This window comes from Lagenorhynchus albirostris, chromosome X (assembly GCF_949774975.1).
Source record: "Lagenorhynchus albirostris chromosome X, mLagAlb1.1, whole genome shotgun sequence".
Lineage (NCBI taxonomy): Eukaryota > Metazoa > Chordata > Mammalia > Artiodactyla > Delphinidae > Lagenorhynchus > Lagenorhynchus albirostris.
The window spans coordinates 27,952,039-28,024,127 of record NC_083116.1 but is presented as its reverse complement, the minus strand read 5'-3'; the positions used below and the strand labels follow the sequence as shown (position 1 = coordinate 28,024,127).

The following is a 72,089-nucleotide window of genomic DNA, read 5'->3' as shown; positions in this document are numbered from 1 at the left end:
TCCAAGTGGCAGAAACCCACCTTGAATAAGCTGAAGAGGAAAATGGAGTTTATTGGTTTATATAACTGGGAAGGACAGGGCAGATCCCAGCCACACCTTGATCCAGAGACTCAAGTCTAGCCAGTACCTAGGCACTCATTTCTTCATCTGTCTTCTCAGCCTCTCTCTTCTCTGTATTGCCTCATTCTCTAAGACTCTTCCACATGGTAGAGACACAGCTATCAACTACTCTGGGGTCTACTTATGGTTTAAGATCTGAAGAAAAGAGAAGGCTACTTCTTTACCTCTGATTTGGAATATTCCAAGGAAGGTATTAGATCTCTGGTCTGGGTCATATGCCTACCTCTTGGAGCTGCCACAGTGTCCAGCAGGGTTTGATATTATGATTAGTCCATCCTGGGTTAGGTGCCCAGCTGTGTGTGCAAAGGGGGAATGGGGCAAAGTACTAACATCGCTCGTCCCACCAGGACTATATTGAAAGGACAGTGAAGGAGTAACAGATCTCCAAAGGAAGAGAAGTGCTATTACCAGAGCAGGGAGGAAGGAATGCTGGGCAAACCAAAACAACAGATGTCCACTACATAGACTCCTCAGTTTTAATAGTTTTAAAATTGCATTTCTTGGATTCCCAATGCCTATAATCATATCATCTGCAAATAATTATACTTTTTTCTCTTTCCCCCTTTTTAGTTTTATACAGCTTATTTTATTTTCTTGGTTTATTACATTTTCAGAACCTTCAAAATGCTGTAGTGGGGCTTCCCTGGTGGCGCAGTGGTTAAGAATCCGCCTGCCAATGCAGGGGACACGGGTTCGAGCCGCGGCCTGGGAAGATCCCACATGCCGCGTAGCAACTAAGCCCCTGTGCCACAACTACTGAGCCTGCATGCCTATAGCCCGTGCTCCGCAACAAGAGAAGCCACGACAATGAGAAGCCCGTGCACCGCAACGAAGAGTAGACCCCACTCACCGTAACTAGAGAAAGCCTGCGCACAGCAATGAAGACCCAACACAGCCAAAAATAAAAACAAAATAAATAAATAAATAAAAAACAAAAACAAAAAACGCTGTAGTGGACATCCATGCCTTATTCCTGCAGGGTTGCCACGATAATTACTTCTGGTAGATAAGCGGATGGCCCAGGTCGGGTGAGTGGGGTAGGCTGTGGGAGGAGGCACTGTAGCCTGGTCAGTACAGGCCTTGTGCCTAGTTCCTGAGGACAGCTCTTAGAGTGGCCTAGTGGTGGTTGATGGTCTCTGAGAGTTGTTGCTGGCATTTGCATTAAAGACCTTGCTCTTGGTGCTGAGGGTGGCTCTGTCTCCAGTGAGAAGGGCCTAGTCTCTAAAACCAGAGCTCCGCAATTGTTGGAGGCAGGATCTCTGAGCTGCAATTCAATGTTGGCTCTGCAAGAGCTCAGGGAGGTCAGAGGGCTGTCTCTTGGGACAGTGGCTAGTGGGGAGCAAAGGTTGCTGCCATAGGAGGCCCACTTGAGCAAAGTCTCTGAGCTTGAACCTGACCTCTCAGCCCTGTGCATGGAATTGGGAGAAGCCCCAGATGGCAGAGGCCTTGTCTCTGGGCATTGTATGTAGCATTGGCAGAGACTACTATTTGCCTATATATGGTTCTGCAGGGTATGCCCTGCACAAAGGTGTACCACTGAGGGGGTATGTGTGTTGGGGGTGAGAGAGGATGAAATCTAGCCCATACTCTGCTAGTCCACAAGCCTTGGGCCCTAATGCAGGGATGCCACTGTCAGCAGAGAAAGGCAAGCATTTTTCTAATTGGCCTACCCAAAGGAGTGCCTTTTTCTAATCAACTCACCCAATGGGGGCACTTTTTTGTGTACAATTTTTCTGCTTTGAGGATCATGCCTGCTAGTTGTCACCTTGTCTCTCTCAGAAGCACTGATATTCAGACACTAGATTTCTCAATCCTAATGGACCTTTATTAGAAGTCCTGACTAATCAGAAGCCAGCACTGGAAGATGCCCTTTCCCCTGGCCTCTCAGAGTGAGCACTGGCCACTCTCCTTGCCTCAGTCAAATTGACATAAGAAAATGACTTTGGTCAGATTAGATCAAGATGGCAGCCTAAGTGCTTTGTCCCCATCCTCCCCTCCCCAAACGTCTTAAAACATCAGAATAGCAAAAGGACCAAGAGTGGTATAATTAAAGGAAAGTGTATCATCAGCAGTTCAGAAATTGTGAAGAATCCGTTGAGGATAGAAATCAGATATGATCATATTGATAAGAAAGTAGGAGGAGCCCAGTCCAAAACGTGCAAGAGAAATTTACTGGATTAAATCCAGAGTAAATAAAATCTCAGAATGAATAAATGCAAAGAGCAGGGGAGGCTCTCTGGTCAGTTAAAGAATTGTATTCAGAAAAGAAGGATCAGTTGGGCCCCTTTGTGATCAGTCCTACATCTCCTTCCCCCAACCCATTCCAAGGTTAAAGCCTAAAATTTCACACTAAAGAAAGTGAGCTATTTGCTTCCAAAAGTTTGCTACTGTGAGTGTAGGATCCTAGAAGAAAACAGAGCAGACCGTGGTATAATCTGGACTTCCACAAAATATATGGAAAAACAAAAAAAGAGAAGGAACTTTAAACAGGAGAGAAATACACTGAAGTTCTCCACTGCCAGAGTAAAATTGTTTTGGCAATTTGCGGGGAGTAGGGAGAATGGCCTTTCTGTCTCATTCATAGTTACTTACCTTAAAGGGAAGCCTGACAGGTCAGCACACACAACCCACTTACACAAAGTCCTTCTGCTCAGGAGACAGGGCAGTCTGACACACAACTGCAAAGGGAACCCAGGCAAGCTATCTTTGCTAATCAGTGTGTCCCTTATTCACTAATATGCATAGACAGCAAAGGATTACCAGAAATAGTTGGAGAAAATCTACAACATAAAAGAGAAGAACCGGGCTTCCCTGGTGGCGCAGTGATTGAGAGTCCGCCTGCCGATGCAGGGGACACGGGTTCGTGCCCCAGTCCGGGAGGATCCCACATGCTGCGGAGCGGCTGGGCCCGTGAGCCATGGACGCTGAGCCTGCGCATCCGGAGCCTGTGCTCCACGACGGGAGAGGCCACAACGGTGAGAGGCCCGCGTACCGCAGGAAAAAAAAAAAAAAAAAAAAGAGAAGAACGAGGGTTGCAATTCAACCAACCAAAGATCAAAAATATTCTAAAAAGTTCCAAAAAGCAAAAGTGAATTTACAGAGCTGGCAACTATATACATAGCATTTACATTGTATTTACAATTATTTACAAAGCATTGACATGTATTAGGTATCATCAGCAATCTAGAGATGATTTCAAATATATGGGAGTTTTAATAATAACTATAAATAGAGTATAACCTTTAAAAAATGTGACTCACTATATTGTACAACTGTAACATATAATATTGTACAACCACCATACTTCAATTTGAGAAAAAGTATACAGGAGTTCATTTATTTTGTTTTGCTTTTTGTTTATTTGTTTTTTATATTCCACATATGATTAAAATCATACAGTATTTGTATTTCTCGGTCTGACTTATTTCACTTAGCATAATACCCTCAGGGTCCATCCACGTTATTGCAAATGGCAAGATTTCATCTTTTTATGGCTGAATAGTACTCCATTGTAACAAAATAAATGAACATACCAAACCAAACAAAAACATAGACACAGATACAGAGAATAAAGTAGTGGTTACCAGAGGAATGTGGGGAGGATGAAATGGGTGAAGGGGATCAACTGTAAGGTTATGGATGGAAACTGAATTTTTGGTGGTGAGCACGTTGTAGGGTATACAGAAGTAGAAATATAATGTTACACACATGAAACTTATATAATATAAACCAATATTACCTCAATAAAAATAAATAAATACACCTGAAAATAAAAAAATATAATAATAAACTATATGGGAGGATGTACATAGGTTATTTGCAAGTACTATGCCTTTTTTTTTTCGGTACGCGGGCCTCTCACTGCTGTGGCCCCATTGCGGAGCACAGGCTCCGGACGCGCAGGCTCAGTGGCCTTGGCTCACGGGCCCAGCTGCTCCGCGGCACGTGGGATCTTCCTGGACTGGGGCACGAACCCGTGTCCCCTGCATCGGCAGGCGGACTCTCAACCACTGCACCACCAGGGAAGCCTTACTACGCCATTTTATATGAGACTTGAGCATCTGAGGATTTTGGCATCCATGGGGGATCCTGGAACCAATCCTCAGTGGAGACTGAGGGACTACTGTAAATAGAACAATTGTCCCTGAGTGGGGAAAGGGAAGGAGTGAAGTAATACAAGGAACAAAACTCCAATTTTCAGATTCTAATTTTCTGACATATTCAGAACACATTGTAGGTATATTCAGAACCTTTGTGAATTACTCAGGTAGGTATTACAGCAAAATGAAAGAAATGAATGCAAAAAAGAGGACGATGTGGAATATAAGAAATAGTGGTAAGCAAAGAAACAGTAAAACTTTGAGTTGTCCAAATGCTAGCAAAAAACAAACAAACAAAAAACCCCACTATTTGAATCAGACAAAAATAGAATTCAGAGCCAAAAATATTAAAAGAGACAAAAGGGTATTTAATATTGTTAAAAGGTACACTCCGGGCTTCCCTGGTGGCACAGTGGTTGAGGCAATGGGAGAGGCCACAACAGTGAGGGGCCTGCGTACCGCAAAAAAAAAAAAGGTACACTCCACTAAGAACATGTGACAATCATGTACCTTTATGCACCTAACAACATGAATTAGTGACAAAGACTGTTAGGATACTAACAGAATACAAATTTACAAATAACCAATCATAGGTGGAGGATCCCCTTTCTTGCTCTCCCTTTCCTCCTTTCCCTCTTCCCTCCTTATCCCCTTTCCTGCTTTCTCCCCTACTTTCCCCCCCAAATATATATTTAGCACCTAATATGTGCCAGGCATTGTATTGGGTACTTTGGGCATAGTAGCAAGCAAAACAGCCTTGGTGCCTGCCACATGAAGTTTTCAGTCTAGTCAGGGAGATAGACATTATTCAAATATTCATTCAAATACATGTAAAATTACAACCGTGATGAGTGCTCTGTAGGAGAGGTACACAGAGGTGTGAGAGGTCAGGGAAGGTTCCCTGAGCAAGTGAAACCTCCCCAGAGATTTGAAGTTAACTGAGTGAAGAAGAAGAAAAAGTATTTCAAGCAGAGGGAAAAGTCTGTGCAAAGGCCCTGTGGTAGGAGGAAGCCCAGTGCATACAAGGGACAAAAGAGCTGGTTCGGCTGTAGACAATCAGCAAGTGGGGAATTTTATAAGATGAGACTAAAGGAGTAAATATTCAGGGTCTCAGAGGCTATGTTAATTGTGTCCTTATTCTAAGCACAATAAGAATCATTGAAAAGATTAAAAGTGAAAAAGACAATTCTGACTGTAAAAGGTATTGACTGGATAAAAGTCAAAGCAAGGAGCTCAATTAGAAGGCTCTAAGTGGGAATTCTCTGGCAGCCCAGTGGTTAGAACTCCAGGCTCTCAATGCCAAGGGCCGGGGTTCAATCCCTCGTTGGGGAAATAAGAACCCACAAGCCACATGGCATGGCGAGAAGGCTCTAACTATATGCCGGAAGATATCTTAGAGGTGGTGCAAGTGGTCAACATTGAGAGAGAAGAAGAGAGTTTCAAGAGATTTAACAGGCAAAACTGATAGGGCTTCAGGGTGGGTTGCACATGAAGATGAGAGAGAGGACATAGCAAAGGTGACTCCTGGTTTCTGGCTTTGCAAAAGGCAAGTGATGGACGATGGTGCCATTCTTGGAGATGGGGAACACTGCAAGAAGACCAGGTTATTGGTTTTGGTTTATAGGGGGAGGTGGAAGAAAAGACTTTGGTTTTGAATATGTTGAATTGGAGGTGTTTTGAGACATGTAAGAGGAGATGTGTAGTGGGCATAAAAATCTTTGTAGTTCAGAGAAAAACTGGGGACTTCAATTTGTGAGATATATGAACAGGGGGTAATTGAAGCCCCAGATATGGATGTGATTACTTAAAGAGAGATTGTAAAGTGAGAAGAAGGGTTGTAACTGAGTTAAATGTTAAGATTCAGTGGTTGAGTAAAGGAAGGTAAGGAGGTAGAGGGTAGAGAGGTATAAGGAAAGCCAGGAGAGTGATGTGTCAGATAAACCAAAGGAAGGGAGTATTTCAAAAAAGGCAATGGTTCCCTGAAAGAAGAGCTACTGACAGGTCAAATAAATGAGGATGAAAACATGTCAATTACATTTAGCAACACGAAGGTCATTTTTGACCGTTCTAATTATTCTTTTTTTTTAATTAATTATTTTTGGCTGCATTGGGTCTTCGGGCTTCCTCTAGTTGCGGCGAGTGGGGGCTACTCTTCGTTGTGGTGCGCAGGCTTCTTGTTGTGGTGGCTCCTCTTGTTGAGGAGCACAGGCTCTAGGCATGTGGGCTCAGTAGTTGTGGCACACGGGCTTGTGGGCTTTAGAGTGCAGGTTCAGTAGTTGTGGTGCACGGGCTTAGTTGCTCTGCGGCATGTGGGATCTTCCTGGACCAGGGCTCGAACCCACATCCCCTGCATTGGTAGGTGGATTCTTAACCACTGTGCAACCAGGGAAGTCCCCATTCTAGTTATTCTTTTCTAGTTATTCTTAACACACAATCGCAAAATTTAGTGGCTTAAAACAAAAATGTAATAATAATTATTATTATATCTGATAATTATTTGTGTCAAGAATTTAGACAAGGCACATCAAGCTCATTTTGGCTTCATGATGTCTGGGGCCTCAGCTGGGATGACTTGAATAGCTGAGAACTAGAATATTTGGGGGCGGGCTGGACATCTTTTTCTCCAGACAGCCTCTCTGCGTGGCTAACTTGGGTCTTCTCACAGAAGGACGGACTCAGGGTAGGCAGACACATTACATGGTGCTTCAAGAGTCCAAGAGTAAGTGTTCCAAGAGGCCTAAGTGGAAGCTGCAAGGCTTCTTTTGTCCTAGCCTTATACATTCCAGAATATCACTTCTGCTGCATTCTTTTGGTTAAAGAAGTCACTAAGACAAGCCCAGATTCAAGGAGAGAAGAATTAGACTCCAGAGAGAGAGGTGCTGAAGAATCAAGAGAGAAACAGGATAATTGATAAGGCAAGGTTTCTGAGAAAATGGAAAAGAATGGAATACCAAGGGCAGGTGGAGAAATGGGTCTCAGAAGGAGGGGTAGTTCTTCTATTGTTAGAAGAATGAGAAAAGTTAAATGGAACGGGATGAAGGTAGACAGTTGTAAGTTGTTTGTTTGGTACCAGGCAGATGAAGGCAATCCCATCTTCCTTTCCATTTTTATGTATAAAGTAGGATGTGATGGTTAGGGGAGGGGTGGCAAAAATTTGAGAAAAGTGGAGAAGGTTTGAAATAGTTCAGAATAACTTAATAAGAGATAAGATTGGGGTTGCTGGCCAGACTTTCAGGCATATTTGAAGTAAAATATTTCTCTAAGAAATCATCAGATCATGTGAATAAGTAAGGATATACAGAAGATCATAACACTACTCAACAAGGTTGAATATATATATATACATATATATATAATATATATGAGATTACCCTGTCCAAACATAGATTGTGTTTTCTTTGCAAATACCCATAGAACATTTTCCAAAATGACTCATTTATTAGTCTGCAAAAATGCAGAAATCATAGGAGTAACAGTCTCTGATCACAGTGCAATAACATTACAAATTAGCAACAGAAAGAGCCCCCAAAATCAACACACTTAGAATTTTTTTCTGGTTAAAGTCCCTTAGATAACAGCTTTCTTGAGATAGAATTTATATGCCATAAAATTCACCCCTTTAAAGCATACAGTTCAATGATTTTAGTATATTCAGAGAGTTGTGCAACCATTTCCACATTCTAATTTTAGAACATTGTCATCACCCCATAAAGAAATCCTGTCCCTTTCCTCAGCTGCCACTTAGGTGTCTAAGGCCGCGTTGGGGTGAGGCCCTCACATCATCGGGTGACTAGAACCACGCCGGGCAGCCCCTGCCTAGCACTCCCCCGCACCATGGCCTCCGTCTTAGAGCTCGCCTGCATCTACTCCATCCTCATCCTGAACGACGATGAGGTGATGGTCATGGAGGATAAAATCAATGCCCTCATTAAAGCAACTGGTGTAAATGTTGAACCTTTCTGGTCAGGCTTGTTTGCAAAGGCTTTGGTCAGTGTCAACATTGGGAGCCTCATCTGCAATGTGGGGGCTGGTGGACCTGCCCCAGCAGCTGGTGGACCTGCACCAGCAGGAAGTCCTGCCCCCTCCACCACTGCTGCCCCAGCTGAGGAAAGTAGAAGTAAAGAAAGAAGAATGTGAAGAGTCTGATGATGACATGGGCTTTGGTCTTTTTGACTAAACCTCTTTAGTAACACGTTCAATAAAGAGCAGAGCTCTTTGCTGACCAAAAAAAAAAAAAAGAAATCTTGTATTCATTAGCTGACACATCCTATTCCCACCTTTCCCCATACCCTGGCAACCACTAATCTGCTTTCTGTCTCTATGTATTTGCCTATTCTGGACGTTTCATATAAATGGAACTATACAATGTGTGGTCTTTTGTGACTGGCTTCTTTTACTTAGCCTAATATTCTCAAGGCTCATCCATGTAGTAGCATGCATCAGAACTTCATTCCTTTTTATGGCTGAATCATATTCCATTGTATGGGTAAGCCATATTTATTTATTTCACCAGTTGAAGGACATTTCTGTTGTTTCTGCTTTCTGGCTATTATGAATAATGCTGCTATGAACATTCATGTACAAGTTTTTGTGTGGGCATATGTTTTCATTTCTTGGGTAGATACCTAGGAGTGGAATTGCTGGACCATTTGGTAACTCCATATTTAACATTATATGGAACTGTCAAACTGTTTTCCAAAGAGGTTGTACTGTTTTATCTTCCCACAGCAATGTGTGAGGGTTCCAGTGTCTCCACATCCTTGCCAACACACGATATTATTTGTCTTTTTAATTATAGCCATCCTGATAGGGTATTTTAAAAACATTTAACAAACTCTTTTAGGATAGTTTTACATTTACCGAAAATATATAAGAATATTACAGAGAGCTCCTATATACCCTGTACCCAGTTTTTCCTATTGTTAGTATTACTATGGTACATTTATCACAACTAATGAACCAATATCGATACACTATTCATAACTAATGTCCATATTTTCTTCAGATTTCCTTAGTTTTTACCTAAATGCCCCTTTTTTTCTCCTCCAGGGTCCCATCCAGGAGACCACATCATCTTTAGTCATATCTCTTTAGGCTCCTCTTGGCTGTGACCATTTCTTAGACCTCCCTTGTTTTTGACTACCTTGACAGTTCTAAGGAGTCCGGTCAGATATTTTGTAGAATATCCTTCAATTTGAGTTTGTCTGATGCATTTTCCATAGTCATACATCATACCAAGGGTACATGCTATCAACATGATTTATCATTGATGAGGTGAACCTTGACTGCCTGGCTGAGACAGTGTTTGGCTTGTTTCTCTACTGCAACACTACTCTCTTTCTCTCTTTCCAAACTCCACTGTTTATAAGGAAGTCATTATGCACATCCTACACTTAAGGAGTGGGCAGTTATGCTCCACTGGCTTGAGAAAGTATCTACATAAATTATTTGGAATTCTTCTGTACAAGAGATTTGTGTATTCTCCTTTAATTTATTTATTCAATCATTTATTAATATCAGTATGGATTTGTTGATATTTATTTTATACTTTGAATTATAATCCAATGATAATTTTGTTGCTCATATTGTTTCAAATTTGGCCATTGGAAGCTCTTTCAGTTGGCTCCTATATCCCTTTGACATACCTCTATAATTGCAGGCGGTTTTTGTTTTTATGTTTGTTCAGTTTTTTATAATTAAAAAAAATTTTATGGTGCTCCCGACTCATTTTATATTTTCCATGCTCCAGTCCTAGAGTCAGCCATTTCTCCATGGAGCCCTGATTCCTTCTATAGGAGAATGGAGGAAAATTTGGTGCTATCTACTAAATGAAATATCCACTTAACCCTCAACTCTGCAATTCTGTTACGTATGTAGCTTAAAGAAATAATGGCATTTGTTTTGAAAGAGGTATGTGCAAGCAATTTTTTGTGTGTAAGCATTTAAAATGCAGTATTATATGTATTGATAATTCACTTAAATATTTATTGCATGCTTATTATGAGTTCAGCCTATTCTAGGCCTTGGGGATATAGCAGGGAGTCAGATAAAGTCCCTACCTTCTTCTTTTATTTTATTTTTTAAAAATAAAATTATTTATTTATTTATTATTTATTTTTGGCTGTGTTGGGTCTTCATTGCTGTACGTGGGCTTTCTCTAGGTGTGGCGAGTGGGGGCTACTCTTTGTTGTGGTGTGTGAGCTTCTCATTGCGGTGGCTTCTCTTGTTGCGGAGCATGGGCTCTAGGCACACGGGCTTCAGTACTTGTGGCTCGCAGGCTCTAGAGCACAGGCTCAGTAGTTATGGCGCACAGGTTTAATTGCTCCGTGGCATGTGGGATCTTCCCAGACCAGGGCTCGAACCCGTGTCCCCTGCATTGGCAAGCAGATTCTTAACCACTGTGCCACCAGGGAAGTCCCAAAGTCCCTACCTTCTTTTTTAAAAAATTTATTTTATTTTAATTTATTTTATTTTTGGCTGCATTGGGTCTTTGTTGCCATGTGTGGGCTTTTCTCTAGTTGCGGCTAGTGGGAGCTACTCTTCATTGTGGTGTGCAGGCTTCTCATTGCGGTGGCTTCTCATGTTGCGGAGCGCGGGCTCTAGGCGTGCAGGTGTCAGTAGTTGTGGCACGTGGGCTCCAGTAGTTGTGGCATGCAGGCTCAATAGTTGTGGCTCACGGGCTCTAGAGCGCAGGCTCAGTAGTTGTGTCCTACAGGCTTAGTTGCTCCGTAGCATGTGAGATCTTCCCGGGCCAGGGATCGAACCCGTGTCCCCTGCATTGGCAGGCGGATTCTTAACCACTGCACCACCAGGGAAGCCCCTACCTTCTTGAAGCTTACTATCTACTGGGGGAAACAGACAATCAACAACAACAAAAATAAATAATTTTAACGTCAGGCAGTCCTGTCACTCAGGGTACTGGCAGAAAAGAGAGGTGCATTCAAACAGAAGGATTGATAACCATTTAATGAAGGAGTATTTACAAAGTTGTAAACAATAGTAAGTGAAAGGACAAGAAATGATTCAGCAGCCACAGGTGGGAGGGGAATGAGAAGACATTACCGTAGCTTGGCCCTGAGTCAACCTGGAGAGGAGTATGGCAATAGGAGAGAGTCACTGGACAGGAGCGTCACAGCTGCTGGAAAATCACAGCAGGGAGGGAGCTGGGGAATAAATGCTACAACTCCAGTCTCTCCCACCCTCCTGTCTCTTGAGGGTATCTCTCACAGGCAAAACCAAAGGGGAAACCAGAGGGCAAGGAAGCCTATTATTGCAGATCATAAAGATCTGCTGCAGGGCACAGAGCAGGGTGGAAAGGGGGAGAGTGGATCCGGAGAGGCAAAGTGAGAATATTCAGAGCAGTAGTGATAAGTGCTATGGGGAAAAGTAAAGAAGAGTAAAAGAGAGAGTGTAAAATGGTGCACTATTTTAGATAGTGTTAAGATGAGGTGGCATTTGAATAATGGAGTGAGTGAAGTGAAGGAGGTAGTCATGTGGATATCTAAGAGAAGCACATTCTAGGCAGAGGGCAAAAGTGCCAAGGCCTTGAAGTGTTATCCATACAATGAAATATTATACAACAATCAAGATGAATGAACCACAGCAACATGCAAATATACATGGGTGAATCTTAGAAAAGTAAATATGGAGGGGGAAAAATTAGGTTCCCAAAGAGTACATACAGCATACAGCTGTATAAAGTTAAAATACATTATAATAAAAATTATACTTTTAAGAAAGATATATATATATCCATATATGTATGTAGATATGTACATATCTATATATGTATGTGTATATATATATGTGTGTGTGCATATATATGTATGACATAAAATTGTATTAAATGGAGCACCACAAAACAATGAACACAGGATTCAGGATAATGATTCTTTGCCAGGGGGTGGGGGGAGGCAGAGGAATGAGATTAGGGCCATATGGTTAGATTTAGTTATTAGGTTCATGGATACTTATTATGTTATTTAAAAAACTAATTAAAAATGAACCATACTTGTATTAATAAAGAGAATGTGCCATGAATCAAAGATTATGATTAATTTAATTCTATTCATCCAAGAACCAATGAAAAAAAATAAGACTCTGAGAAGCAAGGGACCATGCTTGGCATGCTTGTGGAATAGCAGGAAAGCCAATGTGGCTGGAGCAGAGAAAGGGAGAGTAGTAGTAGATGAGATGGAGGGGTAGATGGGGGCCAGATTGTGTAGAGCCTTCAGGGCAGGATGAGGACCTTGGATCTTATTATAACTGAGATGGGAAGCCACTGGGGGTTTTGCGCAAGGGAGTTACATGATCTGACTTATGTTTTAAAAGGTTCATCCTACCTGCTGTGTAAAAAATAGACTGTAAGGCAGCAGACATAAGAGTGAAAGCAAGAAGCAAAATAAGTAAGAGATGAGTTTGGTAGTCAAGGTGACAGATGATAGTGAATTTGACTAGAGTCATAGTGTTGGAGGTATGTGAGAAGCGATCAGATTTTGGATATATTTTGAAAGTAAAGGTGATAGTATTTGATGATGGACTAAATGAAGGATGTAAGAGAAAGAGAGGGCTTCAGGGATTTTTGATCCAAGAAAATAGGTGGGTGGGACTCCCATTTATTGAGATGAAGAAGATTGCATGTTGGGGAAGGGGCTGAAATCAAGGATTCTATTTTGGACATGTTTCATTTGCAGTGTCTATTATTCAAGTGGAGATGTCAACTTTGGATAGTTTGAAGTGTAGAGGAGATATCCAGGCTGGAGATTTCAAATTGGAAGTCCATGGTATATAGATGGTATGGAAAGCTATGAACCTGGCTAAGGAGAATCAGGAGAGGGTGGTGTTAAGGAAGTCAAGGTACCAAAGTGTTTCAAGAAGGAGATCATGGTCAACTCAAATACTACTGAGAGTTTGAGTAAAATGAGAACTGAGTATGATTTTTGGTTTTGGCAAGGCAGAGGTCATTATTAACCGAACTGAGTAAAGGGGTGGGGGTGGGTGGTAGATGGCATTTTAAAATATTTATTTATTTATTTTGGCTGCGCCGGGACTTAGTTGCAGCACGCTGGCTTTTCGTTGTGGCATGCGGGATCTTATAAATTTATTTATTTATTTATTTTTGGCTGTGTGGGGTCTTCGTTTCTGTGCGAGGGCTTTCTCTATTTGTGGCAAGCGGGGGCCACTCTTCATCGCGGTGCGCGGGCCTCTCACTGTCGCGGCCTCTCTTGTTGCGGAGCACAGGCTCCAGACGCGCAGGCTCAGTAGTTGTGGCTCGCAGGCCCAGTTGCTCCGTGGCATGTGGGATCTTCCCAGACCAGGGCTCGAACCTGTATCCCCTGCATTGGCAGGCAGATTCTCAACCACTGCGCCACCAGGGAAGCCCGTCATGAGGGATCTTTACATGCATGCGGGGATCTAGCTCCCAGACCAGGGATCAAACCCGGGCCCCCTGCATTGGGAGCGTGGAGTCTTACCCACTGGACCACCAGGGAAGTCCCTAGATGGCGTTTTTAAAAGGAGAGACTATGGCAATACCTTACTGAGAAGGTAACATTTGAGCAAAGGTCTGAAGGAGGTGAGGGAATTGGTCATGTGGAGATCTGGGGTAGAGCTTTCCAGGTAGAAGGACCAACCAGTGCAAAGACCCTAAGATGTGGTGTGTTGGAAAATAGCAAGGCAGTCAGTGTGACTGGAGAAGAGTAAGAAAAGGGAAGGAAGAGTAGCAGAAAATGAAATTGAAGAGGTAACAGGAACCTAGACAATTAAAGACCTTGTAAGCTATTGTACAGATATCGGTTTTACTCTAGTTGAGATGGAGAGCTGTTGGAGAGGTTTGAGCAGAGAAAAGACTTTACTTTGAATTTCACTTTTAATAGGAAAATCTGGCTTGTGTTGAAAACAGATTGTGGTGCGAGACAGAGGTAAAAGACCAGTTTGGGGGTTATTGAAATAATCCAGGCAGTAGATAATGATGGCTTGAACTAGGATGGTAGCTGTGAAGGTCATGAGAAGTGGTTGAATTTTTGATATATTTTGAAGAATCAATAGAACTTACCAATGACTTGGGGGTGGAGTGTGAGAGGAAGAGGAGTGAAGGAAATTCCTAAGATTTCAGGTCTGAGCACATGAAAGGATGGAGTTGTCAATAACTGACGACTGTGGATAAAATAGGTTTGGGGACAGATGAGTGTATGAGGGGACAGAATGGAGAGAGTCTAGAAGTACAGTTTTAGACGTGTGTTTGAGATGCTGGTAGAAGTGGGTAGATGGGGTGGTGGGAGTCTGTGAAAGGTGTTGGGGGTTGAAGGAGAGAAATAGTCATCTAGGGGAGACTGAATGGCTTATTCTGAGCTGTCCAATACTTAGCCACTAGCCACATGTGACTACTGAGTACTTGAAATGTGGTTAATATGGCTAAGGAACTGGTTTTTCAAAGTCTATCTAATTTAATTATTTAAATGTAAACATAAGTAGCCACATGTGCTAATGGCTACTGTTTTGGTGAGCACAGATTACAGAATATTTCCATCATTGCAGAGAGTTCTATTGGACAGCACTAGTCTAAGGATATATACTATAATTGCCAGGCAGCATTAAGGGCCCACTTGAGATTAGTGATCATGAATTTAAAATGAAGCTGGTTAGCATGGCTGTGTGTGTGTGTGTTTTTTGGTTTTTTGTTTTTTTAATTTATTTATTTTGGTTGCATTGGGTCTTTGTTGCTGCACGGTGTGTGGGCTTCTCACTGCGGTGGCTTCTAGTTGTGGCACGTGGGCTCAGTAGTTGTGGCACACAGGCTTAGTTGCTCTGGGGCATGTGGGATCTTCCCGGACCAGGGCTTGAACCCATGTCCCCTGCATTGGCAGGTGGATTCTTAACCACTGTGCCACCAGGGAAGCCCTGTGTGTGTTTTTTAAAAAAAATTTTAATTGAAGTATAGTTGATTTAGAATGTTGTGTTAGTTTCTGGTGTATAGCAAAGTGACTTTATATATATATATATATATATATATATATATATTCCAGATTCTGTTACTTCATAGCTTGGTAATCTTGGGCAAGCTACTTTACCTCTTTTTTCCTCAGTTTTCTCATCTATAAAATGGAAATAATAATAGTATCTATTTCATAAAGTCACTCTGAGAATTAAATAAGTTAATACATGAAAGCACTCACAACAGTGCCTGACATAGCGTAAGTAGTCAGTAGATGCTAGCTATGATTATGGTCATTATACTTCCATGTTGTTTGAATGTTATACGATGTGGGTGTATTCACGTATTTCCGTTGAAAGAGCTGAGAGGAAGGAGCCAGTAGAGAGGGAGAGGTTGAAGGTATAGGACAGAGGTAATGACAGCTTGAGTAAGGTTACTGAGGACCTGTACATGAAAGGGATCTGGAAGATGGAGGAATTAGACCTAGCTTGGAAGAGGGCTCTCTCTCATTTTAACAGTAGAAGGATGGCTCTGAATATATTCCTAGTTTAGTAGTAGTAGGTAGTAGGAAGTTGGTTTCCCATATGGAGACTTCTATCTTATCTTTAAGAGGTGAGTTATTTGGTAGATTGAAGGGGCTGTTGAGGTGTTGGAGTTTTGAGGAAAATGGGCAAGCTTTGAAAGAATCACTGGGGAGAATGAGAGAGTGACCTGAAAACATGAAAGGATTTCCCCAGGAATATTGAAGGTCCATTTGAGGCTGGTGACTATGAATTCAGGGTGGTACCTGTTTATTTAACTGTGATTTTTCTCTTGCAGTGCTTAACGACTCTAGGGTGGAGAGGAAAGGCTATGAACCAGGATCTTCAATGAATGAGTAGAGGACAGCAAAGAGGAAGTCGAGGTGTAACCAGATAGTATGAAACTTGGAGGAAGAAGAATCAGGGTTTTTTTTTTTTTTTTACCTGAGGGTGAAGGAGGAATTGTCTAGAAGTTGTAGTGTGGCTGGAAGAGGGCATCACATCACCTCCTGACTCCCTAGTACATGCAGCGTCTTGGTGTAAATCACTTTCACTTGAAAGGGCTGTAAGGGAAGCTCCAATCTCATGGGAAAGCCAGGAATATCACTGGACATTCAGGGGTAAGTTGGAGGATGGGTAGGAGAGTTTGTTAATCATGGAATTGTGTTCCAGGGAGGCATAGCAGAAGCACCTGGAAATTAAGGTAGTAATGAGAGGTCAGGTGGCAGGAGAAGCACAGAGGAATATGGGAATGAGGTTAGAAGAGAGGAATAACAATGACAGCAATAGTAATTTAATAATAACAATACTAATAATTTAACAATGCGTTGCCTGTATTCTCTCATTTAATCCTCATAACAACCTCATAAAGTAGAGCCTTTATTTTATTTTTTATTTATTTTTTTTAGAGCCTTTATTTTGCAGATGAGAAGACAGGCACACGAGTTTAAGTGACTTGCCCAAGGTCACATAATAATAGATTGAACTTGGTGCTTACATATTGGGCGATGACAAAAGAAAATAGGGATGTAAGTGAGGCACAGTGAGTTTGGCTTATCATAAATTTGTCAAGATGGTTACTTCTGACAGTCTTTTGATAAATAGGGGTCTCTCAGCTTTCTCCAAATTTAGCTGTATTTGGGACTAGAGGATGATGCTGTTTGGTTGGTGTTCCTTATATTGCTCTGTATGGAAAGATCCAGGCCGTGGCCAATGCATTTTCTCACCTGTGCTCTGCACAGTGATTGGTGGTGGGGGTAGTGGTGTGATTCTTAGGTATGTCTTGACCTTGTGGGGGATATAAAGTCATGCTGCAGGTGGCTCTGAAGTATAAGGCTGCGGGGCGGTTTGTGGGAAAAGTGACCTTAATGGAAGACTTCACAGGCTGTAGATTCTGAGAGATGAGAGACCCAGTAGGGGTCTGGCAGTGGCCCAATTCTTTCTTGCAGTGAAAGCACCTCCTCCAGTGTTCAAAGCTATGGCCCACCTCCTAAAGAAACCATTTTTTACTGGACACTCTGAAGGGTTTTGGTACCATGCTTATTGCTCAAGGAAGCTTATGAAGAAGAAAAGGAGGCCTTACTGTAAACTTCCTTGGGCAGCATTTTAGAGTCTTATGTCAAGATGATCCTATAAAATTGTTTCAAAATTCTAAGACAGCAAATACAATCATTAAATGTTTAATGCTTATTATAGCTAGGTTACTTATTTTAGTAAACTGTATGCTAGACTTGGGTTTTTTGTGTCCTGTGCTGCATGTACATTGATGTCCCTTGTAAAATAAATTGCACAGAACATCTATGCATGAATTCTAGTATAGACAGCATATATGTCTAAAACATAAAGGTCCTTTATAACTATTGCATGAATAAATGAAGTTCATTATTTCAATTTTGGAAGAGGTTTATTTTGAGGTATTTCTTCTTTTATGACATATCGTTTGTTGTAGCAGTGATTTATTTGAAGATGAGTTCTGTCAGGAGTAAACCCCCAATTATAACCTTGGAAAAATAATCCTGTTTACAACACAAAACCAGAAACACATTACAGTGAAAAGTGGGCCCTGCTTATGTATCTATGTAGATGGGTTATGAATAAAGGTATTCATGTACACATACAGAACTAAATATCTCCCTCGTTAATACTAATGACCTAACTTGGCATTTGTCATAATTCAGATTCAGTTTCTGTGATTATCAGAGTATATGAAAGTGGATTAAAATATGTATGCACATGTAGCTATATATCTATTCCATGCATGTGGGATTTGTCATAATTTAGAGTATGTATAAATTTTATTTATTTTTTTTGCGGTATGCGGGCCTCTCACTGTTGTGGCCTCTCCCATTGCGGAGCACAGGTTCCGGACGCGCAGGCTCAGCGGCCATGGCTCACGGGCCCAGCCGCTCCGCGGCATGTGGGATCTTCCCGGACCGGGGCACGAACCCGTGTGCCCTGCATCGGCAGGTTGACTCTCAACCACTGCGCCACCAGGGAAGTCCTATTTTTATTTTTTAAAACCTTATTATTATTATTTTTGGCCGCCCCACGCGGCATGTGGGGTCGTAGTTCCCCCACCGGGGATCAAGCTGGCACCCCCTGCAGTGGAAGCGTGGAGTCTTAACCACTGGCCCAACAGGGAAGTCCTTATGTATAATTTTTATAGAATTAAAAGTTAGCTCTTATCTCTAGCAATGCAAATACTCAGCATAATACTTTTTAATAAGTCTAAAATTAGTAGGTTCAAGAAATTAGGAAGTTCAAGAAATTAGGAAGTCCATCTAGGTATTATTAATTTTGGAGTTCATCAAGTTAAATTTTATTTACTAGTGGAATACATTGTTATTACTAAGGTGTTATGTTTAGATTGAACACAAAATATTTATTTTCTCCTACCTCCAACCGCTTAATTATAACTGTTTATAGTTGTTATAATATATTTACTGTTACATGGCAGGCTTCCAGGGCGATGTGAGTTGCTAGTAGAGGAAAGTTCTCCTGTTTTGTAAGAAGCCTAACAGTGTAGCACTAACCACAGCTTGGGGTCTGGGCTTCAGTTTTGTATGTTCATAAACGATATTTAAATGTCACAGAGTTGACTGATGCTGGGAATGCGGATTCACGCTAAGGACGTTCTCAAGAGATTGATGTATAAACCATAATGCCAATTTATTAATTTATAAAGACAATTGTTCACGCAGATATGACTTGAAAATAGTAAGTCCTTTCCGGGCAGATCTTCGTGGGAAGCTAAATTATAATCAGAAGATTGTTGCTACCATAGAATCAAGGCAAGGTGAGTTAGCAGTACAATTCAAACACATAATACCATTTGCTGTCATTGCCAAGGCCCATCTCCCCAGTATAGAGTATTTGCTCCCTGGAGAGACTGGTGTATTTGTTTTACAGATCAGTGCACACCCATCCCACCGCCTGGGTAGTGCCTGTTTAGGTTTTGCATTTTTCTATGCTTTCTTTGCTGATCAAAACCCTTGATTTGCTCTTTTTTAAAATCACGTAAGTAAAACGTGTTTCTTTAGCTGTTATCTCTTCAATCGGATTAGTCTAGTATCGATCGGCTACAGGACATTCTATCATTCAGGGAAGGTACCTCTTTATATTTATAATAGCTCAACTTATAGCCATGGGGGTGAGGCAGGGGACAGCAGCCTAGTGAATAATTCTTTGGGGGCACCTCACTGTGGCCAGTGAATATGGTTGCCAGATTAAAATACAGGACGCCCAATTCAATTCAGATAGCACGTACTTTTTTCTTTTTTTAGTATAAGTATGTCCCAAATATTGGATGAGGTATAGTTATACTAAAAAAAGTATTCATTGTTTTTCTGAAATCCAAATGTCCTGTACAGGGCGTCCTATATTTTTATTTGCTAAATTTGGCAAGCCCACGAGTACATAAACATGATGTCAAGAGGCTTGCTTGGCTTCAAGCTGGTCGGTAAGCACCAATCCATTCGGTTGTCTCAGGGAACAAAAACCATTCCCACTAAAAAATAACTGTAGGTAGCAATGAAACACGGAAGAATTTTGACCCTTTGAGGAACCCGTAGTGACGCAACGGCCTTAAATACTGCCTTGATTGATTGCCCCGCCCCCTCCATCTTCTCTTCCTGCTCTTACAATGATTGCTCTATCTCTTCTTCCTTCACAAGTCCCGCCTTTTCAGCTACACGCTCTGGATAGGGATCGGTAAACCAAAAAGGGCCGGCAAAAGAGCCGACGATTTTAAGGAGCGGAAGTAGTCAAATTTCTCTGAGAACCGTAAAGTGCGGCTGGCTGTCTCCCTTTCCGGATAACGACAACAGCTCCGACTGTCAGTTCCGGCCTTCCTCGTGTAAGGGGATCTGCCGGACCCTTGCTAATTCAATTTTTTCCCCATTCCGGGCCCTTCCCTATCGTCGCCCCCTTCACCTTGGATCATGTTCAAGAAGTAAGCACATGCTGTGGCCTCCGTTGGCTGCTCACAAAGGGGGTGGGGGTGGGGGTGGGGAAGAGGGCGAGAGCAAAGATTCTCTTTCTCTCTCCCCCGCCCCTGCCATCCTTACTCCCTAAGGTTTTCTATAGTACTATTCTCTCAACTGGCAACTAGCAACACTTCTTTAAGCTTTTCGTCCCTAATCCTCAGTTGGGTTTGGGTCCTCCCACCCTCATTTTCTTTCTCCTTACCTCTCTTTCTCTTTTGCCCCCTTTCCTAGTCCTATCTCCGTTCCTAGGGTTCTACCAATCACATCCTTGTACTGTGATTTGGGGACATATCCTCTTTAGCAGAGAGGAGAGCCCTGCACTCACTGCCTTGTGGTTACTAGTTATGAACTGAATAAGGGAAGGCTTGACTTCCTGGGTCATTGGGAGTGAAGGAGTCTGGGTGACAGGAAGCTAGCGGACTGTGATACCTATTGCCTAGCTGCCAGATGAACCTTGTCTTGAAAATAGCGTGACTGCCCCATAGGCTATTCAGTGTGAGGAAGACAAAAATTCTTTGGAACCTACCTAGTGGGTTTGCCTTCCAGATTTGGTAGACGCAAAAAGCAAAGGGGGATCATGGGCAAAGGGAGGTGGGTTTTGTGCAGGACATTTTGAGCAAAAATAAATAGGGATGTTAAATACCGTCGTCATCATCACTTAAAAAAGAATCTCAGCAGATTACATAGCCTAGGAGGGGCCGATTTTCACTGTTATATTTGGGTTGGTCTTTTGTATATCAACGCTTGAGGGTATTTTCATTTTGTTTTGTTTTGCTTTTGTTTTTTTACACAGGTTCTGTTATAGGTGGGAATCTGTTTCTTCCTGGGTAGAGTTGAGTAAGATTTTCCAGGAGAGGCATTTGTGTAGCTAATTACAGATTATAATGTGAAATATGCCTCATATCCTTCTCCCCTCGCCCCCCCCGCCCAGCTAATTGTGACTTTATGACAGTTTATTTTAATATTGTATTAAGACTTTGGTTTTGTGCTGGACACAATAAAAGGGAAATGGTATTTAAAAAAACAATTTATTTCATAATTATTTTAGACGTCTAAATATTTGCTTGGAAATAGATGACTAATTAAAACAATACCTTTAGCTATTCTGATATGTCTTCTTGGAAATGCCTTTTTTTTTCCTTGCAAAAATCATTTGGCAGATTTGATGAAAAAGAAAATGTGTCCAACTGCATCCAGTTGAAAACCTCAGTTATAAAGGGTATTAAGAACCAATTGTTAGAACAATTTCCAGGTATTGAACCATGGCTTAATCAAATCATGCCTAAGAAAGATCCTGTCAAAATAGTGCGATGGTAAGTCTTTATTTTTTTCTATGTAAAGTTCAGAGAAGCTGAATATTGAATGATTAGATTGCACTCATAATAAATGTAATTATCGTCACATTAACTATTTATCTACTCTAAATAACTCTAAAACTTATCAATATTTGTATTTTCAAGTGTTTTTCTATGTTTGTGAAAATGTGGCTTTGTGTACTGATTGTTTTATTAAAGAGTTAATTAAATGTTTTTATTCAGAGTTGGATTTATTTCAGTTTGTGCTTTAGAGATTTGTTTTATTAATTATCTGAAAAGGAATTTAAAATAATAAAATGTGAAATAAAATTGTAGCAGGTCATATTTTTCCTTTTTCTCTACTGGACTGGTATGCGTTAAAAAAAATGTTTTTTTTGCCCTGGATCTTTATTGAAATTTTTTTTTAAAGCTTACTGTATCTCTGTATATGCATGCTTCATATTATACATTATTTAAAGGATGTTTGGCACATTCATTTTTGAAAGAAAATATCTAACTTGGTACTTTGTGACATTTGTCTTACAGCCATGAACATATAGAGATCCTTACAGTAAATGGAGAGTTACTGTTTTTTAGACAAAGAGAAGGGCCTTTTTATCCAACCCTAAGATTACTTCACAAATGTAAGTCTTGTTAGAAAATATGTATTTGGGCATATGGAAAGACACAAAAGGAGTTGAAAGTGACTTCTGGTAGTTAACTTATTAGTACTAGGCTATATGGAATATAAAACTAAAAAGATTTCCCCCCTCCCCATCTTGTGGTAAATCTGAAAAATGCAAATTCTCTCATTATGCATTCCAGAAAGCCCAAGAAAGAGCATTCATTCATTCATTACTTAATTCAAAAACTATTTTTTAAACTTACTCTGTGCCAGGCACTGAGCTAGGTACTGAGAATGTGATAGGAAGCAAAGATAGATATGGTCCGTGTCCCTAGGAAGCTAACAGTCTAGTTGGGAGAATAGACAACAATTAGATAATTACACGAATATATATTCACAAACTGTAATAAGTGCTGTGAGCATTTTCTTTTACATTTGTATCCAGATTTGCCTCATAGAGGTAAGTCTGTATAAGGGAAAGCATGTAATCCCAGTTATTGTTAGTTGAGTGCCAAGGTCAGGTGTTAAGAAACAAAATAATGTTTATTATGTACCCACATTTGCATGTTGTTAGATTGATTACATTACAAAAGAAAACCCAAAGGAAGATGCTATCCCAGTGTACAAGAGTTTTTCAACTGCAAAGTAAAATTTCTGCTTTTCAAGCCAGTATGTGTCTGGCATGTGTGCTTATTTATGGTGAAGCATTGTGTCTGAAGTGTCAAATGGTAGAGGAAAAAAATATGTGTGTATAAATAGAAAGAGATAAAGCAAATATAGCAAAGTGCTAATGAACGATTGTTGAAACTAAGTGGATGGTATCCAGGTGCTCATTGAACTATTCTTCCAGTTTTTCTATATGTTAAGCATTTTCACAATAAGTTGGAAGAAAAAGATGTTCCTGTTTAATAATATTTTGCTGGGAACCAACCTTTTAGAACATCTTAAAGTTATTCTTGTGCAAGAAGCAGGATGATATGGTGGTTAAAAGTGTGAACTTGGAGTTAGGCAGGTCTGGGCTCAATTCCCAGTGCATGTCACTTTTGTCAAGTCACTTAAGCTTTGTTTCCTTATCTTTAAAAGTGGAAGCAATTTTATGTTACATCTCCCAGGGTTGTGAGGATTAAATAAGATAGTAACACACATGTAATGCACCTAACACAATGCCTGGAACATAGTAAGTGCTCAATATATAATAGCCATTATTATGATGTAGTAATTGTTCAGTAAATGTCCATCCACTACTACTACTTGTCATCATCCCCATGATCAGGATCATCATTATCATTATTATTAAAGGACAGATATTAATGAGGATGGAGATCTAGAAAACAAATTATGGCTTCTGAGTAGTAAACACATTCATTCATTCAGCTTCCTTTTTTTCAGTAAGATGTTTAATTTGGAGCTGTGTTTAAATTAATTTCTAGTCTTGGTAGGAAAAAGACTTATTTGTTCTCTGACTAGTGGGAGAGCTAGTGGTAAGACATTAAAATGAATACATTTTACCAATTATTGTTATTATTCCTGGAGAGCCCTGAGAGGCCTAAAAAGTTTTTCCCATAGATATTGTTTTAAATCCTTTGGGGATCCTTTAGTTTTTAGGTTATGAATTATTAATAGACACACATACACACACACAAATTTTTTTAAGATTACAGAAGGAGTATGTGTTCATTCTAGAGATTTGTAAAATACGGAAGTAAAATCACTTGTATTCCCATGACCTAGAGGTAACCATGGTTAGTATATCAGTGTACTTCCATCCCATTATTTCCTGTATTGTGTGTGTGTCTGTGTGTTATGTGTAAATGCATATTTTTTTCCTTTTTAAATTGGGCTCTCTGTTAAATAGTTTTTGTTTTTTAATTAATAGACTTTCTTTTTAGAGCAGTTTTAGATTTACAGAAAAAATGAACAAAGTACAGAGAGTTCCCATATACTTCCTTCCCATCCTTCTTTTCTTATTAATATCCTGCATTGCCGTGCTTCAATCGATGAACCAATATTGATACATTATTATAATTAACGAAAGTCCATAGTTTACATTAGGGTTCATTCTTTGTGTTGTACGGTCTGTGGTTTTTGTCGATTGCATATATCATGTATACAGCACTGTTACAGTATCTTACAGAATAGTTTCACTGCCCTAAAAATTCCCTGTGCTCTACCTATTCATCCTTCCCACCTCCCCGTCTCTTCCAACCCCTAGCAACCACCGGTCTTTCTGGCAGTTTTTTTTTTTTTGCGGTAAGCGGGCCTCTCACTGTTGTGGCCTCTCCGGTTGCGGAGCAACAGGCTCCGGACGCGCAGGCTCAGCGGCCATGGCTCACGGGCCCAGCCACTCCGCGGCACGTGGGATCCTCCCGGACCGGGGCACGAACCCGTGTCCCCTGCATCGGCAGGTGGACTCTTCAACCACTGCGCCACCAGGGAAGCCCCATTTCTGGCAGTTTTTATTCTGCTTTTTTCACTTATCATATATTTTGAATATTTCCCAGGGTATTCTCCAAAAACATGGTCCTATTATATAGGTATTATAGACATACTTTAAGTCATTTATCTCTTACTTTATTGCTGGACATTTAGGTTGATTCCAGTTTATTTCTAATATAAATATTAGTGCTATAATGAATATCTTTCTATCTAAATATATTGTACATCTCTCATTTTTTTCTTAGGATAAAGTCCTAGAAGTAGAATTACTGAGTCAGAGTTTGAACCTTTTCGAGGCTGTTGATACATGTTGCCAGGTAGTCCTAAAGAAAGCTTGTACCCATTTATAAGTCTTCTAGCAGTATATGGGAATGTCAGTTTTCCTACACTCTTGCTAGCACTGGGAAATACTTTTCTTAAAAATATATACCAATTTGATAAGTGAAGGAGGGTGTTTCAGTTTTATTTTGCATGTGTCACAGAATACTGTAATTTGGGGAAATATTTGTTCATGTCCTTTGCCTTTTTCTGTTGAGTCATTAGTCTTACTAATTTATGTAATGCATTTCTTTTCTTCTAGATCCTTTTATCCTGCCACACCAGCAGGTTGATAAAGGAGCCATCAAATTTGTACTCAGTGGAGCAAATATCATGTGTCCAGGCTTAACTTCTCCTGGAGCTAAACTTTACCCTGCTGCAGTAGATACGATTGTTGTATCCTTCCCAGGCTGTAACTGTTGAAAAATGTGTTCATTGTATTCTTGTTATTGCTGAAAGATCTGTCATCCCGGAGAACATTAGATGTACTTTTTTGGAGGTTACTCTTACTGTTATCTCATGCCTTTCTGGCTACATTTGAAGATGTGGGAAGCAACATTATTTCTTGAGACTAAATTCTGTCCCATCTTAGAGATTAAATGAGAACAAGTAACAAAAGAGTCCCAGCTGCATTTCAGCTCAGTTAGAGACCAGTGTTATCAGACTCAGGACACAGTATAAAACTCTTAATTATTAATAGAGAGGTTGTATATGATATGATTGGATCACTTATTTGGACATCATCTTGCTACTTTTATGTTTGAATTACCCCAGATACCCTGGAGTAAAAGCACTCAAAAGGGAAAAGAACTTAAGCACCAGGTGGAATGTTAGAAGTGAGTAGTGGGAACCATTGGCAATCCCAGTGGTTTTATTTTGAAGTTCCAATGAACTTTTATTCTAAAGTTCATTTTTTTTCATTTTTTTTTTTTTTGTGGTACGTGGGCCTCTCACTGTTGTGGCCTCTCCCGTTGAGGAGCACAGGCTCTGGATGCACAGGCTCAGCGGCCATGGCTCACGGGCCCAGCCGCTCAGCGGCATGTGGGATCTTCTCGGACCGGGGCACGAACCCGTGTCCCCTGCATCGGCAGGCGGACTGTCAACCACTGCGCCACCAGGGAAGCCCCCTAAAGTTCATTTTTAAGTTGGTTGTTTGGGCCTCAGAACATGTTTTCTCAAAGAGAAATGATAAAGTCCCAGATAGTCCTTAAGAATCTATTCAACTCATGATGGAGCTGAATAATTCTGCATTATTTCCATTTCTACAGTGCTGTTTCAGCTATATTCCAGATTAGTTTTTTATCACCTAGTCTGGACAGGAGGACATCTTCTCCTCTGTCATAGATAAAGTGGCCATTTGCCTCAGGTTGAGAAAAGGAACCATACTTGGTGGGAATGGGGAAATCACTGGAGCGGAAAGGCCATTAGAGTGGGTTTAAGAGTGTGTCCTGTGCTCAAAAGGAGGGTGTTCTCTCTTGTGGCAGTTATATCTAAGGGGTAGTATAAGTTGTATCAATATATTTATATCTTAGGAACAGCTTGTGTTGATATAGATACTGGTCACATAATAGGTGATCAAATATTTGTGGAACATTGAATGAATGAATGACTTGAAAACCAAGGGAGAAAAGTATTCTGTGAGGACAGGTTACCCTTTTATGTTTATGATTTTTCTGTTTTTAAAGTTTATAGTTCTGGGGTTTCCCCTAAATGGAAAATTTTCCTAGTACTTAGCCTTTACTTTTAAAATAATTTTTATTTTGAAATAATTATAGACTTTGGGAAAGTTGCAAAACTAGTACAGAGAGGGGCTGTGTACCCTTGAACCTTTACTTTTTAAAATATGTACTGCAGTGTTTAACATTCTAGACACTTCAAATGATAACCAAGAACATTCTGGTTGTTCTGGATAGATTGCAACTTACATTGGACTCTTAAAGATTGATTGGGGATATAATTATTGTTTTAATGTATCCTTTATATAAAACCACCATTTAGTGATTAAAGCACTAGAACAATTGATATTTATTTCCATTTTTAATATTTATATGCAAGAAATTTTGTCTCCTTTTTTGCATGACTTCTTTTTCTTCTTCTTTTGTTGGCATTGGGTTATGGTATTATTAACATTTGACTTAAAAACAGAGAATGATTATTAGATTCATTCATTTAGCATGTATTGAGTATTTGCAATCTGCCCATAAATTTTGCTAGGTCCCTGCCCTCAAGGAGTTAATGGACTAGGCGAAGGTGCAAGTTGGGTTCACAGTGGCTTAAGTAGTAATGTGACACCCAAGGCATTTTGATAGATAAATAGTTTTCTTAGCTGTGTGTTTTCAGGCAATCATGGCAGAAGGAAAACAGCATGCTCTGTGTGTTGGAGTCATGAAGATGTCTGCAGAAGATATGTAAGTCTCCTGTTAGGCCTCCTTAGCTTTTAAGATATAGGTAACCTATGCAGGAAGAATCAGAATTACAGGTGAAATTTGCTCTCATTCATACCATATCTTATAAATATTTAAGCACAGAAGCCTCATTTCTGATTTTTCCTAACACTTAGGAAGCCATTGAAACCTATTTTGTCTCTGGGATTGCATTCTTCCTTTAGCATTCTGAAAAGAACCTGTGTGCCAACACAGCTGTATTATATGTATGTGTGTGGTATTTTAGGAATTTTTTTTATTTAGTATGATTTAGATTAGGTGTGGGGAAAGATATTTTACTGCTACTTTTTAAAAACGGTGACATAATTTAGTACCACACAGTATTTATCTTATATTTTAACATGGTGGTATAAAATATTAAGGAAATATTAAAGATATATTACCAAAATATAGTCAATATACTTAAAAACGTTGGAACTCATGACCAAAATATTCCTATTAATTTTGTTTCAGGGTTAATTATAACACTTTGATGTTCTCCTGGTTTGGTGACATCATTACTCTGTTTCTGTGGACCCACTAGTTAGATCACTAGAATCGCTTTAAGACATGAACTGCAGCAGAGTAATGTAGTTTAATGTAGATGATAATGTTAGTGTAATATAAATAAATTCCCTACATGTGGCTCAATAATTTCAAGATAGCAATGCACCCTGAATTATATTTACCATGAGTAAGCCTATAAAAATACTTAACAATATGTTTATGTGCTTTATTCCTTCTGCAGTGAGAAAGTCAACAAAGGAATTGGCATTGAAAATATCCATTATTTAAATGATGGGCTGTGGCATATGAAGACATATAAATGAGCCTCAGAAGGAATGCACTTGGGCTAAAAATGGATATTGTGTTGTATCTGTGTTTGTGTCTATGTGTGACAACATGAAGACAATACCTCTGTGGTTATGCTGAATAAATTCAACAGATGCTAAAATTCTGTTAGCTTCAAAAATTATTTTATTTTTTCTTAAACTCAAGTTAAATTTGGGTTACAAACTTGGACATTAAAAGGTGTCTGGTAAGTAACCAAACTCAGACAACTTAATGTCCTTTCTCAGGCTAATGATGTAAGATGAAGGGCAAGATTTGGTAAATGAACTTGCTAGTATATGGCTGACCCCCCAGAGAATCTGACTACTTAATGGGGCTGGAAGCTAGACTGGGATTTTTATCCCATTACCCCAGGGCACCTAGAAGTTCCCCTTCTCTTTTGTATGTGTTTTTTGTTTGCTGTTGCTGTTTTTAAACTTTTCATTATGGAAAATTTTGAGCATATAGAAAAGTATGGGTAGCATAGTATAATGGACCTTTTCTGTATCCATCACCCAGCTTCAATTCGTGGCCAATATTATTTCATCTCTATCTCACTCCTTCCCACCCCACTCTCTGATTATTTTGAAGCAAATCTCAGATATATCATTTCATCCAGTTTCTTTAATATGTCTTTGAAATATGTATTTTTTAAAAAAACCCATAATATCATTATCACACCTAAAAATTTTAGCTATTTCTTTTTAAAAATATATATATTCATTTTTTATTTTTGGCTGCATCGGGTCTTAGTTGTGGCACACGGGATCTTCGTTGTGGCACGTGGGCTTCTCTCTAGTTGTGGCTTGCGTGCTCAGTAGTTGCGGCATGCGGGCTTAGTTGCTCCGCAGCATGTGGTATCTTAGTTCCCGACCAGGGATCGAACCCATGTTCTGCATTGGAAGGCAGATTCTTAACCACTGGACCACCAGGGAAGTCTCAGCTATTTCTTAATAAGGTCAAATATCTGAACTGTGTTCAATTATGTGACAGATGGACCCAATTGTTTCTCTTTTTATTTTTTTAACCATTGGTTTGCTTGAAATTGGTATCCGACAAGGTCCATATATTGCATTTGGTTGTTATTTGTCTGTTTTAATCTCTAAGTTCTCCGTCTGTTTTCCCTTTAAATTAATTATGTAAGAAATCTAGTTGTTTTGTCATATAGCGTTTCTTCCCACATTCTGGATTTTGTTGATTGTATCACTGTAAAGTAATTTAACTTGTTTTTGTACTCCCTGTATAGCCTGTAAACAGATCGGCTTGATCAGATTCCAATTCAATTTATTTAATGCCCTCTCTTGAATCATACTACACAGATGCCCAGAACTTCCAGATTTGAGTCCCCACTGTATTCCCCAAAGAATGCGTATCTCCTATCATAAGTGGCATATGAAGACCATGGACCTACTTCAGTGAGAACAGTAAGCTGTTTTGAGAATTAAACAGCAGTTATGAATTTATACAGTGATAACAGGTCTTTCTTCCTAATAACATTGCTGTTATATTGGGTTGGCCAAAAAGTTTGTTTGGAAAAAAGTTTGTTGTTCAGAAAAACCCGAACGAACTTTTTGGCCAACCCAATACTGTGTTTCAGCCATCTTCATTTGGTTGTTTACAAATATATGACATGTGATTTTATTTTTCAGATGGATACAGACATTTACAAGATTGTGGTGACCTGTGTTACGGTTATAAGTTGGTGAGAAAGGTGAGGGTGGATAGTAAAAAGAGAGACACCATTTGGCTGGCTGTTGCAGCTGGGCCTCCTAAGATATAACATGGGTGAAGGGTATAGATCCAGGGTCTGACTCAGATTGAGAAACTATTTTCCAGTAACAAAACCTATAAGACTTGGAGATTCCCACGTTAGAATGTAAATGTATTAATTTATAGTGGTAAGTCTGCTTAGGGTAAACAATTAGTAAACAGGAAGTTTCTTGGTGAAGATGGATAAGAGTAAAGGAAGGTTGATAATTTGGGGGAGTATTTCATCTGGGCCAGGGTAAGGCTTGGAGAATTTTTCCTGCTTCATCATTAATTAGAATGCTTATGTCTGCCAAAATCTTTCTTTCCTAGCCTGTAGAGGTGCCCTGATAACTTTTCTTCCTATATCCTTTTTTAGTTCTATGTAGAATATTTTTCTTTGTTATGACAGTTATATTCTACAGCTTACTATATTTTTATATTTTATTATTTATTCCTGGTGGATAAAAGTGTAAATAATCTCATCAGTAGCACAATTATAAATGATCTTTCAGGGTAGGTTTCTTCAACAGATAGTCTCATTTTATGCTGATTTACTAGTTTCAAATTCAGATGTTTCCCCATTTGGGGGAGAGGCAGCCTATTCGAGGTCTATAGCTCCTTATATGCTTAAAAAGAAAATAAGTCATTTATGTCAAAACCAAACTTTGAACCTTATTTTTGGTACTAAGATAATGTTAATTGACCAAGATTGCCTATGGAGTGTTAGCAATGAAAAACAAAGCACACACATATATTAGAGAAGTTTTAATTGTGTGGTTTCAGAAATAATTTATCCATGTTTCTAACCACTGTTATGGTGGGTGTGGGGAACACTTTTAAAATATTCAACATCATCTGTGCTTGTTTTCCTACTATGTTCAGGTACATTGACTTTGTTGCCTTGGTAATATGGACTAAATATGTATATTTCCTGCTCCCCCTGAGAGGCCTCAGGTTATAGAGTTAATCCGGGGTGTCACTCCATAGGTTGGAGCCCAGTCTGTTTCTAAACATTAGGTCATGCAAGGAAGCCAATTCAAAGAGGTTTAACTATCAGCCTCTTTATGCACTATGCTTAAAGGCAACTTAGTTTTCCCATATTCCTGAGAGTAGGAATACAGGGAGAGCCTGTTTTTCTCACAGGCAATGTGTCTTCAGTTCATTTTTAGTTAGGGTGTCAAGCTTGACACATTTTGTGTCAAGCCAACCTACAACCTAGTCATTTTTGTGCATCTGACACACTTTTCCTCAGCCGAGGTCAGTTCAACTCAATGGACATTTATTGAATATCCACTAGGTTCTAGGCATGTGGCACAAAGATGAATAATAGACAAGTGGCCCTTATCCTTAAGGAGCTTCCAGTCTAGTGAGTAAATTTACGTTTAAAAAAATCTGGGTAATGGTGACAGCCCAATAGCAACTTATAAAGCCAGTAGGAAGTTACTAATACATTTCCAATTTCAGTCATTAAAATTTGCAAATTATACATGAACCAGATATAAAAATATTCCTAGATTATATCCAATGTGAGGTTAAAAAAAATCCAGATGTCTTGGAGTTGCAACAATTCAGCATTCCAACTCAGATTGTTGTCCCATTGTGTGGTAATATAAAGGCCTGAAAAACCCTCTTCTAGCAGACTATTATAGTGGTTTGGTGGTGTTCTGTTGGCAGCTGCATTTTTCCTTTTTTTAATGTTCTGGACCCAAAACAAGCAGCTGGATTTATCCAAAGGACAGCTATGAACATTTCTAATTTGAGGGATTTGATAATCCCCAAACATAAAGTCATATGGCATTTGTCAAATAATGATTATATCCAGCCAAGTTTCCCCAGCATGTAGAAATCCACTACCGAGGATACAATATTTCTAAGCATAGGACTTCAGAAGATACAAGAATGGCAAATGACTAAATTTATAGATGTATTTCATTATAGTAAATATTTCACTCTTTTGTTCATGAGAATATTAATAATGTAGCAATTATATATTAATGGGAATATGAAATGAATGTATGCCCAAACAAAATGTAGTAAATATTTAACTTTGTTTATCTAGGTTCCCTAATTTATTTTTAAATTTATTTATTTATTTTGGCTACGTTGGGTCTTCGTTGCTGTGCGTGGGTTTTCTCTAGTTGCGGCGAGCAGGGGCTACTCTTCATTGCAGTGCGTGGGCTTCTCATTGCGGTGGCTTCTCTTGTTGCGGAGCACGGGCTCTAGAGTGCAGGCTCAGTAGTTGTGGCGCACGGGCTTAGCTGCTCCGTGGCATGTGAGATCTTCCCGGACAAGGAATTGAACCTGTGTCCCCAGCATTGGCAGGCGGATTCTTAACCACTGCGCCACCAGGGAAGTCCCTTCATACCAATGTTTTAACAAATTTTTAGTTTTTCATGATCTGAAAGATTTGGTTTGTACTCGTTAGTCTGGACACTGTTCTCATCAGTTCTAATGCTGCCCCATTCAGAATTCATTTTTTAAAGCCAAAATTCACTGTTCACTTAAACATCTGGATTAAATTGGGCAGGGTGAGGAGGATGGGAGGAGAGTCCTTTTTGCCCTGTAGGCTCTGGACAGCTTTCTTAGAGAGCTAACTTATCCAGGATTAGGAAAAAGAATGCTTTTGTGAGACTGAGATCTTTCTAAAGTTTGCTTGTGTAAACATTTTGGATTTAAGAAAGTTCAACCTGGGAATTCCTTGGTGGTCCAGTGGTTAGGACTCTGTGCTTCCATTGCAGGGGGCACGGGTTCGATCCCTGGTCGGAGAACTAAGATCCTGCAAAAAGTTCGACCTGAATTGTATCTGAATATAGAGTAGAAACAGCTTCATTTGGTGGGATAACAGCAGTCTCTAACCCATCAAATTAATCTCTATCTCCTAAATCGCTTTCAAAAATGCACATGACTGGAAGATATTTTTCACTGGCAATGCTTTATTGTTTTAAAAAAAGTAGGGGTTAAAATACAGTAAAAACTTGGAAACTTACACTGCACTTATTTTGTGCTTTACAAGATAAAAATTTTATATTTTGTAAAATGTTTTGAAAGGAGTCCACAAAGTAATTCTGCTTTCTTGCTCCCAAATGCAGAGGTCTGAAAGAAGGCACATGGCCTCGTGAGCTTCTGGGTGTTGTCAAATCCAATTCTCTCTCAAGTACCGAATGCCCAGATGCATTTACTGGGGATGCAAGAGTGTCACTTAAGCAGTGGTTTTTGTCAATATAAATAGAAGCATCTTGATTAAAGTGTGAGGAGATAGAAACCATACTGATTTGGGCAATTTCGGCTCCAATAATGTCTAATTTACTGTGAAGGGGGAATATGTTCTAAGTTAATGTTCTTAAAAGCAACTTCCAAATTTCTCCTTAAAAAATATTTACTTTATTAAAAAGCTGCTTGAGGAAGAGCTGTTTTATTGCATGGCACAGATTCAATGTACAGATGTTATCTTAGAACTATTAATTAAGGAGTTCCCTTGTGACTTTGAATATTCAATACCAGCTGTTATTCACATCAATATTTTAATATTTTACCAGAAAGATACTTAATAAAAGGATTGATACATATTTAACTGTGTAAAGTGCTAGTTAAACTTGTTCAAATGGGTCAGAGGGAAAGGGAAATAAATAACATTCCTATACGCACAAGCTCTACTTATATATCTTGCTTAATCTTTATGACTATTCCATGAGGTAGATTTTAATTCTCATTTGATAAGTGAGGAAGCTAAGGCTCCAGAAGGGTTATATAACTTTCCTGAAGATACACTGCTAATAAATGGCAGAATTGGGATTTGAACCTAAGTGTCCCTGATTGCAAAGCCTGGTTTTTTTTATTTTTACATTATCATATATTTTTTATTTTAAAAAATCTAATATTTTAATATTAAAATAAAATTAAAAACAGCATCCTTTTCTCACCATTAAAAGTAGGATAATTCTAGACAATTTTTCTGAAATCTATAAATGTGCTTATACAAATGCATTAAAAGCTAAGTATCTCAACATCTGTAAGGCCTTTAGCAAATAAGTATCAACCTTCAGGAAGATGAGAGGCCACCTGAAAATGCACCAAAATTTCAAAATTAAGCTTTTAATTTATTGATAATAAAGCTAAGTATCACTGATATGCAAGTAAACAGTTTTTAGAACAAGCTGGAATTTTTCTAAAATTTAACCATGGTTGAATAAAATAGCAAGAACTAAAAAAAAAAATGTCATGAAGAACCTAGGGGTAAGACACGAATAAAGACACAGACCTACTAGAGCATGGACTTGAGGATATGGGGAGGGGGAAGGGTAAGCTGTGACAAAGTGAGAGAGTGGCATGGACATATATACACTACCAAATGTAAAATAGATAGCTGTGGGAAGCAGCCGCGTAGCACAGGGAGATCAGCTCAGGGAGATCAGCTCGGTGCTTTGTGACCACCTAGAGGGGTGGGATAGGGAGGGTGGGAGGGAGGGAGACGCAAGATGGAAGAGATATGGGAACATATGTATATGTATAACTGATTCACTTTGTTATAAAGCAGAAACTAACACACCATTGTAAAGCAATTATACTCCAATAAAGATGTAAAAAAAAATAGCAAGAACTTCAGGCAAGATGGTATGTAAATATGAAAAAATACATAAAACACTTGGAATTAATTCAGAACTTGTAAAAATACTTGAGTGGTAAAGTGTTAAAACAGTCAAGAGAAATATTCTTTGACAAAGAGATTACATGCTAGAAGAGACATTTTCTACCTTCCATTCATACTTCACGTATAAAGAATTTACACTCAGAATTTGCTTAAACCTCCCTACCTCCCTCCCGCAATGCCTATTTTGCAGAAAATCTCCCCTCACGTTTCATAAAATGTTAATCTTGGCCCACAGTTGCATCACCATCTTTGTTTATGGGCTATTGGAGAGAAGTGTAAGTTAGCCAAGCCTCTATTCCACAGTGGGAAAATATGGGTAGGATTAGAATGCAGTAAGACTGGGTTGCTTGCAGTGTGCTTCTGAGGAATGTTCTGTTTCCCTCTTCATTAGCAGGGTATTCTGGGAGAATCTTTTGAAATTGAACTTAGTCCTGAGGTCGGAACTTTTTCTGTCACCTTCAGGCTAGGTGATTTGTGACCATTTAAAGGTTATACCATTTAGAAGCCTTTCCTGGATTTTTAAAGAAAAGGATACAAGGGGGAGGGTTGGTTAAGTGGGGGAGATGAGGGTAGAGTGTAAGTGCAAAGGCAGAACTAGCAGCTGCTTTGTGACTATCAATACATCCAAAAGATAGGTTGGGAAAAGGATTAGTGAATATTAAAATTGACAGGAGCAATTTGGTTCAATTATAATCTAAGGAAAAAGGCTGAGGGGTCTAATCAATATTTTACTCCAGATCTAATGAGTTAATTTTGAGAAGGAGGATCCAATGACTTAATTTTGAGAAGGAAGATCCAGTGATGGAACTCATGCAAAGAGATGGCCTGGGGCCTGCTAAAAGTCAGGTTGCAATTTCCGTAGCCTTCAAGACAACCAGAAAAATAAACAGGCCTTTTAGAAGAAACTTCAAGTTTTCTCCCATTCACATGACAGCCCCGGGGTGGGGTGTTGTCTCACACTTATGGAATTGGTTAGATCTGTGCTGTTACTGTAAAATACACACTGGATTTTGAAGACTTAATAAAAAAAAGAATGTAAACTATCTCATTTTTTCTGTTGATTACATGTTGAAATGACAATATTTTGGATATATTGGGTTAAGTAAAATATAATACTAAAAGTAATTTCACCTCTGTCTTTTTTAATGTGGCTACTAGAAAATTTTAAACTACACATGCGGCTCCCATTATATTTCTGTTGGATGGCATTGGGATGGAGAACAGGCAGTATTCCCTGAAGCTTCCTTCCGGAGGTGAATACCTTAGAGTGGCAAATATGGAAAAGAAGATTCTCAGTGCCAGTATTTAAAGTCTTCCATTGGGGGGAGGGATAAGTTGGGAGATTGGGATGGACATATACACACTACTATATATAAAATAGATAACTAATAAAGATCTACTGTATAGCACAGGAAACTCTACTCAATACTCTGTAATGGCCTATATGGGAAAGAATCTTAAAAAGAGTGGATATATGTATATGTATAAGTGATTCGCTTCGCCATACACCTGAAACACAACATTGTAATCAACTACACTCCAGTAAAAATTAATTAAAAAATAAAGTCTTCATCAAGTTAGGACCACTTTTCCCCTTTTCCCCTCAGATGGTATGGGGTTGGTGTTTTGACTGTTAGAACATCCCCATTTATTCAGCACTTTGAGTACCTTTGTGGATGTCTCTTATCAGTCACTCATTAGAAGCATTTCTTACTTTTTTCCAAACACAAGCCTGTCCCATAATTAATGGCATCCGTCCTCGCTCCCATCCATCCATCCATTCATTGAAAATCTGAGTCTTATTTTTAGGCCCTGCTCTTCCTGCCAGGGCTTTCACTAAATTGCCAAAGCAATGGCAAAACCAATGTGGCCATTCTTGCATGGAATCAGTGAAAACTATCAAAGAAATGGGAATTATGTGGGTTAAGAGAAATAACACTTATCAAATTGAGGACTTTTAAGGCAAAGAGGACCACCATATTCTAATAGTAAACAATGGCTTGTTTTATTGCTCGTGCAAAGCTTACATGAAATGATTATTTGACTCCCTGTATGAATCATGTGTTTGGGCTCTTTTTGCTTTCCACAAAATACCAGGTCTAGTGTTAAGCTCATAGATACCCAATATATACAAGGAGTAGTATAGTATATAGATTCCACACTAATAAAAGTGGACTTTCCTTTCTATTATGCTAGAGACCCCAGACATACACCATTATTTCATACTTTCTAAATAAGTCATTTCCCCCATTACCCTTTGAATACTTTATAGTATTTTATCTTTGATGATACTGGAATTGAGTGATTATTTTTTCATTAGACTTTGGGGGACTCCTTGGTGGGAAGGTTGGCAAAACCTTCCCTGAATTTCTTTGAATGCCAAAAGAAAGTTAAACTTTTACAAACAGGCTCTTCACATAAACACTCAGACATGCATTGAATGCATCAATCCAAGTCAGCTAGCACTAAAAGGAACACAATACTTTAACTGAGTGGAAAATTAGTGGTACACCATTACTAAACTCTGTGCTTTCAGTAACTTTTCTAATACAGGTGTTCCCTGAATCTGGGCATTATAAATCAGATTTGATACACAAGCAGTATTATAGCTACATTAAAAAAAAGCCAAGGGGTCTAATCTATATTTTGCTCCAAATCCAATGTTTTGAGAAAGAAGGTCTAGCGATTGAACTTGTGCAAGGAGATGGCCTGGGGCCTGCTGAAAGTCAGGTTGCAGTTTCCCTGCATTCAAGAAAACCAGAAAGATAAATATAACTTTTAGAAGAAACTTGAAGTTTTCTCTCATTCACATCTCAGCCAGTGGGCCTCACACTTCCAGAACTGGTTAGACCTGTGTTGTCCAATATAGTAGGCATTACCCAGCCATATGTAAAATATATTCACAATCATGATCAATTCCCATTAGACCTCCACTCTTCCCGACTCTCTTCCCAATAACAGAGTGGAGTTAGGGTTATAGTTTTTGGCTGTTGAATGCATGATGATCAAATCTGTAACCATGACTTCTGTAGCACAATTTTCTGTGTTACTGATTCCAAATTTATCTACAAGACTAGGTACAAATAAGTTCAAGGAGACAGCATATTATTTAAGACAACTAACATTTTATAAAGGAATACTCATGTATAAAAATACTATCAAGGGCTTCCCTGGTGGCGCAGTGGTTGAGAGTCCGCCTGGCGATGCAGGGGACACGGGTTCGTGCCCCGGTCCGGGAAGATCCCACATGCCGCGGAACGGCTGGGCCCGTGAGCCATGGCCACTGAGCCTGCGCGTCCGGAGCCTGTGCTCTGCAGCGGGAGAGGCTACAACAGTGAGAGGCCCGTGTACCGCAAAAAAAAAAAAAAAAAAAAAAAAAAAAAAAAAAAAATACAATCAAGAGCATCAATTTGTTACTTTAGTACCCACTAGGAAATCAAACAATGGAATGCATTTTCTGATATATTTATTACAACTATACCTCGATACACTAATGTAATTGAAGGCGATAAATAAAGTAGAAAAAATTTTAAGATACTGGTGTTGGGGGCAATGTGACACTTGTAAACTGGGTGTCACACTCAGTGAGATACTGTTTATCATTGCACTCACACTGAATATGATTTGGTTTGTAGTAATTACATCTGAGACCACATATTTTGGTGCTTGATAAAAGGGTTTTATTATTTTTCAAAATTAATAACCTTTCATTTTAATCAAGAGCCCCAGTGAGGAAAATCTATAAATTAAAACAAAGGGTTTTACACACTACTCTGATGATCAATAATTTGAAGCCCGAGGCCCTCTTGAGGAAATTCTTTCTGGCTTGCAAAAGCTGTAGGAGACCATTAACATCATGAAGCCAGTTATAAGAAAAATTAACCTCTAAAATGTCATGGTTTCACACCCTATGGGGGCTTATGGATCTGACTTAATATGGCATGTGCAGGCCTGATTTTAGGACAAGTCAGCTCCAAGTGTTTCACACATTTATAAACACAGAAGCTGTTGTATCCACCATCCATAAAGCTTTTGGGTAGCCACCGAAATCAGGCAAATGGCAGAGTAATCCAAGGTGAATGGTGAGGTTAAGACCTCCACACCAAAAACTGTTGGATATGGTGCAATCATGAACATGGGAAAAATCTAAAAATTTGAACAGGTAAACAAAAGCCAGGACAGACTCAATTCAAGTAAGTGAAACTGCCAGACTTCCGAAAGGAGTTCTTCAAAGAAGACTTCCACAGAACTCGTTTGCTCTGCAGGAGTAAATAAATCTCAACTGATATATTTTTATCCAAGCCACAGCTGAGAGCTTGATTAACTGGGAAACAATACAGTTAAATGACATTACATTCTTTACAGTCACCACTCCAACTTCAATATCTGCATAGAGAAGTACAGAGGGTTACACTGAAATTGTGTATGCTGAGGGAGGCCACTAAATTAGCTCCCAGGAAAATTATTAACCTTTATAATTAATTTTCACTTTTTCTCTCAGGGATAGATTTCAACTTTCACTTTAACAGTGGTTGGGAACATTCCCTTTATTGCTTGGTTGTGCATTTTGAGAAAGCAAATCCATGGCACTTGCGAAGGCTTAGAACATAAACCAACGTTAGAAGTAACAGAAACACACAGCTAAAAGTTTTACTTTAATCACAAATTCACAACTAGAGATTTCATTTGCGTATCTTAGAAAGCTAAAAAGACATGTTAAATTTTTTAACCAATCAGCAAAAACATGTGCCACACAGATTTTTAATGTTCATAATTTAGAATTTATCACATAAATATATTATTTATAAATATATTCTTTATTTGTAAAATTATTATTATTAAAACATTTCTTTCCAACACAGTTGAAATTCTCATGTGTGTTTTAAGGAAAAAAACCCTACCCTATTTTAAAATGTATTACTAAACTTCAATGTGTGAATAAACCAGTGCCACCAAACTGAAAACGAAAAAAAAAAGAAAAGAAACATACTGCTGTGTTGGATATGCAGTTGTTACTACAAATAACACCACATGTCCTACACGGTGATCATATACATGCTCTTATTTCTTCTCAGTCATTATCAGAACCATTTGGAGGTAGGAAAACCAATGCATCATTGAAAATATGCCCAAATGCCCTAAGACGGTATACCCCGTACATCATTACATGCATCTGATTAGGCGTCAGTCCATTAAAAGTAACAGCCATATCTGAACAACATCCTTCTACTACCTGGTTGGGGTGATTAGTCATTGCCTCTTTAATAAAAAGCCCAACAGACTTGGTGTTAAATACATCTTTTCCTTCAGCATCTTCTGCATTTTCTGCAAATACTCCAGCGTATTTCAGGCAGACTGCTAGCTGCTTATCTTCAGATATCTTCCAAATCATCCCTCCCTGTTCAGGACACTTTTCAGGAATACTGAGAAGGCTGTTAAGTCTTTTCATTGATTCTACACTTAAGACAATTCCTCCTTCCATACTCACATACTCGAGGTCTCCAGATTTTATAGTGTGGCCTAGATAGAAAGGTTGTGATGGATCCTTTTTTAACAAAAAGTACTTTAAGTTTTCAATAATAGCAAACGTAGTGGGGCGTGCAAGGAAGAACCAGTTGTATTGGTCTCTATATTTATCAAAGGCGTATTTGTAAGCTTTTCTCATCATTAACCACATGTCATTTGTTTCCATGTTAATTGACTCAAACACTTTAACATTTTCAGAACTGAAGAACTCTGCTTTGTCACAGTGTTTGGTCCAAGTCTCCTTCACTGCAGCCCAGAGACTCACATCTTTGGGTTTGACAAGGATGATACAGTATACTCGAAAGCTCTTACTGAGCTCCATGCGTTCATCCTCTGAAATTTTCAAGATATCTTCTTTATTAGGAGCTTGTAGGTGATGATGCTCATGGTGGTGCATTCTATTTCCATGACCAATCCTAATGTGTCCTAGCATAGTGATCAAGGCACAGAAAATGCTTCCAAGCATTACACCCTTCAAAAATGAACTGCTTTCAGAAAGCATTTTTCCTATAAAGAAGAAAAAGATCCTTAGGATACTTAATAGAAAAGGAGTCTAGTGATTTGATTTGATATTCCCCCTATACTTACATTTTGCTCTTAATGTTAAAAAAAAAAAGGCTCCCAAGCTTGAAATCGAGTCAGTGCAAGTAGCACAAGAGAGTCTTAAGAATTTTTTGCTTCCAATGATACCTGATTACTGTTCAGTACAAAGTGGAACTTTGCAGCAACACCTTGCTGCCATAGAATTTTCTGGGAGGCTATTTTTGCACTTCATCTATAGGGATTTAATTAACCAAGTACTAAACCAAAGCACTAACCCCAGAAACTGATATTACAGAGGTTGTCTGTCCATCATTCTCTTTAAAGGAATTTCATTTCACAAGCTTGCATTATATTATTTAAATACCTCTGTGGATATAAACGGACTTTTACAACAAAACCTTAAATTGAACAGATAAAACCATATACAATTGGTAAATCACCAATGGTATCTGTGCTGACCTCTGTTCTCAACCTAGTGCTTTATTTAACTGATGGCTGCTGTCCTTAGGTGTTTTGAGTACATCTTGGAATTGATACCATATATGTTAATATTTACCCTTTTGTTCCTAAGACTAAATGGTTTCCAATACAGTATCTCAACTAACTGATGTATAATAATAAAAGCCCATAATGAAAATAGCTAAATTATTTGGATGAGAACTGAGTCAATATAGGCATATCTGGGGACTATTAATGAACATTTTTATTTCCTCCAAAGGCATTTTCTTATTCTTTGGGGAAGTAAAAAGGGAAAAGTCTACACTTTTATTTCAATTAGAAATTAAAAGAAAACCCAACATTAAATACAACTGTTGAGATTTTCCCAATCTCCCTTCTATCTCCACAAGGAATGTTCTACTGAGCTACTTAGATTTTCCCTTTGTTTCTTAAAGTTGAAAGTGGCCTTAGAAGCTATCTAATGTCACTTTTCTCATTTTACAGATAGGGAAACAGAGGGTCCACAGAGGTTAGGTAACTGACCCAAAGTCACAGTCAGCAATAGAACTGAACTAGAAATCAGATATCCTGGCATCAGTTTAATGGTTTTTCTATTACAGAATAAAGATTTCAACAGTGCTTCCACCCATATTATTGAGAATTTAATAAAAAGTTACTGAATAACCTTGTTTTCCTACAAATGTAAAAACATGTAGGATCTGTTAACCATAATTGATATTTTGCATCCAGCATCACCGTACTGCTACAAGGAAACCATCCCTTGGTTTTCTTCTAGAGGAAATGGACTTTGACCTCCATTACCTTAGAAGGACAACGTGTGGAACAACTTGACAGATGTAATTCCTAAGGAGGGGTGGGAAGTCGGGTGGGAAAGAGGCAGGACAGGTTTCCTGTGTCACTCACAGAACTTGGTCAACAAACACAGCTCTAATAAGGAAAAGAAAATTCACAGGAAACAAGCTCTGCTTGTTTTAGAATTGTCAGATGCACTCCAAAATGAATTATTTTATATAGGATTTTGGCATTTCATATTACACAATTTTCAATATGTCTGGCCATTATATAATAATTCACTAGTGTCTCTTAGATTGATAATGGTATATGTATGTCAGAATTCTTCCTGATGGGGATACTACTTATGAATCATTTGCACAAATTTTTCTAAGGAGTAGCATCTAGAGATGCACATGATAGGATATTTGGTGCAGAGGCAAGGGAAACTTAAAACCGCACACAAGCACAAGCGAGGCAGAAACGACCGGAGTGGTTTTTGAGATGAATCCTTTTAGATGAAGGCGGTTGGGGCGGAGTATGGAAAAAGGAAGAGAATGAAATGGAGAACAAAAGTGAGGGAGAGACATGGTCATCTCAACACCCCAAGGAGGGGCCGAGGGAGCGCCTCTAGGAAGCAGGCGCTCTAACTAGCCCCCTCACTGTTCCTCACACTGCACCTGCCCGGACACACCGCGTGGAGTACGCTGGGAGTGGGCCAGGGCCCAAGCCTTCCCCGGAGAGGGGCGGGGTCAGGCCGCTCCGGGGGCTGCTCCGCGGGCAGCTCCAGGTGCGAGCCGATGCCCCAGCACTCACCCGCGTCTAGAGCGGCCCAGGGGCGGTAAAGCGCAGCCGCGCACGGCTTTCCTCTCACGTTCGCGCGCCACTCGGATACGTTCCTGGTCGGGCTGCTCTACATGCAGGCGGTTTCTTCTCGTTGGTTTCGCTAAAGGTGGTGAGGACCCGGAAGTAGACGCCACAACGGCGCGGGCAGCGGGGCGGGGCAAAGGAGCCCTAGGCCAGGCGGAGCCGCCCGCCCGCGCCGACGTCGGAAGGGCCCGCGCGCACGCAGCGCGCCCTTTCTCCCCGCCCCGTGCCGAGTTCAGAGAAGCGCGTCCTGCTGGCGTGACCCGCACGCTCACCCGTACCCAATGGGACGCCCAGAGAGGCGTGCGTGCGTACGACCTGCTGACACGTCCCACCGCTTCATTTTCCGGTTGTGGAAACCGCGAGAGCGAGGTAGTGTTTCACCTGACTGAGATCGTGTCAGGTCTCTCAATGGTTTCTCTGACGAGCACCTGAGGCACTGCACCCTCCCATTGACAAGAGGGCGCTCCACCCAGTACTGGGCTGGGATTAAATGCAGGCCAATAGTCGTTGAATTATGAGGGCAAGGATCACTAAGGTTGTTGGAACGGCATCTGAAGCCTCACTGTCCGGCTTCCAATCCTGTCTTCACCGCGTCCTTTGGTATGCTGGGAAAGTTACTTTACCTCGCTATGCCTCAGTTTCCTCCTTTGTAAAGTACAGAAAGTATCACGGTAGTGCTATCATGGAAGATTAAATGAGATAGTGCCTTTGACTCCATTAGCAAAAGGCCAAGCATGCAGTAAGCATTCGTTAACTGTTAGCTGTTATATCACTCACCCCTGTATCACTAGCACTTAACCTAGTGCCGCACGCAGGGGACAGTACATAGTTTTGGAATTAATGAATGTTAGAGCAACAGATGAACCAGGACCAGAAAGGATAAGGAACTTTCTAAAGGCCACACAGTAATTAATGGCAGAGGTGGGACTAGAATTCAGCTCTAATTATAAGTGTAGAGCTCTTTTTCTGCTAAACATGTGCTCTGTCCTTTAAAATTCATTTTTTTTTGTGGCAGAAAGGGTTTTTTGCTAAAAAGCACGAAGTCTTACAAATTTTTAAAATGTACTGTCACCAGTTTCCATCTAAATAACTTTGAGTGGTGATTTACTCAGGCCTGAGTTCCTAAAGACACGTACATTTGAGTATTGGCAATGACCCAGTTTAAGTAGACTGAAGGTTTCAAGAAGCAGTGAAACAATGAACAAATAGATTTTATAAAGGCAATTACTGTCCTGGCAGCACTACCCTAAATTCTGGAGATATAGTGGTGAACAAAATTAGCCCCCTGCCTTCAAGGAGCTCTCAGTCTAGCAGGGAAGAAAGACATTAAACAATTCATTACAAATACATGGTTGTATGTTCTCCAAAGGAATACAAAAATGAATTCTAGAACTGGAAAAGAACTTATGACTGCAGAGTATCTCCACTATATTTTCTTAAATAACATATATTGTCTATTGTCACATATATATAAATATATGTGTGTATATATATATATATAGAGAGAGAGAGAGAGAGAGAGAGAGAGAGTTAAGTGAAACAAGTTGCAGAATAATGTGTATAGTATGATTATACTTTGGTGAAAACAAACAGAATTTTACATATGTGCACATATGTTTGATCTGTTTGTATGAGCAAGGGGAGTTGTGGAAGGCTGCTCAGCAGGCTATTAATATTGATCACATCAGGAGGTCGACGTGTGATGATTAGCTTTGTGTTTATACATCCTCCTATTGCCTTGTTTCACTGGTTATAACAAGCATTTGTTATTTTTGAATTTGAAGAACAGCAAATAAAAAGATCTTTAAAATTAGAGGGACAAAAAGAATAAGAGGAAAAGATACCAATAAAAATACCTTTTAAAGAGTGCGGACAGCCAGTCTCTCCTTGCAAAAAGGGACCAAGGAAAGACAGAAATGGCACTCAGAATTCAGAGACAGTGGCAAGGAGTCAGTTTAAGATGCTGCTTCCTTCTAGTACAGGAAGGAATACCAAACTGGAAGTACTGATACAAGATGCTCTGAAACAGAATAAACCATGGAATTTTCAACACCAAAAGTGCTGTCAATGAGAGATTGTCTAAGAACCCAGTTCTCTACTTAAATCAGAGCTTAAACATACTTTGCATTTGAAGTGAGGTTAGTGAGATGGTTGATTTGTAGTTAGGTGATTCATTTTTAAAATGCCATTCCACATCGTAGCCCTAATTTTAAAAATACATGCAATTAGTTTCTGCTAAAATTAAAAATATTTATAAATATTCTTTGGCCCAGCTAACCCATTTCTTGTAATCTCTCCCCCAGAAATTAAAGCACCAGAATGTAAGGCTAAATGTATAAGGTCAAATGCATTGTTGTTGATAATAGTGGGAAATATCCATCAATAAGAGAATGGTTGAATTAATTACGGTGCATCCATATAGTGTAACATTAAGCATAAAATAAACAGCTTATCTTACCTGCACTAAACACTTCAGTAAACACACTAACCTGCTCCTTGTGTGTGGGGGGCTGAGGGTTGCTTTTGAATTTGGTTGCCTTCATGTACCCAGCAGCTAAGGCAAGATTGCATTAAAAACTGACAACACTGCATTTTTGGTAAAGTCCTCCTGCCAAGTGCATGCATTATTCAGCATGAGAAGTCATTAATTTTTAGTAATTGGCGATCACTTGCATTTGAACATTCAAATTTTCGAAATCTGTCCAAAGGCCTTTGGGAAATTAACATGACTTTCTACAACAGTTCAGTGGAATAATAAATATTGAAGAAAATCTAAGGTGGATTGTTTTCTGCATAACGTCTTTTTGAAGGGTTAAAAATGTCTTCTGTGTTTACCAAAATTAATAGCTATAATATATGAACCTCTTCTGCCCAGAATTTCACAACTGTTCATCTTTAATAAACAAATTCCCTTGTCTGAGCAAATTCATTATTGGTTCCATTTGAGTATAGTTTGGTCCCTAAATGAATCTCATTTGTGTTTTCAGGCATATTCATGCTTGCAATCTCATTTTAAAATGTTTTTCCATTTGATGACCATCTGGAAGCTTTCCTTTTTTAAAATTAAACCCATTTGCCTGCCAACAAATATGTATTAAGTGTTTACAGTAGGTCAGGCTCTGTTTTAGGTATTGTTTTTTTCAAAAGCCTTTTTTTATTATGGGGAACTTCAAACATATACCGAAATAGAAAAGTATAATGAAATCACGTGTACTTTTTAAGGAAGCTTCAACATCCTCAATTCAAAGCCAATCTTATTACATCTATACTCTTTCCACTTCCCTCCTTTCCATATTATTGTGAAGCACTTCTGGGACATGTCATTTCATCCATAAACATTTCAAAATGTATAAGAGATAAGGGCTTCTTAAAAAAAACCCACAATACCACTAGAAAACTAAAAAATGAATAATTCCTTAATATACTTATGGAATTACTTGACAGTGATCAAATTACCAATAATATCACAAGTGTCGTGGTATTTTAATAATCTGAAGCAGAATCTAAATAGTCTACACATAGTGATGGAGTTTTGTGTCTTTTAAGTCTCTTTAGTCTATAGGTTTCTCTTTCTCTCTCGCTCTTGACATTTCTTTGTTAAAGAAGTCTGGTTGTTTGTCTTGTACATTTACCCAGTGTGGTGCAGATAGCCTTATTCTGGTTCCTTTAATGTGTTTCTCTGCCGTTTGTGTTCCTTATAAATGGGTAGTTGGATCTAAAGTAGGGTTGCCAGATTTAGCAAATAGAAATACAGAGTTCCCAGTTAAAATTGAATTTCAGATAAACAATGAATACTTTTTTAGTATAACTGTGTCCCAAATTTAGTGTATGGGACATACTAAATATTGCATGGGACATGCTTACACTAAAAATATTATTTGTTGTTTATCTGAAATTCAGTTATAACTGGGCATCCTGAAATTCATCTGGCAACCATAACCCTAATCTAAAAGCTTTGTTTGATTCAGGTTCAATTTTTTGCGGGGGAGGGAGGGGGTGCAAAATTACCTCATAGGTGGTGGCATGTGCTTCCTTCAGGAACATTATGTCTGGTTGTCTTTTTTTTATGTTTTATTTATTTTGTTTTGTTTATTTTTGGCTGCATTGGGTCTTTGTTGCTGTGCACGGGCTTCTAGTTGCGGCGAGTGGGGGCTGCTCTTCGTTTTAGTGCATGGGCTGCAGGTGCGCAGGCTTCAGTAGTTGTGGCACGCAGGCTCAGTAGTTGTGGGTCATGGGCTCTAGAGCACAGGCTCAGTAGTTGTGGCACATGGGCTTAGTTGCTCCGCGGCATGTGGGATCTTCTGGACCAGGGCTCGAACCCATGTCCCCTGCATTGGCAGGTGGAGTCTTAACCACTGTGCCACCAGGGAAGCCCTGTCTGGTTGTCTTTGTGATGGTAGCTGCCATTGATGCCTAGATCCATAATTCATTAGGGTTGCAATATGGTGGTCTTCTAATTTTCCAAGGCATATTTTTAAGAGGAAGTTTGGTGTAGTGATTAAGAAGTCAGGCTCTGGCATAGGAAAGACTTGGCTTAAGCTCTGGCTCAGCTACTTTCCTAGTTGTGTGACCTAGGGCAAGTTAGGTCACTTCTCTCAGCCTTAGCTTCCTCATCTGTAAAACAAGGTTAATAGTAGTACCTATCTCATAAGATTTTTTTTTGAGGATCAAATGAGTTAAGGTATGTGGAGGATTTAGAACGGTGTCTAGCACACAATAGATGCTCCTAAGAGCCGGCTATTATATCTAATGAGACTCTTGAAGAATCATGGCCTTTCAAATTCAGGATTTCCTAATATTAAAAACTTTAAATCCTCCACTCAGCAGTTATATTTTCACATAATTAATAAAAATAACAATAAGGATGTATTGAACGAACAGCCTCTCCTATTTGTCCAGTGCTTTGCAGTTAACAAAGGCCTTCTTCACATGATTCCATTCTCATTTGATCCTCATAGCAGCCTGTTAATCAGGACTGGTCTTATCTGTTTTTAAATCTGAAGAATCTTGGACTTAGGGAGGTGACTTGCTCAACTTGTAACACAGCTAGAAAGTCACACAGTAGAGTAGGGACTGAGTCCTAGTACAAGGCTCTTTTGAGGGAAAACATTGAGTGAGGAAAATTGTGTGGTCCTCCCTCTGTGCAACACTTTCATTTCTTGGTTCCGGGGACAACACTATCTTGTTTTCTTTTTCAACTTTTCAGCTTCTTGTTTCTTTCCCAGACTAATCCCTCCTCGTCCCCATCCTCAGTCTCTTTCTTCTCTTCAAAATGTAGTTTTTCCCCAGGGTTCTATCCTTGGGCCATTTTTATTGTTATATTCTTCCCCTTTAATACATACTCAATAGCTTCATCTATTCAAATAGCTTCAACGATTCTCTTTGGGAAGATGATTTCCACATCTATATTTCTGGCCTCTACCTCTTGAATTTTGGACCCAAAATTTCAGTTGCCTGCTTGATATCTCCATATGGCTGTTTCAGACAGAATCTTACATTCAATGGGACTGTTTATCTGGATCCTGGTTTTAACCAATCAACTATATAAATCAAACAAACAAGGGGCCGATTGAGGAAGTTTGAATAATTACTGATGACATTAAGTATTTGATGACATTAAAGGCTTAATGTTACCTTTTTAGGTGAGATAATTATATGTGGCTATGTTAGGAATATCTTTCAGAAATACATACTGAAGTGTTTATGGATAATATCATATGATGTCCGGGATTTACTTCAAAATAATCCCGTTGGGGAGAGAAGGAATAGGTAAGGGTATTGATTGGCTGTGAGTTGATAATTGTTGAGTTAGGTAGTGGGTATATGGGACTTCAATATCCTATTCTCTCTTTTCGTCTATGTTTTGAAATTTGCATAACAAAAAATTTTAAAAGCTTAAATAGGCCCCAAACTGAATTGATTAACCTTGTCTAAATCCATCTCCTGACAATCATTTCCTCTTATCTTCCCAGTCACTTATTATGAAAACCAAAGCTCTTGGTTTCTTCCTTCTCCCTGACCTCTACACCCAATCAATTGCTAAGTCGGGCCGAGCCTCACTTCACAGTGAATCCTGCTTCTGTCCTCTCTTTCCCATTCAAACTGCCACCACTCTCTTAAGTCCCTAATTACTTCTTGCCTGCACTAGTTTAATAGCATTCATAAATTTCTCTCCATTTCCAGTCCCTCCTCACTTGGTATATGTGAAGCATCTAGCATAGTGCTTGGTACTTAGTCCCTTCTCCATTTCTCCTCAATAGTGAATTCCTCTTCCTTCCTGCTGCCTGCTTAACCCTCTGATGACATCTCCCTTCCCTGAGACTGCTCCTCACTCCCTTTCAGAATTGCTTTCTTCCCCATCCCTCCTGGATCCTGCACCCTCACTGCTGCCTCCAATGCACCCAGCTGCTATGCTTTGTGGAGGAAGCACGTGTCTGAATAAAGAATGATTTCTCAGTTCCAAAGTTAGAGCGGGGTTTTTCATAGCTGTAGGTGAGTGGAGTCTTTATATACAGACGAAACAGGCATACTAAGTGTGAGTAAAAGAGAAGCAAGTTTTAAAGCTGCCTCTTGTCCCCTCAACTCATTGGAGAAGAAGAGGCACGATCTTTAGTCCAGAGGGATCAGCTTCTAGATCCAGGCAGGCTAGGGTAAATGCCAATGGCAAAGAAGGAGCTGGATGGATATTATTCCAGCAAGCTGGGGACTTCTTGATGAAATACCTCTTGCCTAGTCTGGTTAAGGGAGGAAGAGCAAGAACTGCCTCCGGTGGGTCTCATAGAGGCAGCATCAGCAGTATGGATTGGGCGAAGGTCCTGTTGCTCAGGGCTGTCCCAGAGAAATAGAACCCTTACTTTTGGTGGCCTGCCTAGGTGTAGTTCTGTCTGTTTTGGAGAGCAGCCAGGCATTCAGGAGCTGGGCTGGCCAAGCACAAAAAAACCCCTATCCTTTAAAAAAAATTCTGTAAATCAATCACATTCTTGCATTTTAAGCATAACACTTGCAACTAAAACCAAACTGCTGTATTATAATCAAGATGCATCTGCCTATTTTATATTTAAGGCCCACAGGCTTCAACTAATTTAGGGGACCATCTGGTGAGAAAGAGAGAAAGTCTTATTACAAAGTGGTATTCGTTTGCAGGCTCAAGCCTCAGAAAGGATTGTCCTGGGGATCCCAACCAATTTCCAGCGCTCCTGACTTAGAAAGGCATGGCTCTGGAGTCAAATAGATCAGATTCAGTTCCTCCTGCAACATTAACAAACTGGTGTCTTGAGCCATAGGACTTCTGAGGTTTGAATTTCCTCAGTTTCCTCATATGTAAAATGGGAATTAGATTATACCTGAAGTTGCTGGGAAGATAAAGGAGATAAAGTCTCCCAGAGGGAGCCTAGAAACATTACTTCCTTTCCCTTGATCCATAACTTAATCTTCCATCTTATTCCCTCTGAGCCTTGCTCTTCTTGCCTACTTTGTGTAATATCCACTTTCACATGTATAGACGTGGGCATACTTTTACACTGAGCTTTGAACAAAAGTTCTGAAAAATAAGCTTTATTCCAATGCTGTTATTTGTTCACTTCTACAGAAGTTAAAGAATTGAAATGGAATTGCCCTGGGATGCAGTGGTCAGAGGGCAATTTTGCCTCTTCTGCAGTATGCTAAGCAAATCTATTCTCAAAGTCCTCCTGTCCTACATTTAAGTAGTTGAAAGGATTAGACCAGTTAGCTGGGACAAGTGCCAGTTGCAGCTCAGGGGCAGGAGGAGAGGGAGTTAGAAAGCAGGTTGGTTAGAGATGGAAATGGGGATGCTCTTTGATTTTAACTAGATAACTGCTACTTAGGTGACAGCTTTATTTCAAGTGAGAATATGAATTTGGCTGTATTCCTAGTTAGAATCTAATGCTCAAAATTTCCTCTAAATCGAGAAACAAAATTTAAAAGTGATGATTGAGATAGGCAAATGTAATTGCTGAAGCTGAGTAGTAGCTACCTGGAATTTCATTGCACTATTTTCTATACTTTTGTGTGTGTTTGAAAATATCCATAATTAAAAGTTTTTTGTTTATGTGACAGTTATGGAACAATGGAGGTCACTCAAAAACTGGGGAGTTTGATGTCATGTCAGTAAAGCTAGTAGAGGATATTTGAACCAAAAGAACTCCTTAGAGGAAATGTGGTGATTTCTATAATTCTTATCTCGCTAAGTGGGTTTATTTGAAGGATTAAACAGCATGCAGATATGACATTTGATGGATATAATATAAATTGACCTCCAAAAGTTTTTGACAAGATCTTACGACCACTGTTTTTTAGGTTTTTGTTTGTTTGTTTTGGGGCCATGCCACACTTGCAGGATCTTAGTTCCCCAACCAGGGATTGAACCCGGGCCCACAGTAGTGAAAGCGCAGAGTCCTAACCACTGGACCACCAGGGAATTCCCATGACCACTGTTTGTAAGGGAATTGAGTCACTATAGGACCTTGACCCTCTTTCCTCTCAGTAGATATCACCTTAGAAATAAGAAACAGACGTAGAGTTAAAGGAGGTTAAGGACATTATTTTGACATTTTGAAAATACGATTTCTTAGGGATTGGTGGGGAGGCTAGTTTAAAAAAAAATCTTTATAAAAGATCCAAAGGAAGGAATGCACAGTGAAATCTCCAGGTGGAGAATTACATAAAACTTCCTGACAATAAAAAGCTTAGTTGATGGGAATAAACTATAAGGAAATCTCATGAATATGGGCGTGGGTGTATTCACTGATAGCTATGAAGATTGGCTTTAGTTGTTGCTCTGAGTTGTTGCTAAACTACTTAGGGATATTATGAAAACCTTGCTTGGCAAGGCTCTAGGCACGACGGCTCATTATAGAATGACTTAACAATAATTCACATATGTAAATGTACACATATGCATTTGATGCTAGAGTAGTGGCTGGGATTGATTGTGGATCACAGGAGAACAGATTTTTCTCCTCCTAGAATTGGCATGTTGGAACGTAGGTACTCTATTATGGACACCTGCAATCCATCCTGTCAGGGGCTGGGAGAGAGCGTAAAACTAAAATCTAGTAGGGAAGAAAAAATAATCTGCCCTCAGAGGCTTTCCCTTCCCTTCAGGGAGAGGATTGATGGTCTTGCTGACAGTGGAAAAAATAGGTGAAAAGCCTCCTTGTTGAGAGGTATCACCCTTCTACTTGAAGGAACAAAAATGAGAGTAGCAAGTTCTCACGTGGTGGTTGTAGAACAGCACATTTCCGGATGAGAGTTGAAGAGGCAAGCTATACTCCTGACAGGACCAGCAATGTAATTTGTAGGGCTCAGTGCAAAATGAAAATGTGGGGCCCCTTGTTCATGAATTACTCAGAATTTCAAAATAGTGACAGCAGAATATTAAACCAAACATGGGCTCTTCTAAGCATGGGACCCTGTGTGATAGCACAGGTTGTATGCTCATCAAGCTGACCTTACTCCTGGGCAGCAGGAATAGTGATAACAAAGACATAATAGAAAGGTATAAAGCAGAAAATCAAGATCATCTAAAACTCCCACCACGTAGAAACAACCCTTGTTATTTTGGTGTACATATCCAAGAGATGTTTCTGTATACATATACATATATAGACACATATTCATACAGTTTTTTATGCTATAGAAATTGTATGTTAAAAAGGAGATAAGGGGGCTTCCCTGGTGGCACAGTGGTTAAGAATCCGCCTGCCAATGCAGGAGACATGGGTTCGAGCTCCGGTCCAGGAAGATCCCATATGCCGTGGAGCAACTAAGCCCATGCGCCACAACTACTGAGCCTGTGCTCTAGAGCCCGCGAGCCACAGCTACTGAGCCCACGTGCCACAACTACTGAAGCCCACACTCCTAGAGCCTGTGCTCCGTAACAAGAGAAGCCACCGGAATGAGAAACCCACGCACCTCAACGAAGAGTAGCCCCCACTCGCTGCAACCAGAGAAAGCCCATGTGCAGCAACGAAGACCCAACACAGCCAAAAATAAACAAATAAATTAATAAATTTATTTTTAAAAAAAGGAGATAAGGCCCAAAATGGAGTCACTTGTGCTAAGCCCATGTCACCAAATGGAGACTTAATACATAGGAAATCGAATTACAGTTTCAGCCTCTCCTAGGAATGTAATCTTAACCAGTCAGTCTGGAATTTCCTGGTTAGCACTAAAGAGGTAATCTCCTTGATGGACCCCTGCTGTCCCCCAGAGGAAGGTAACCTTGCTTGAAACAACCAGCTCTTTGTTAGAATAACTTCCTGTTCTGCATCCTTCTACCTGTAAAAGTCTTCCATTTTGTACAGCTCCTCAGAGCTTTTTCCTATTTGGTAGACGGTATGCTGCCCAATTCATGAATTGTTTAATAAAGCCAATAAGATATTTAAAATTTACTCAGTTGAACTTTGTTCTTTAACAGATTCGGTGGCAGCAGTGGGACTGAAGGAGACTTCTGATGGCTTCAGGGACAATGAGAAACACAGGGGTGATACCTTGTGAACCCCTTGAGTTCTCTTTCTTGCCATTTCCGAGGGCCGTGGGTAAGTTCCTCTTGGTTCTGAGCTCCACTCTCTTTGCCTTGAGCTTCCAATCTAATTGGCTTTCTGCAGTTCCACATTGGGACCTTCTGGTAGTTAGACCACAATCCCCTATTTGACTGGAAAACCCCAGCCCTTAGTTTAGTCCCCAGATTCCACGTTGGGAACTGCTGGCGATTCTGTCAATAGTTCCCCATTTGTTTAGAATCCCAGTCTGTAGTCCCCACTTGCTGGGTCTGCTGGTTCAGTCCTTTCCCGAGTCCCAGGTTCCACATTGGGAATTGCTGGTGGTGTGTACAGGGCCTTTTCTTGTCCAGGCCACAGTAACATCTCTTGGTTACTGCTGGTGTGTTAAGGTGCACATGTTTGTCTTGTTTTGTGTAGATAAGGGATATTGCTAATGGGATTCTTGGAAGCCAAAAGTCGCAAAATTGGTGGGCATGAGTCAAGTACTTAAAAACTGATGGAGCACTCACCACCTAACTCTAAGATTCCTGTGTTAGGATAAGTTGATCACCAACCTCAAGAAAATTTCCATGCAATGAGGTATGCTGTAAAACACCACACAATCCCCAATGCAGCAGCACAACCCTCTTAGGTATTACAGTAGTCCCACCATATCTGCAGTTTCACCTTCCATAGTTTCTGTTACCCCTAGTCAACCATGGTCTGAAAGTTTTTTTTTTTTTTTTTTTTTTTGTGGTACGCGGGCCTCTCACTGCCGCGGCCTCCCCCGTTGCGCAGCACAGGCTCCGGACGCGCAGGCTCAGCGGCCGTGGCTCACGGGCCCAGCCGCTCCGCGGCATGTGGGATCCTCCTGGACCGGGGCACGAACCTGTGTCCCCCGCATCGGCAGGCGGACTCCCAACCACTGCGCCACCAGGGAAGCCCGTCTGAAAGTATTAAATGGAAAATTCTAGAATTAAACAATTCATAAATTTTAAATTGCACACAATTCTGAGTAGCTTGATGAAACCTTGAGCCCTCCAGCTCCATCCTGCCCAGGATCCCCAACCAGTGACATTGTCCGCTCCTGACATCCAGCCATCAACATCATCATGGCTCGATGATCTAGGATCACCCAAAGCAGATGATCCTTCTGACATATCATAAGAAAGTCAATAGTAGCCTAACGCTACATCACAATGCCTACGTCATTCACCTCATTTCATGTCATCACATAGGCATTTATCATTTCACATCATCACAAGAAGGGTGAGTATAGTACAATAAAATATTTTGTGACAGAGACCACATTCACATAATTTTTATTACAGTATATTGTTATAATTGTTCTATTTTGTTATTAGTTATTATTGTAACTCTCTTACTGTGCCTAATTTATAAATTAAACTTTACAATATGTATGTATGTTCGTATAGGAAAAAATATATATAGGGTTTGGTACTATCCTTAGTTTCAGGCATCCACTAGGGGTCTTTCTTGGAATGTTTCCCCTGTGATTAAGGACAGACTACTGTAGTTTGGCTCCAAGAGACCAAAAAGGCTTAGCTAAAAGAAATGGGATCCTTAAATTCCAAAGAGTTGAATGCACCACCTTTTGGCACACCTGCTTATTTTATGTGTAAGAACTATGGTCCCGGAAGCTATAAATATCTACAAAAATGGCAGAATCTTGCTAAAAAAAATCCTAGAATTACAATGGCCATTATGGGGAATGTTCCAACTAGACAAGATTGTTCAGTTAAGAGGTTCACTAAAAAGCAAAGGTTCCCAAATCAAACAAACAGAATGGGATACCTATTTTAATTGATATGTAGAAGCTTCCAAAAGGCTTCTAGATTCCAAAATAGCTTCAGTGAAAATTTTGTTGTAAAAGGCTAATGGAAAATCAAAGACACAAAAGGTATCTAAAACAACACCAAGGCCTCCTGAATTACACCCTCCTAGGGGTCCATCATCAAAATGCTGTCCTAGAGATTGATATCTATTGTAATCAACTAGGATACTGGAAAAGAGATCCTCAAAGGTCCTATGCAAATTCTTCACATCAGCTTGAATGCCCCCAAATCTACCTTCTAAGGAGGGGCCAGAGTTGATGAGACTCTGAGGGATTTTTCTAGTAAACTGCTACTTTATTCCCTTAAGCAGCCAAGGGGAAACTAAAGTTAAAATCAATCAAAAACTTTACCAAATTCTGGTAGATACCAGAGCTTACACTCTCTACTTTAAACCCCACTCAGAGCTTGCAGATGGGATCCTGGGAAAACTGGCAGAAGCTGGCTAAGGGTAATAATTCTTGCTACAGTTGGCTCTCCCAGATCTCTGTCTGTTGTATCCTGTAGAGAAAGGAAAATAAAATACGTTTGCACCCTCTTTGGGGGCGCCTCTTTAGTCCAAGGAATTGTTCAATACTGCCAGAAATATTTACTGTTTTTCCCGGATGAAACCTGACAAGATATTTGAAAGGATTTTGTTTTTTTTAAAGTAGCTCTGTGGTCAGAAGTTGGCCAAATTGAAGCTGATATTCAAAGCCTATTGGGAACTTTTTTTTTTTTTTTTTTGTGGTACGCGGGCCTCTCACTGTTGTGGCCTCTCCCGTTGCGGAGCACAGGCTCCGGACGCGCAGGCTCAGCAGCCATGGCTCACGGGCCCAGCCGCTCCGCGGCATGTGGGATCTTTCCGGACCGGGGCACGAACCCGTGTCCCCTGCATCGCCAGGCGGACTCTCAACCACTGCGCCACCAGGGAAGCCCTGGGAACTTTTTTAAAGGCCTTCCCCCCAAGCTAAAATGAAAACTATACACCCAGAGGGAAAGAAAAACCTTCTGAAGCCTTTGTGGAAGGATTTACTAAAACATTCCAAAGACAAATATTTCTAAATCCAGAACATAGAAATATTTTGGTTTTCATCTTAGTTGGGAATCTTCTCCCTGATACAGAAAAGCAGATTGAAGATAATGTGGTTGGATGAGTGGAACAACCTATGATGCCATTTAAGTTGCAACCCAATTTCTTGAGAAATTAAAAGCAACTGTCCTTATCTTACAGATCTTTGCAAAACCAGAAATGTGGCTCCAGAAAAAATGCAAAGTCCGCCTATCTTTTTTACCTACCCCAAAACCTCCCCTACTTATCTCAGAAAGCTTGTAAGTATTGTAAAAATTCTGGTCTTTAAAGAACAAAAGTCCTTCTTGGAGGAACTTGCATTCTTTCCCTGAGCCTTTGAGAAGTAAATGGTTTACCTAGTCTTTCTCTGGGAACTCTTATCTAGACCATTGCCAATTCCTGAGAATGAAAGAAAAAAGTGGGGGGAAGGCTTTTAAAAAATACAAACTGCTATAAAAGCTCTCTTGCCCCAAATCTGGTCTACAGCTTCTATAAGGTTACTTGTTAAGGACAAATACAAATCTTCAGTGTCTTCTCCACAAATATTAGAAGAAGCTTTAGCCATAGCCATTGGAGCAGGTATACTTATTTCAACTGTTCTTTTATAAGCTAGTGAGTTTTATATTATCATATCTGTCTCATGGTTAAAATTTTAGGACAAGAACTATAAAGTCTCAACTATAAAGTTTGCATCTGTATGTTTATGTGTGTCTCTATATATGTTGTAGATGTGTGGTATTTTTTTTACCTCCAGATGGTATTGCCAAAATTAATTTGTAAAAGAGTTCTGTTTAATTGGCTTAAAGAAAATGAATGCCTATATGAATTAAGTATTTATAAAATTCTCAAAAAATATAATAGAAACTAACCCAAATGCTTTTCAGGTTCGTGTGATCTAGGAAAATATTTGGTATTAAAGCTAATTTAAATCTGTTGGTTTAATTAAAATAGACATGTCTTTAGAGTTATCAACATTGAATATAATGCAGACATACAACTTTTATTCTACCTAGGTTTATTAGTCAAATAAGTTCATGATATCTCTGTTATAAAACTTGTCAGTAAGAAACATAACTTGGTATGATGAAGTAATCTAAGCATAATTGTTGAAAACAAGTGAATTAAATAGATGTAAGTGAGATAAGAGTTTTTAGGTGAACTTTTTAGCAATAATTATATTTTACAGTATATCTGCTTAAGCAGTTTCCCCAAATCTTTTTGGTAACCTGAAACCTTAAAGTTTTGCTAAGTTAAATTAAATGATAGTCATTAAATATCTAGATAATTTCCAAATAAGATGAAATACTGAAACACTAATTACTGAATGTAGGTTTATCCACTTTTGGTTTTGTTTTACAGAGCAGCTAAAGATATTTGGGTTTATTAGTAAACATGTTTTGTGCCACACTGAAAAAAAATCACTATGAAAAAGCATATGTTTCTAGAAAATATAAAATGTTTATAAATTTGCCACAAAATGCTAATGTATAAAATAGTTCACAATTGTTTACTTATTTATTTTCAGTAGAAATTAAAGTTTTTAAGGGTTAAAAGTTATATGTAATTAAAACTACTAGAAATAATAAGGGAAAGTTTCCGTATGCAAGGAAAGTAGGATGTATGTTTTCAGTAAAAGAAGGTATGAGGAATGGAAATGCATTTTTGTTGAGGGAAAGGGAAGTAATTTTGTCCTAAGGCTGGTTATTTCAGAATGGAAAAGAAGGAAAACATAGGACAAAATCTAAATGTAAAAAAAGAAAGTTTTAAAAGGTTTATGGGAAAGGAATCTTGGGAAATAATTTTATGCATGGTTAAGCTGGCTAATATTAAAATGAACTTATTTGAGTGAAAAATGAGTTTTAATATCAAAAGTAGCTGGTGCAATATTAGAATTTGGTTTTCTCTCTGTTAAAAGGACAAAGATTTTGTGCACTATTGATCTGCTCTTGTAAGAGATTGTAAATGGTTTTTCTTTCTTTTAAGTAATTTGCCTAGAAGATAAAGATTTTGTGTCTTATCAAAATAATTTCCTGTTTCGGGCTTCCCTGGTGGCACAGTGGTTGAGGGTTCTCCTGCCGATGCAGGGGACGTGGGTTCGTACCCCAGTCCGGGAGGATCCCACATGCTGTGGAGCGGCTGGGCCCGTGGGCCATGGCCGCTGAGCCTGCGCATCCAGAGCCTGTGCTCCGCAACTGGAGAGGCCACAACAGTGAGAGGCCCGCGTACCGCAAAAAATAATAATAATAATTTCCTGTTTCACATTGTCTTTATCAAGTCTTTGATTACTTAAGAAAATTGAGTCTTCTCTATTAAAAGAGCTAAGGTATTTTGTTTGTTTGTTTGTTTACAAGTATTTAATTTTCTGTATTTGCCTGTGAAGTCTAATTGTCACTATGGCTAAATAGATAATTAAGTATTGTTTCAGTGACCTATGATCCTATTTGACCAAATATTTTTAAAGCCTTTTGATATTTTTGAAAACTACCCCCCCCACCAAAAAAAAATCAAATTCTAAATGAAGTCTTTTTGACCTGGAAGTAACTTTGAGATTTTTCCAGAAGCCCCTGGAAAATCACAACAGAATTACTCTCCTTAGAAAAAGAGAGATGTTAAACTTATTAGGCATATTTGATATGCTAAATTACATGGGAAGCATTGTCAAATAAGTAGTACTAAGCCTTCTTTATGTTGTATTTGTATAGATATATGTGATCCAGAAATTGTATGAAATTCCTGGGAATTTGAAGTGTCCTGGTATGTTATCAGTAATAATTCCAGTTATTATCTTAAAATGTTGTATGTCACAGAAATAACCAAATTTCTTCATCAATTCCATTGTAATTAATTCTCATCAGATCTTTAACAATGAGCATTTTTTAAGTCTTTTTACAGACAGTTACTCTTTTACTCTGATACTTTTGTAAAAATGTTCCTGCAAAGTACTTCCATCTTCAAGGAGATTCACGGAATGAACTTTGACAAGTACAGGTTTCTGATAACTTTAATATCATAAAGCTGAACTCAGTGAGAATTTCCAGAGCTAATGGAAAAATTGGATTCAAGCAGAACAAGTATTAATTACATGGGTCTGAATGAACTGAGGAGGATGATTATAATTTTTAATGACTTTTTGGTTGAAACATTGCTGGTTCCTTAATGTTTTGTTTTTCCAGATTTAAGGAAACTTTTTCTCTTAAGCTAGCTATGACATGCAGCAATTTGGTAAAGTATACCTTTGTAAGCAAAGATGAAACATGTACTTTTTCTCCCTACCCAATCCCTCCATAATTTAGAAACTCTTGAGTATTCTTTTCATGGTAATATAGTTAGTTTTTTGTTTTTTTTTTTTTTTGCGGTACGTGGGCCTCCCACTGTTGTGGCCTCTCCCGTTGCGGAGCACAGGCTCCGGACGTGCAGGCTCAGCAACCATGGGCCACGGGCCCAGCCACTCCGCGGCATGCGGGATCTTCCCGGACCGGGGCACGAACCTGCGCCCCCTGCATCAGCAGGCGGACCCTCAACCACTGCACCACCAGGGAAGCCCTAATTAGTTATTTGAATAAGTTCAATAAGGATTTGTTTGTTCTCCTTGTAACAGAACACAATTAGAAACACTGGCTATATTACAATACCAAGGCTTTGACAGGAAAGTCATATTTGAGAGAGACATGCATAGACTCAGATATGACCAGACAGCTTTAAGGTACTAAGGTTGACTTCATGGAGCCAATAAAGCCTCTCAGAAACATCGACCTGGTACTTTGCTTACTGGATTCCCGGCAGCCTTACCAGGTAAGTAAGGAAGGTCACTTCCTGGCAGGCTTAGAAAGCTCAGGATATTTTGGGGATCTGAAGAAGAGAGGAATTCACACAACTATAGGCAAAATCTTGGCTAGGTTTCCTGTCCTCAGAGGCTTTTAAGAGTTCAAGCTGAGATTTCTTATGAAAAGTTCCAGCAAAGCTGTCTTAAAAAGAACTTATATGGTCAATCACTATTTTGCTGCACTTATGTAAATAACAAGGCCAGTTTTAATGCAAACAAATTAGTTTTACTGTGATTATCTTGGTAAAAAAATGGGGGTGATTGTAGAGAGAAAAATTATGTTTGCACCTTTGTAGATACTAGATTTTAGTCCTGTTAACTGTCTTTGAAATTTTGTTATATACCTGTAAACTGGACTGGATCCTCAATTCTTTTAGTTTCCTCAAATATCTGGCTATAACTCTCCAAACTAACGTTTCCAATTTTCTCCCACCCTTCTGATTTGGAATCACTAAGAATAAAGGCTGCTGTTAAATTTTCTTGGAAGGGACTATACCAGGTCTTCCTCATTTATCCAGATGGTAGCCAAACTTCAGGGACTTGAACCTTGGGTACACATCTCACAGCTAAAGAAGGCTGCACCCGACAACTGGTCCTGTGTAGACACTGGAGACTCCAAATCAGAGGAAGAGGAGTAGCTAACATTGATGTAGACTGCCAAGATGCCAGATCAAGACTTCATACTTTAGCTAAACATGAAACTCTCTCTCCTTCTCTTTCTTTCCTTTACTCTTCCAGGCCATTGCTAATAGAGTTAACCTTTCAGACTGCTGGATTTGTCATCAAAAATGCCTATCTGTGTTGCCAGATGACCCCCTGGTCCTCCCTGTGACCAATTTCTCTTCTATTCCCAATTGACGCCCCCCCGCCCCCACCAGGAGTCACTTAGAGTCTGACTTTCATGGCCAGAACATCCTGTGCCTTCTTTGACTTTTCTTCAATTATAACTGTACTTGCCCAGTTAGATACAAATACCTGTATAAATCATAGTACATATGCACCCCCATGTTCTTATGATTATCTAAATCAGATCTTCCCCCAATCATGAAAAGCTCTCACCAGCAGCACTCATCTTTGCAAGGAATTAGAACAACTTTTCATTTCAGGCTTAGAGGTTTACTTTCCAATTGTGCTGAAAACCTAACTGACCCCTGGCTTGAATGGACAAATGCAACAATCCATTAACAATACCACCTTGGTGGGAATGGTTTGTGCCCTGACAGGATTTATCTTTGTCTGTGGTGTTTGTCATTCTCCTTGAGCCCATGAATGCCTAGATGGCTGGTGCATAACTGAGCAATCAATGCCTCTTAGGTTATCTAACTGTGCCCCTAGCTGTCCACAATCAAACTGAGACACCTCATTGGTCAACTCCCCTGAATTTACATCGTCCAGTTAGAAAAGACCTCCCAGGAGGTGTTCATGATTCAGGATTCACTTCCTTTGGCAGGTCCCTACTTCCCTGGTTAGGAGTGAATACAAGTAAGGCTATGATCAGGAACCTCTCCTTAACTCTCGAAAATACTACAGAATCTACTGCAAAAGCCATAGCTGCCCAACAAAAATCCTTACACTCTCTGATCAAGATTGCTCTTGATAAAAAGATAACCCTTGATTATCTTTTAGCTGAGCAAGGAGTTGTTTGTGCTGTGGCCAGCACCATTTGCTGCACCTGGATTAGTACTGCTGAAGTTGAAACTCAGCTGTATAAGATCACTGAATAAGTCACTGGCTTAAGAAAGTAACTCCTTCAACGGGTTCTTTCTTTGATGTAGTTGATTGGTTTGGGTCTTGGGGACCATGACTCCAAAGTGCACTCCAGACTTTGGGAAATATCCTGCTTACCACAGTCATAGTAGTCTCCCTGGTGTGCTGTGTTCTCTCAAAAGCTTTAAATGCATGGTTGCAGCTGCTCACCACCAAGCAAATGTTCTAAGACTGGAATGTCAGGAAAGAACGAAGAGAACGACCAGCTAAAAAATTGTAAACCTGAAGTTATGACCCGTGAATGACACAGAGGTTCAGCTAAAAAGTCATGACCTGTGAATACTACACAGAGGATCAGCAAAAACTGTGGGAACTTCAGAGTGGTAGCTGAAAGTGCCACTAATGCTTACATTTTGATCACATCTCCCAGTTAAGCTGAGAGTCTCATCAGAAGGGGGGAATTGTTAAAAAAGAGACAATAGGCCCCAAATGGAGTCACTTGTGCTAAGCCCACATCACCAAACTGAGACTTAATACCTAACCTAATTGCAGTTTCAGCCTCTCCCAGGAATGTAATTCCAGTCAGTCTGGAATTGTCTGGTCAGCTGTAGTGAGGTAATCCACCTGATAGACCCCTGCTGTCCCCCAAAGGAAGGTGACCTTGCTTGAAACAATCCACTCGTTGCTAGTAATTTCCTTGTCCCTCCACCTTCTGCTTGTAAAAGTCTTCTATTTTGTACTGCTCTTCAGAGTTCCTTTCTATTTGCTAGATGAGATGCTGCCCAATTCATGAATTGTTGAATAAAGCCAATAAAATCTTTAAAGCTTACTCAGTTGAGGGACTTCCCTGGTGGTCCAGTGGTAAAGAACCCACCTTGCAATGTAGAGGACGTGGGTTTGATCCCTGGTGAGGGAACTAAGATCCCACGTGCCGAGGGGCAACTAAGCCCGCATGTCACAACTACTGAGCTTGCGTGCCTCAACTAGAGCCCATGTGCTGCAAACTACAGAGCCCACATGCCCTGGAGCCTGTGCACCACAACTAGAGAAGAGAAAACCCACATGCCACAACTAGAGAGAAGCCCACGCACCACAACGAAGAGCCTGCACACTGCAACGAAGGATACTGCATGCCTCAACAAAGATCCTGTGTGCCACAACTAAGACCTGACACAGCCAAAAATAAATAAATAATAAATAAATCTTTAAAAAACAACTTAGTTGAATTTTGTTACTTAACAGGTATATTGTACATTCTCTTTTGTCGCCTTTTTAAAAACTTACTACATTTTACAGGGTTTTCCATGTTGGTAAATAGAAATTATTTCAATCCATTGTATAGAGATTCCATGTTCTATTTAACCAAACCCTATTGTTCAGTGTCTGAGGAATCTCGAGTTTTTCGTTATTACACATGATGCACATTGAATGTCCATACAAGTTGAGTGGGGATTGAATAGCTCAATCAGTATAAAGCACTTCACAGAGTACTTGGTAAATAGTAAGCTCTTTATAAATGTTAGTGTTATTTTTATATTGTCAAATTGCCCCATATAAAGGCGAACTAATTTACATTCCTGATAACAGGGTGAGAGGGCTTAGTTTCCCTAAATCTTGGCCAGTTCTTTCAACTTTTGCCTTTTGTATTTCTTCCTCTGTAAATGGCCTGTTCATGTTCTTTGATGGTTCTCCTGTTAGATTCCTCATGCTTTAAAATTTTTAATGAGTTTCTATACTGGGGCTATTAAGCCTTTGTAATATGAATGACAGGTACTTTTTCTTCTAGTTTTTTTGTTTGATGTTTGATTTTGTTTACTTTAACCACACAGATGTTTTAAAGTTTAATACAGTTAAATCTGTCCATCTTTTCCTTTAGGATTTTGGTCTTTGCTGTCTTCTTCTTCTTCTTTTTTTTGGGGGGGGGCCACGCTGTGAAGCTTGTGGGATCTTAGTTCCCCGCCCAGGGATTGAACCTGCGCCCCCTGCAGTGGAAGCACAGAGTCCAAACCATTGGAGCTCCAGGGAATTCCCTTGTTGTCTTCCTTTAGAAAATCTTTTGCCACAGCATAGGTTTGAAGTTCAATGGGGGTGAAACCTCTCCTACCTTAAGTTAGGTCCACCAGCTTTCCTCTGAGGCTTCATTCTTCTGGGGTGTGGTGTTCCAAATTCTACAACAGAATTCACAACGCTAGAATACTTTCAAACGTACATGGGAAGGGAATACTTTTATTAACTTTGAATGATACAAGGTATATTAAGAATGAGTGTCTTCTACCTTCTTCCTACCCAGAAAACACTTCTGCCTTTTCATATTTTCTGCCTTGCTTTGCTTCTCTTTTTTTTTTGGCTGCACTGAGTGGCTTGTGGGATCTTAGTTCCCTGACCAGGGATTGAACTTGGGCCCTCGGCAGTGAAAGCATGGAGTCCTAACCATTGGACCACCAGGGAATTCCCTACCTTGCTTTGTTTTCTAGGGAGAGTTCTGTCTTCATCAGAGCTATTCTTTTGGGGATCAAACCAAAGAGAAATTGAATTGCATATACATTTATTTGGAGTTAGTGGGATATACTTATGTGGTTTGCTATCACTTCTGCATATAGTTAAGTTATTGCTGGCTGTACGAGTGTAGGAATGACTTGTGGAAACATTTCTGAAGTGGTAAATCTAAAGCTTATTTAAGATTAGTTATTACTTAAAAACCGTGACACATCGTAAAATCTTACAGCTTACGTATAAAAGAAATGACGGAGGATTTCCCAAATTTTATAACAATCCAAAAAATTTACATGACATTGACCAGTGGTGGTGACTTGTGAAGCTGCAAAATACTTTTCAAACTCTCAGGAAAAAACCGAGTTGTTTTTCTGTTCTCTCTTTAGAAATTGTACTACAAAAGGTGTATTGGATGAAGAGGTGATCAAAAGACATGCAACCAAAAAATATAGGAAAAAAGTATATATTTAAAGTGATGAAAGGGAAGAACCTACAACCAAGATTACACTACCTGGCAAGGATCTCATTCAGATTTGATGGAGAAATCAAAAGCTTTACAGACAAGCAAAAGATAAGAGAACTCAGCACCACCAAACCAGTTCTACAACAAATGCTAAAGGAACTTCTCTAAGTGGGAAACACAAGAGAAGAAAAGGACCTACAAAAACAAACCCAAAACAATTAAGAAAATGGTCATAGGAACATACCTATCAATAATTACCTTAAACGTGAATGGATTAAATGCCCCAACCAAAAGACACAGACTCACTGAATGGATACAAAAACAAGACCTATATATATGCTGTCTACAAGAGACCCACTTCAGACCTAGGGACACATATAGACTGAAAGTGAGGGGATGGAAAAAGATATTCGATGCAAATGGAAATCAAAGCTGGAGTAGCAATACTCATATCAGATAAAATAGACTTTAAAATAAAGAATGTTACAAGAGGCAAGGAACGACACTACATAATGTTCAAGGGATCAATCCAAGAAGAAGATATAACAATTATAAATATATATGCACTCAACATAGGAGCACCTCAATACATAAGGCAACTGCTAACAGCTCTAAAAGAGGAAATCGACAGCAACACAAAAATAGTGGGGGACTTTAATACCTCACTTACACCAATGGACAGATCATCCAAACAGAAAATTAATATGGAAACACAAGCTTTAAATGACACAATAGACCAGATAGATTTAATTGATATTTGTAGGACATAGCATCCAAAAACAGCAGATTACACTTTCTTCTCAACTGAGCATGGAACATTCTCCAGGACAGATCACATCTATGGCCACAAATCAAACCTCAGTAAATTTAAGAAAATTGAAATGATATCAAGCATCTTTTCTGACCACAACACTATGAGATTAGAAATCAATTACAGGGAAAAAAACGTAAAAAACACGAACACATGCAGGCTAAACAATACGTTACTAAATAACCAAGAGATCACTGAAGAAATCAAAGAGGAAATCAAAAATACCTAGAGACAAATGACAATGAAAAGACGACAATCCAAAACCTATGGGATGCAGCAAAAGTAGTTCTAAGAGGGAAGTTTATAGCTATACAAGCCTACCTCAAGAAACAAGAAAAATCTCAAATGAACTATCTAACCTTACACCTAAAGGAACTAGGGAAAGAAGAACAAACAAAACCCAAAGTTAGCAGAAGGAAAGAAATCATAAAGATCAGAGCAGAAATAAATGAAATAGAAACAAAGAAGACAATAGCAAAGATCAATAAAACTAAAAGCTGCTTCTTTGAGAAGATAAACAAAATTGATAAACCATTAGCCAGACTCATCAAGAAAAAGAGGGAGAGGACTTAAATCGATAAAATTAGAGACGAAAAAGGAGAAGTTACAAAAGACACTGCAGAAATACAAAGCATCCTAAGAGACTACTACAAGCAACTCTATGCCAATAAAATGGACAACCTGGAAGAAATGGACAAATTCTTAGAAAGGTATAACCTTCCAATACTGAACCAGGAAGAAATAGAAAATATGAACAGACCAATCACAAGTAATGAAATTGAAACTGTGATTAAAAATCTTTCAACAAACAAAAGTCCAGGACCAGATGGCTTCACAGGTGAATTCTATCAGAATTTAGAGAGGAGCTAACACCCATCCTTCTCAAACTCTTCCAAAAAATTGCAGAGGAAAGAACACTCCCAAACTCATTCTATGAGGCCACCATCACCCTGATACCAAAACCAGACAAAGATACTACAAAAAAAGAAAATTACAGACCAATATCACTGATGAATACAGATGCAAAAATCCTCAACAAAATACTAGCAAACAGAATCCAACAACACATTAAAAGGATCATACACCATGATCAAGTGGGATTTATCCCAGGGATGCAAGGATTCTTCAATATATGCAAATCAATCAATGTGATACACCATATTAACAAATTGAAGAAGAAAAACCATATGATCATCTCAATAGATGCAGAAAAAGCCTTTGACAAAATTCAACACCCGTTTATGATAAAAACTCTCCAGAAAGTGGGCATTGAGGGAACTTACCTCAACATAATAAAGGCCATATACAACAAACCCACAGCAAACATCATTCTCAACAGTGAAAAACTGAAAGCATTTCCTCTAAGATCAGGAACGAGACAAGGATGTCCACTCTCACCACTATTATTCAGCATAGTTTTGGAAGTCCTAGCCACGTCAATCAGAGAAGAAAAAGAAATAAAAGGAATACAAATTGGAAAAGAAGAAGTAAAACTGTCACTGTTTGCAGATGACATGATACTATACATAGAGAATCCTAAAGATGCCACCAGAAAACTACTAGAACAAATAAATGAATTTGGTAAAGTTGCAGGATACAAAATTAATGCACAGAAATCTCTTGCGTTCCTATACACTAATGTTGAAAAATCTGAAAGAGAAATTAAGGAAACACTCCCATTTACCATTGCAACAAAAAGAATAAAATACCTAGGTATAAACCTACCTAGGGAGACAGAAGACCTGTATGCAGAAACTGTAACACACTGATGAAAGAAATTAAAGATGATACCAACAGATGGAGAGATATACCATGTTCTTGGATTGAAAGAATCAATATTGTGAAAATGACTATACTACCCAAAGCAATCTACAGATTCAATGCAATCCCTATCAAGTTACCAATGGCATTTTTTACAGAGCTAGAACAAAAACTCTTAAAATTTGTATGGAGACACAAAAGACCCCGAATAGCCAAAGCAGTCTTGAGGGAAAAAAACAGCTGGAGGAAGCAGACTGCCTGACTTCAGACTATACTACAAAGCTACAGTAATCAAGACAATATGGTACTGGCACAAAAACAGAAATATAGATCAATGGAACAGGATAGAAAGCCCAGAGATAAACCCACGCACCTATGGTCGACTAATGTATGACAAAAGAGGCAAGGGTATACCATGGAGAAAAGACAGTCTCTTCAATAAGTGGTGCTGGGAAAACTGGACAGCTACATGTAAAAGAATGAAATCAGAACACTCCCTAACACCATACACAAAAATAAACTCAAAATGGATTAGAGACCTAAATGTAAGGTCAGACACTATAAAACTCTTAGAGAAAAACATAGGAAGAACACTCTTTGACATAAATCACAGCAAGATCTTTTTTGATCCACCTCCTAGAGTAATGGAAATAAAAACAAAAGTAAACAAATGGGACCTAATGAAGCTTAAAAGCTTTTGCAAAGCAAAGGAAACTACAAACAAGAAGAAAAGACAACCCTCAGAATGGGAGAAAATATTTGCAAATGTATCAACAAACAAAGGATTAATCTCCAAAATATATAAACAGCTCATGCAGCTCAATATTAAAAAAACAAACAACCCAATCCAAAAATGGGAAGAAGACCTAAATAGACATTTCTCCAAAGAACACATACAGATGGCCAAGAAGCACATGAAAAGCTGCTCAATATCACTAATTATTAGAGAAATGCAAATCAAAACTACAATGAGGTATCACCTCACACCATTTAGAATGGGCATCATCAGAACATCTACAAACAACAAATGCTGGAGAGGGTGTGGAGAAAAGGGACCCCTCTTGCACTGTTGGTGGGAATGTAAATTGATACAGCCGGTAAGGAGAACAGTATGGAGGTTCCTTACAAAACTAGAAATAGAATTACCATGTGACCCAGCAATCCCACTACTGGGCATATACCCAGAGAAAGCCAGATACATGCACCCCAATGTTTGTTGCAGCACTATTTCCAATAGCCAGGTCATGGAAGCAACCTAAATGCCATTGACAGAGGAATGGATAAAGAAGATGTGGTGTATATACACAATGGGATATTACTCAACCATAAAAAGGAACGAAATTGGGTCATTTATAGAGACGTGGATGGATCTAGAGACTGTCATATAGAGTGAAGTAAGTCAGAAAGAGAAAAACAAATATTGTGTATTAATGCATTTATGGGAACCTAGAAAAATGGTACAGTGCAGTGGCAGGCTCCCGGGAGGGGAGGTGTGGATAGTGACCTGTGCTTGCACACAGGCTTCTTGGTGGCTGCAGCAGGAGCGTTAGCCTTTCATGCCTGTCTCTGGGTTCCAAGCTGATAGCCACGGCTTGCGCCCATCTCTGTAGCTCTTTTAGGTGGTGCTCTGCCTTCTTTGGGCAGACAGGGAAGGAATCCCCTCTCCTCGCACACCCTGAAACAATGGTCTCTTGCTTCTTAGGCAGGTCCAGGCTTTTTCCCGGACTCCCTCCCGGCTAGCTGTGGCGCACTAGCCCCCTTCAGGCTGTGTTCACGCAGGCAACCCCAGTCCTCTCCCTGGGATCTGACCTCCGATGTCCGAGCCTCAGCTCCCACCCCGACCCGCCCCCGCAGGTGAGCAGACAAGCCTCTTGGACTGGTGAGCGGTGGTTGCCCTGATCCTCTGTGCGGGAATCTCTCTGCTTTGCCCTCTGCAGCCCTGTTGCTGTGCTCTCCTCCATGGCTCTGAAGCTTCCCCCGTGCCCACCCCCTGCCTCTGCCAGTGAAGGGGCTTCCTAGTGTGTGGAAACTTTTCCTCCTTCACAGCTCCCTCCCAGAGGTGCAGGACCCGTCCCTATTCTTTTGTCTGTTTTTTCTTTTGCCCTACCCAGGTACGTGTAGATTTATTTGCCTTTTGGGAAGTCTGAGGTCTTCTGCCAGCGTTCAGTAGGTGTTCTGTAGGAGTTGTTCCACATGAAGATGTATTTTTCATGTATTTGTGGGGAGGAAGGTGATCTCCACGTGTTACTCCTCCACCATCTTGAAGGCCTCCCCCAGCAGCTTTACTCTGATATGCAACACAGTTGAGCCCCAAGAACAAGTCTTCCTGACTGACAGGCCCTGGTATTTTTACAAGCCTTCCCCTCCTTCTTCAGCTCTGTCTTCTGTTTCTGATCTCAGGAACCAACTCACTGAGGTGTTTTGCAATCTTTGAACAGTCCTTCAATCAGGTCCTGTAGTGTCTACAGAATCCCCCCAGTGTTTTTAAATGTTGGGCCCTGGACATTCAGTCATCTTTCCCCAGTCTGTGCCCAGCCCCTGTTGTGATTTTATATGTCCAATGTATTTTATTGAGGTCTGGCAGGACTGGCATTTGTCAAGGGACAATTTTAGGCTGTGTTTTCCAGGCGATCCAGTAATATAAGAAGCCATTGTTCCTCTCCTCCAAAGCTCTGCCAAATGTAATTATGCCATCTAAACAAATAAGCGCCTCCAGGTAATTCATATCACCAGTTGCTTTTTCCATCAAACTCCTCAAGGTGTCTGGGCCTCCAGAGATGAGTGGGGCAGCCTTTCAAATAGGGAAAACACCACAGGGAAGACAAAAGCTGGCTTTTCTTTGCCCTAGTCAGAGGTAGGAATTCAACAATAGCACTTCTCAAACACAGCACTGGAAATTACTGATCTCTACCATGCAGTCTAGAGGTTAATCTGGACACAGAACTCTCTCTTTAAGGTGGAGAAGGATAATAGAACATCATTGTCCACACCTCTGTCCTGAGTCTGCCCTCTCCTATCATGAGCTTTCCTTCTTCTCCTTTATATATTAATTTATTCAGCTGAATAGTAGTTCTCAACCTTGACTGCCTATTATAATCCGTGGAGTTTCTCATAGAACATCTATCCCTGGGCCCCACCCACCCTAGAGATCCTAACATTTTCTAAACACCTACTCTATGCTAGGTCCTGTGCCCTGCCTTAGGAGTAGAAGCAATTCAGTCATGATCCCTGCCTCCATATAGTTCATAGTCGAGGGACAGAGACAGATAAATTAAAAAATTCAGTGAGAAAATACAGTGTAACTCCATGTTCTTTTCTTAGTCTAACTTGTTTCTCATAAAATTGTGCCAGTATGGGTAAGGTAAACATGGATTTTTTCAACAAGTCCTAGTATACAGGAGAAGGAGGCTTTCTTGGGTTCTTGGGTGACATAAATTGAGAATTAAAAAATACTAAAATGTACACGAATGCCCATAGAAATTTTATTTGTAATAGCCAAAAACTGGAAACAGCCCACTGTCCTTCAGTGGATGAATGGTTGCACAAACTGGCACATCCATACCTTGGAATACTACTTAGCAAGAAAAAGTAACAAACTATGAATACATACGACAACCTGGATGAATCGCCAAATTATGCTTAGTGAGAAAGGCTACTCCCAAAAGGTTGCATCTTGTGTGATTCCATTTATACAACATGTTTGAAGCAACAAAATTATAGAGATGGAAGAATGTGTAGTGGTTCCTAGGGGTTAGGGAATTGGAGAGGGAGGTGGGTAAGTGTGGCAACATGAAAGATCCTTGTGGTAATGAAAATATTCTATATCTTCATTGTTGTGGTGGTTACACAAGGCTATACATGTGATAAAATTATATAGAGCTAAACACCCACCCATACACATACTCAGACACAAATGAATACATGTATAACTAGTGAAATCTGAATAAGCATTGTGAATTGTACCAATGTCAATTTTTGGTTTTGATGTTGCATTATAGTTGTATAAGATGCTAATATTGGGGATACCAAGGAAACATTGCATGGGACTTCCCTATACATTTCTTGCAACTTTCTTTGAATGTATAGTGATTAAAAAATAATAAGAAGTTACTAACCAGAAATCAAAAGGATTAAAAGTGTTAGACACACTTATAAATGCAAAACCATAAATGGCTACATTAGGAGAAGCTGGGATTTTAGCTACTCTTTGATGTTATAAGGAAGACAAACAGTCCTCAGGGAATATTAAATTTAAAAAATATATAAGTTTTATTGTTTTTTCCAATTAAAAAAGAATGTTTCTTCAGGAAAATTTAAAACATGTAGTTGAAAAAAAGGTCTTTAGTAATCCTATCATTTTGGGATAATCATTTTTTTCAACATTTAGGGTATATATCTTTTCAATCTTTTTTCTATGCATAAAATTAGAAGAAAAAATTTCACACTCAGCAATAAATAATTTTTTTCTCTTTTTAAAGAGTTTTGTATTAATATGACCTTAATGTATATACAGTATTCTATCGTGTGGATGCAGAATGAATTATTTACCCAGTCCTCTATTCTGGATAGATTGTTTTCAAGTTTTTGGTATTATAAATAATAATCCTGCAATACACATCATTGTGCTTGCATCTTTGTATATATCTCTGGTTACTTCCTTAGTAAAAATTCTTAGGAGCAAAATTACTGGGTCAAGGATTATATAAAAATTTAAAGCTTTTGCTTTGTTTGGCTAAATTGCCAGCCAGAAAGGTTTTATGAACGTTCCATCTCTGTTTTTTCCTGAGCATATTCTTTGTTGCTAATGTTAGCAGCTGGGTAGTAGCCTGGGTAGACCCACTGTGGCAAATCTTCTGTTCCTTGGTACAGTGTTAAAGGATCTAGCACAATGCTGGGTGCACACTAAGCCCTCAGAAATATTTGTTGATTTAATATCCTTCATAATGCATTCTTTGAAACTCTTATCTTCAGTT

At 39.5% G+C, this 72,089-nt stretch overlaps 2 protein-coding genes, 1 long non-coding RNA gene and 1 pseudogene across 4 annotated transcripts; 3 read left to right on the top strand and 1 right to left on the bottom strand.

Annotated features, from left to right (window-relative positions):
* Positions 1 to 7,981: 7,981 nt before the first annotated feature.
* LOC132513700 (large ribosomal subunit protein P1-like) lies at positions 7,982 to 8,397 on the top strand (annotated as a pseudogene).
* An 11,412-nt stretch (positions 8,398 to 19,809) lies between these two features.
* On the top strand, positions 19,810 to 28,213 carry MCTS1 (MCTS1 re-initiation and release factor). Of its 2 annotated transcripts, none has more exons than XM_060137466.1 (6): positions 19,810 to 20,124; positions 21,319 to 21,471; positions 22,000 to 22,097; positions 25,095 to 25,228; positions 27,173 to 27,240; positions 28,004 to 28,213. In XM_060137466.1, exons 1-6 carry the CDS (start codon positions 20,114 to 20,116, stop codon positions 28,083 to 28,085), a joined length of 546 nt encoding a protein of 181 aa, XP_059993449.1. In that variant the 5' UTR covers positions 19,810 to 20,113; the 3' UTR covers positions 28,086 to 28,213. The 2 variants fall into 2 exon arrangements, with proteins under 2 accessions (XP_059993449.1, XP_059993447.1); XM_060137464.1 differs by lacking the exon at positions 19,810 to 20,124 and adding an exon at positions 20,663 to 20,749.
* Positions 28,214 to 28,998: 785 nt separating this feature from the next.
* Positions 28,999 to 33,771, top strand: LOC132513415 (uncharacterized). Its single transcript, XR_009538466.1, has 3 exons — positions 28,999 to 29,510; positions 29,736 to 29,797; positions 32,925 to 33,771. It is a non-coding gene; the product is annotated as an uncharacterized LOC132513415 (long non-coding RNA).
* Positions 33,772 to 37,899: 4,128 nt separating this feature from the next.
* Positions 37,900 to 42,734, bottom strand: C1GALT1C1 (C1GALT1 specific chaperone 1). Its single transcript, XM_060137202.1, has 2 exons — positions 42,599 to 42,734; positions 37,900 to 40,516 (listed from the first exon to the last, which is right to left on the bottom strand). Exon 2 carries the CDS (start codon positions 40,509 to 40,511, stop codon positions 39,555 to 39,557), a length of 957 nt encoding a protein of 318 aa, XP_059993185.1. The 5' UTR covers positions 40,512 to 40,516; positions 42,599 to 42,734; the 3' UTR covers positions 37,900 to 39,554.
* Positions 42,735 to 72,089: the final 29,355 nt, after the last annotated feature.

Coding starts and splice junctions, on each gene's coding strand:
- C1GALT1C1 (XM_060137202.1), bottom strand. CDS start 40,511: ATGCTTTCTGAAAGCAGTTCATTTTTGAAGGGTGTAATGCTTGGAAGC.
- MCTS1 (XM_060137464.1), top strand. Junction 21,472..21,999: donor CCTGTCAAAATAGTGCGATG/GTAAGTCTTTAT, acceptor TTTGTCTTACAG/CCATGAACATATAGAGATCC. Junction 27,241..28,003: donor AAGATGTCTGCAGAAGATAT/GTAAGTCTCCTG, acceptor TTCCTTCTGCAG/TGAGAAAGTCAACAAAGGAA.